We start from the raw sequence: 61,853 nt of genomic DNA on the forward strand, positions 1-61,853 counted from the left end.
ACGCACATCTTCCTTTGCAGGGGCCTGGTCCAGCTGCCCTGACGTGGTGGGCACGTGCCACCCAGCCTGCCACAGGGTAGGAAAAGACAGCCCCACGTTGCTCGGGGAGGAGGGGGCAGCTGGGGGATGGCATTCCAGGGCAGGAACTGCTGGGGGTTCAGATCACACCCCTTTGCAGCATGGGAGTTTATCTCATGCCTCCTGCGTGCCGTGTCTGAGCTAGGCCTTCTGGGGACACTGAGGCCACCAGGCTCTGTCCACAGAGAGCCCGCAGGGAAGGGTTCTAGACCTGTCCCCACCCCTCGCAGCCTCTACACGCTACCCTGTGGCCTGGCTCCTACCCCACGGGCAGGTCTCAGCCTCAGCTGCATGTCAGACTCAGTACCATCCAGGCCCTTCCTGATCCCTTTCAAGGCCCCACTAGGCTCCTAATGTGGGAGTGGACAGCTCCTGCCCCTGCAGGCAGCCCCTGAAGGTGGGGTCTGCGGCCATTGGCCCCACTTGGGACCCCAAATGCTTGTGGAAGAGAATGGCCCTAGGTTTGCACCTTGACCAAGACCCCAGGTCTCCGCTTCCCAAATCCTGATTTTAGGGTGTGCCAGGAAGCCCCCAGCCTTGGAGACCAGAGATGCCCCCAAAGTGTCCCTGCAGCCCCCATTCATCTGCACATGAGAATGCTTTTTGCATCGTTTCTTGGAGCAGTACTGAGAAAGTTACATTTTCAACCCCAAACTTAAGACCTGGATTGACACATCTTGTGTCAGAAGGGACCTGAGTGTCCTGCGTAATGCTCCCAGGAGTGCTGGACGCGGCTTCCAGGGACACAGAAGGAAGGGCAGGGGCAAAGGGCAGGCAGGGGGCACCATGTCCCCATGATGGGCTTGGGGGACACAGATGAGACCGGGGTCAGCAGTGTCCTGACCCCAGAGGCCTTGAGTGGCAGGGGTGGGGGCAGGGTTTTTCCGAGATAGCAGTGAGGGCATGGAGGAATCTGGTGAGGTGAGGCCACCAGCAGGCTGGGGGGTCAGGCTAGGAAGCCCCTGATTCCGGGGTCAGGAGAAGCAAGGCAATGGCAGTAGCCCCAGGGCAATGGGGTGGGGGACAGCCAGCAGGACAGTCCTGACTGCAGGGGCCAAGGCACATCCTTGAGAGAGAGGGAGTGGGAGCCGCAGGTCCTAGGCGACTTGAGGCTAGAGATTGACACACACGTAAACCCACACAGGCACCTGCGCACGCAAGCGCACACACACACAGGCACAGAGGCAGGGCAGAAGTTTCTAGGGGCGTCATCCGGGGAAGAGGGAGAAGAGCCCCAGGAAAAGTGAGTCCCCTGTCAGGGCCGAGTCGGTACAGGGCAGACCCGTGGGCCAGGTTCCTGCAGGCTGAGCTGAGGCCCAGGGGCCCTTTGGGAACACAAGGCAGAGGTCCCTGGTCCTGTGCACAAACTGGACTTGGGACTCCTGCCTGCGTGCTTGTCTCTCCTGGTCACTCAGGGCCAAGCCTGCCCTGCCAGCCTCGTGGTACAGACCCTGAGCACAGGCGGGCACGGGTCTGCTGCCCCGGGACAGTCCACTCCATCCAGGCCTCCAAACCCCACAATGCTGGGACCTCAGGTGGCCCCAGCCTCCACTGGGGCAAGACAGGCTCAGCAGGGCGGGCTCCCCTGAGGCAGTGGGATCCAGGAGGGAGGGACTGCCTGGCAAAGGGCTGAAGCTTCAGGCGCAGGACAGGACGGCCAGAGGCTGCTGGCTTCACAGGCCTCGCACCCACCGGCCTGGGTCCGATAAGAAATGAAATCAAACTCCTGCCTCCCAGCAGCCCCCTCACCGCCTCCCCGAGAGACCCCCCCACCCGTGGTGTCCATCGATTATCCTCTCTCCGCTACCGCACTCTTCCAGCCCCCAGCGCGGCCTCCCCTGGCCGACCCCCTCCCCTCTCCCCTGTCCCCCCCACTGCTGCCCCCACCTCCGGGCACACCACTGCCTGGCGCTCTGCTGGGGCTGGCGTCCCACCTCCTGCCCGGCAGGCGACCCATCCAGGGTGCTTCAGAGTTTAAAATATGAGGCAGGGGGGGCGCCTGGGTGGCTCGGTCGGTGAAGCGGCCGACTTCGGCTCGGGTCATCATCTCACGATCTGTGAGTTCGAGCCCCGCGTCGGGCTCTGTGCTGACCGCTCAGAGCCTGGAGCCTGTTTCAGATTCTGTGTCTCCCTCTCTCTCTGCCCCTCCCCTGTTCATGCTCTGTCTCTCTCTGTCTCAAAAATAAATAAACGTTAAAAAAAAATTTTTTTTTTTTTAAATAAATAAAATATGAGGCAGGGGCTCACCTGTGGACATGATCGACACACACGTGTGCACCCTCTCCTAACGTGTGCACTCGCCCCCACACTGCCACGTGGAGACCCAACAGGTTTGCTGTGGCCTCGCTGGCCTCTCTGGGCCCACTGACACTCCCCGTGCCGCACCCCTGGTACCCAGCACCCACTTAGCCGACGATTTATGGAGGCCTCGTCTGGCTCCAGACCCACGACCCGTCAGGCATGGTGCCCGGCTTTATGGCCTCACCAGGTTCCTCTGCCTGCTCAGAGGCCAGGCTGGATCCTGCAGGGGGGTCCCCTGCCTGTGCCCCCCACCCTCGCCAGGGCCTCAAATCCCAGTCTGGGCCCCCAGGGCTTTGAGGCTGCTGAGGGTCTAGGCCTTCTGAGCCGGGGCAGGAGCTGGAGCTCAGGAGGGCCTGGACCAGGGAGGGCTGCCCTGGGAAGGTGCCGGGGTGTGCGGTCGCCCGGGGCCAAGCACGTGGCAGCTAGCGCTGAGCTCTGACACGTCCGGGCTTCTGTTCAGTTACAGTTTTCTTGAGGCAAAACTACACACCGTGACATCCACCAATTAAAGTGCAACTAGAAATTCTGAGTCAATTTACAGAGCGGTGCAACCACTACCCAGTCCAATGTTAGGACGTCCGTCAGTCAGGGTGGCCCAGGAAACCGGTAGGACGTAAGGTATAACGGATTTCTTTCGGGGCACCGGGGTGGTTCAGTCAGTTTGCGTCCGACTCCGGCTCAGATCACGATCTCACAGTTCACGAGTTTAAGCCCCGTGTCGGGCTCTGTGCTGACAGCTCAGAGCCTGGCACCTGCTTCGGATTCTGTGTCTCCCTCTGCCTCTGCCCCTCCCCCACTTGCACTCGCTCTCTCTCTCTCTCTCTCTCCCTCTCTCAAAAAGAAAATAAACATTAAAAAAACAAAAAAGGATTTCTTTTAAGGAAATGACTCATGCAATGAGGAGGCTGGCAAGTCTGAAATGCGCGGTGTGGACCCAAGTTCAAGTTGCAGCTTCGGGTAGAATTCCTGCTTTTCTGGGCAGCCTCCTCCCTTTGCCCGGAAGGCTTTGAACTGAATGGCTGAGGCCCACCCGCCCACGTTAAGGAGAACAGTCTTCTTTGCTCAGAGTTAGCTGATTGCAGGTGTCCGTCCACGTCGCATCGGGGGTCAGCACCCCGTCCTGTCTTAGAGCTGAGTACTCACTGCGGGGTCACCTGAGGGACGTCCTGAGCACCCCACCCCCCCCCCCCCCCCAGCGGGGACAGCACTACTCTGAGCAGGCGTGTGCACGTCTGTGTGCAGAGATGTTCTCATCCCGTGGGGAGGCTCCTATGGCATTGCAGGAATTGCCGGACTGTTTTCCGGGCCGCACAGCTTCCGCGCCCGCAGGCCCCGGGGGCCCCCACCGCCGTCCTCCCTCCAGGTGCGCGCTGGTTTATAACAAAAGAGCAGCTGCTCCGGGTAGACCGGCTGAGGCCCGTGTCAGGACAGGGCTGCTCAGGGGCTCCGGGAGGGGTGGGTGGTGGAGGCTGGGCCACTGCCTTCCAACCAAAGGGAGCCCGGGCTTCATACTTGGAGTTCTGTCCCAGGAACCTGGACTTCCCCACCTGGTCACGTGTATGGGGGGAGACGCCACCGGCAGGCCCTTCGGGAGACAGGTGGTTTCATGGCCGTCGTCACTGTGGACCCTCCTGGTTCTGTAGCATCTTGGGTCTATGGATCGTCTGAGCCCCTTTTGGCCAGTTCCCTCTGTTTCTGAGAAGACATTGACCAGGTCCCTCCATGCCCCTGTCCCTGGGAAGACAATGACCAGGGCCTCCATCCCCTGACACAGGGAAGTCTCTGACCAGGCATGTCCCTGAGCCTGGCTGCCTTCAGATCAGGCTGGGCGGCTGTAGGGCAGTCCCACAGGCTGAGGTTTTCCAACAGCTCCCAGGAGGGAGGAAGCCCGGCAGCTGAGGGCCTTCTCCGTGAATCCACATCACCTGGGGCAGAAGGGCTTTGGACAGCCCCCTCGGCTCAGGCCAAGGGGGTTCGGTGACCCGGCCCAGGCTGCCTCCACAGGGTCTGGGGCCCATCTGCTTGTCTGGCCAGTTTCTGGGGACGCAGGGGACTGTGTCCTTTCGGGGGGATATTGGTGATTGTCAGTTGAAACATGACATTTTCCCCCTCTCCGGGGGAGTTTAATCTAGAGAGAAGGCTGCAGCCTTGGGAGCCTCCTGTGTGAGCCTCCTGCTTGAGCAGGCATTCTGGGTGAGGCCCCCAGGCTCCTGGCTGCTGCAGGCGAGGCAGAACCAGGGAGGGACACTGCGCATCAGGCCCCACCCCCACCCCGTGGGCCCTCAAGCAAAAGAGACAGAGGCACAGACACAGGGAGGGAGGGGCCCAGGCCATCTGCCAGAGGGAGCAGAATGCAGCCAGCAGGGTCTGGACCTGAAGACCTGAGCCTGGATGGGGGGGCTTGTGGTGCCCGCGGGTGTGGGGTTCTGCCCCAGAGGCCACGGGTGAATGAGCTGGGGTTGCAAACTTGGCCACAGTCAATGCAGCTTCTCTACTGATCCCTGGGTGTGCAGGAGCCTCTGGTCACACTTCAGGCTGCTTGTCTCAGGGTCACAAGTGCCCCCAGAAAGCTCCAGACCTATCCAGGGGCCAAAGCCCCCAGAGAAGGCGAGGCATGGACGTGGGGAGGCCTAAGCACCCAAATGCTGTGACAACCAGGCAGACGTTCCATGGGTGCCAGGCCCAGTGTCCTGTTCAGAGAGTGGGGTCTGGAGGGGCCCAGCGACCTCAGGGAATGGGACAAGAGGCCAACAGGGTCAGCCTGGGGTCAGGAGGCTCCTGGGAGCTGAGTAAAACCACAGGGAACAGCTCTGAAGGGGTCCCTGGGGACCAGGAGCCCAGGATGCTCCAGGTGCACCTGAGAAGGCATCTAGGAGCCACAGCATCCCTCCCCTGGGCAGCCCCAGGGCAGCGGAGTGTGCCGGTCCAGCCAGAAACCCCGGCCTGGGTGACCAGTTGTCCTGGTCTGCCCAGCACAGAGGAACGTCCCAGGAGTCGGGGGTCCTGGTGATGAGACCCAGCCCCCACACAGGACTGACCCCCACTTGGTGTCAGGGAAGTGGCGGAACGTGGTGGGTGGCAGCCGCCTCGTTGGGTGGCCCTGGAACCAGGGAATGACTCCCAGCTGCCCACAGAGAGCAGGGAGTCCGCAGAGAGAGCAGGGGGCCGGGAGAGAGACAGCAGGGGGGCCCGGAGAGAGCCTGAGCGGTTGCCCGGCTCCCTGGGCTGAGCAAGGGGAACTGCAAGGACAGAGGCCCTGGCCCTGGGGTCTCCGGGAGAAGCAGAACCCTGGGGGGCCAGATTTGTATCCTGATGCCTCCCGAGCCCCCCTGCCACCTGCAGTTCTGACCCCTGACCCTTGCCTGCTGTATGTCCCCGGAACCTCACAGACTTGGTCCTACCTCCGGCTGGGGCCCCCACACGTGCCCCCAGCACCTCACAGACAGCGGCCCGCTCACACCAGAGCCGGGGGGCAGTGTGGACGCCTCAGGAGCAGGCCTGGGGAAGAGAGCCAGGAAATCAGGGATGCTCAGCCCTGGGTGCCGGGGCCTTCTGAGCTTGGCCCCCACATGCCCCATAATGACCAGAGCCCGACCTGCTCTCAGGCCTGGGTGGCCAGACCCACCCGGCCTTCATCCTATCGCTTTCCCTCGATGGCTCGGAATCTGGGTGTCCTTCCCCTGCGGCCAGTGCCCCCAGGGCCCCGACAGCCTGCACTGGAGGCCCTGCCTCTGCTTGTCCTTGGGGACAGAGGAAGCTGGTTCCAGACACAGAGCAGGGGACCACCCAAGCTGTGCATGGAGCCGCTTCACACGAAACCAGGGGGAGGGAGGGGCACAGGCCATCCCTCTATGTCAGTGTCAAGGTCCACTCTGAACCCATCAGACCAAACCAAGATCCTGAAGCCTGGAGGCCTCACGGGGGGCAACCTCCTTCCTGGGCAGGGGGGCCCATGGGAGACGAGGAAGAGGAAGAGGAGGCAGGGAGGAGAAAGGGGATGGAGGGGGAGTGGCGGGTGCTCTGAGGCCACAGCACTGGCTTCCATGAGCCGGGAGGACCCCAGCCTGGGCCCAGCCTGACCTCCAGACCAGTGGGGTCGACAGTGGAGACAGGAGGAATGTTGAACTGTCTGGTGAGCACATGAAGACTGAGGGACACTCAGGGTGATGATGAGGTCCCTGGGCACTTAAATGCTATCCACTCAGCACCTTGACCTACAAATGAAGAAACAAACCACCAAGGTCAGCCTGGGCCTGTGGCAACATCGAGCATACTGTCGTGCCAGCTCGAAAAGCACTATCGCCCTGCCTCGGTCACCTCACCACTGCCCAGACCACTCCCACCCTGCTGTCCACCACAGGCTGCTTTGGGCTGCTCCTGGGCCTCTAGAAGCTTCCGGGACACTTTGCCGTGTTGGTTTTCCTTCTGGATGTGCTGACCCATCACCTGCCCTGATTGCCCGTCCTGGAGGCAGGGTCTCTGTTCATGCTGAGCTCAGGGTGTCTGTGCTCTGGGGCCACAGGGTTTGGGACAGAACTGGAAAAACATCCCTCTGCAGTTCACCTAGAAACATGGTGACAGCAGTCAGGAAGGTGGAGAACAAAGGTGTCAGTATGATTTTCTCCAAGGCATTAAAACGTCCTCTGAGGCTGTAACCAGTCTAACAGGGTGGCCTGGGCTCAGAAATGAAAGAGCCCCGAGCTCAGGGTCACCCAGGAAATGAGGCGTCCAACACAGGATGGAGGTAAGGTCCACCGGGACTGGGAGAACATGGGCTGGGGCCCCAAGGAAAGTAAATTCAGGTGGAATTTTACGTGCAAATGTGAATCATAAAAGCATCTAAAAATGAAGGGAAAAATCCTGTGAATATATTTCTAGAGACAGGAATGGCAAGGCTTTTGTAAGCATGACGTAGACCCAGAACCCAAGGAAAAGACAGATGGATTCAATCACATAGGTCATTTAAAATTCTGATGCAGAAAAATACATTTAAGGGTCAAGCAGAAATGATATCCTCAAGCACGAAGTGGCATGACTCATCAAGAGGCAGGTAAGCGTTTGTAACTCACGCTCTGATAACCCCACTTTCAGGATTTTATCCGAAATCCAAAAGCCAGATGTAGATAAAGATGCTCATTTCGGCGTTGCTGAAAGTCAAAGACCCCACGGAATGTACCACGGTTTTAAGTAATGATGACATGGCATTGAGGTGAGAAGGTTGTGGTCTCCGAGAATAGCAGTGACATCACTGAGTAGACCAAAGGCAGAATGGCGGGGAGAACAGAGGGTGAGACCGTCTAATGTAATCCCAGGTCTTCCTTCAAACAAACGGGAGCGTGCGTGTGGGTGTGTGAGCACACGTGCGCCCATTTTCGTAAAAGCTTGGCACAGATGCTTGAGAAAACCAACAGTGTTATCCCATGACCCAGGACAGGGACCCGGCGGCCGAGCCGCCCCACCCCTGTCCCGATGGGGCCCGGCCGCTCCAGATTGCGGACCCTCCTGCCGTGGGCCCCAGAAGCCATGTCCTCGCCCTCGTTTTCACAGGTTTCGCTGCTTCTCGGACTTCTCACAGAGGAGATCCGTCAGCTGGCCCGGGCCTCCATGACGCGGTCGTCGCTACTTTCTGCCGCTGAGAAGCACTGTGGTGGAGGGACGGCCACCTGTTACCTCGGGTGGGCTCGTGCATCCAGTCTCGGGCCACGACAGACCATGCTGCTTCCGTCTCCCTGAGAAACTCCCAGACACACGATTGCTGGGCGGTGCGTCACCAGCAGCTACCAGTGGTCCTGTGTCTGTGCCCCGCCGGGACTGACTGTTTTTTGGGTGCATGTGGGGAAGGTACTAGAATCTCTGTGAAGCACATCTGCCCGCGGATTGAATGTTTCATGAATTTGGACTTTGGTCTGCGGGGCTGGCTTGAACCTGGGTTAAGGGGGGGCCGGGGCGGGAGAGGACCTTGTAGGTGGGGGCTCACGCCCCCCCCGCCCAGAACAATGACTGGCTGGGATGGGGTGCTCATTAGGAGAGAGGTCGAATGCCAGGCCTCAGGGCTCTTCCCTGCCCTGTCTCATCCCCTGGCATCCCTCCCCAGGCCCCCCGCCCCAGGCCCCACTCAGCCCCTGAAGCAAATACGGGGAGGGGACAGTATCCCAGGCAGGCTGTGGGCCCCTGCGAACAGGACAGTGGAGGGTCCGGCACCCTCCAGTGAGGAATGAATAAATGAACGAACTATGTTCCTTGACTGGGGACCTGCTGCCCTTCCTTATTTCATTGTCTTCTGTCTTCCAGGAGGCGGTGGAGGGGGCTGGTGGGAGCTGGGGAAGAAACCAGAAGTTGGGAGATTTCACAGCCAAGCAGAGTTTTCGCTTCCCAGGAGGTGGCGGGCAGGCGTCCAGGCTCCGGAGCCCAGTGGGGATGATGGGCTTACCAGGCACAGGCGCATTCCTGCCCCTCAGTCTCCAGACGGCTCGGTTTGGCAGGGACTGGCTGCCGATCACCTCCGTGGCCGGGCCACAGGGCCTGGTGGGGCTTTTTCGGGCGCTCCCGGCCCCCGGAGGCCGGCCTGCGGGAGTCCCACCATGCCACCTCCCAAGGGTCCCAGTGGGAAGGGCAGGAAGAGCCAGCCTGGCCCAGGGAGCGTCGCCCACGGAGTCCGTGTCACCGGGAGGCACGCCCAGGGCTGCTGCACTTTGGAGGTTCTTCATCAGCAAGAAAGTCACACTTCAGAGTGCCTCCCTGTGTTCCTAATCCTTCCAGGAGCTCCTTCTTTGGGAAGCGAGCTGCACCTAAACCAGCAGGCACCGCTATTCACCTGCCCTGGCAGCTCTCTGCTGTCGGAGACCATGCTCAGCTAACGGACCCTCGCGGGAGTGGGGGAGGGGGAGTGACAGTGCTCGTGGGGTGCCGCGGGTGGCCCCGTCTGGGAGGGCATCTGAGCGGCTCTCAGAGGCCTGAACTCACGGGATTCAACACCTGCGCACACCCAGCTGACAGGTGTTCCTGATCTGCGTCAGGTAAAGAGCCGGCCTTGGGGGACAGGACGCGGGGGCTCCTTTGTCCCCTGGAGAGAGCACCCAAAGAGCACCCCCAGCTGTGGGGCCACCGTCCCCCAACCCCCACCAGGCATGAGAAGGGAGGGGAGCGCAGCTAGCAGAAGCTGGGAGCCCTCATCCCCGTGTAGGGGGGGGCAGGGGTGGCCAGAGTCCAGCCTGGGCCTCCGACACCCACAAACCACCAAACCAGGAATCCAAGAGCCCCAGTGCCAGGGCACATTTTTCCACCGGAATTCCAGACAGATGACGCGCAAGCAGGAAGCGATGCTGCCAGCGGCCCACAGCCAGGAGCCCAGACTTGCTTCTTCCAGACCGGCCGGTGCCCGGCCCCACGTGGGGGGCCAGGGGCCAGTCCTCCCGGAGCCGGCCCAGGCCCCAGAGGGGAGCCCCATGCCCTGAGCTGCCCAGGGCATGCCCCCAGGCTGGACAGCTCTGACCTGCCCCCTTCTCCCCACCCCCGGCCGGATGCTGACTGGGGTCAGAGCAGGTGGGTGGCTTCAGGCAGTCCGTGGCCTGGGGAACTCTTGTCTAGCGGGTCCGGCCCACCCTGCCCTCCCTCCATGTGTGTACTTCCTGGTCCCCAGGGCCGCCCCCTCAGCGAGCACACCACTGCTCCCCCTTTTCATCAAGTTTTTATCCCTCTTTCACACCTGAGAAACGCGGACGTGGGGGTTGCCAGGCCACGTGGGGCCCAGGTGGGGGTTGAGCCAGGAACACCTGCCCCTCAGCCCCTCTTTGCCCTCTGTGGGCCTCAGGCCCCCTGCAGCAGGACTGAAAGCCCAGAGCCTGCGTCTCATCCCACAGCTATGTGTCAGCCTAAAATCCCGAGGCTGCCTTGAGCCAAGGGGCTTGGGGCCAAGTGAGGGCTGGGCCTGGGGCCTGACCAGGGAGGGCGCCTCCATTTCTGCCCTCTCCCTACCAACGCACCCCCCCTTCCTGTTCTGCGCCCTCCCTCCCCCAGCCCGTGGCCTTTGGGCAGAATGGAGGTGGACAGATTGTGCCCACTGCATGCCAGTTTGGGCAGCATGCAGCTGGTAGCCAGGAGCCTTCTGGACGGTCAGGAGGGGGCCTTGGGGTGGGTGACTTTAGGGGTGAGGGAGGCGCTGACCAACGGCACGGGCAGGTGTGCCCAACTGTGTTGGGCAGGAGACGGAGGGGTGGCTGAGGTTGGGGTACCAGCTGGGGTCTCACAGCTGGGTCCTGACCCATCTGAGGGGTCTGGACTTCCTTCTGAGGGGTATGTTTACCAAGGCCCCCGAACACAGTGTGTCTGAGCCAAGACCCGCACGAGGCCTCGCCAATGGCTTGCGGACAGCCAAACCCACCCGCCCCCCTGCACTGGCCCACAGAGACAGGCACAGAGAGGCCCGCCATATGGCCAGTACCTCACCACCATGCTCCCTTGTCCCACAAAACCTGCCAGCCCCCGGCAGCCCCACAGGTAAGGAGGGTCTCGGCTGTGTGGCTGGGGTCTGTTCTGGGGACTGGGGACCCAGGAGGGGGGGGCAGGTATAAACATATGGCCCACTTTTTCCTGGGGACAAAGCCTTGGTCCAGTAACCCACCCTGGGCACGTGGAGACCCTGGATGGCGCCCATCCCCTCCTCACCCTCATGGGCATTTTCCAGGAATAGGCCCCCCTCACATCTGTCTTCTCTAGCAAGGGGCACAAGAGGACAGGGAATGCTCCTGGGCCCGGGAATCCCAGAGAGCTCAAGCTGGCACCGGCCAGCTGTGTGACTGGGGCAAGATCACGAACCCCCGCCTCTTGTGTCCACAGGGATTGGGACGTCACCCATGATGCCCACCATGAGGCCTTCTCAGGATGAGGGACTGCCTGTACCCCCAGCTCTGTTGGGTCTGCTTGGCCTCCAAGGTGTGGACCCAGAAGAAAGCTCAGGGCAGGGCTGCAGGGGGAACAGGGCTCGGGCACCCGCTCTGGTCACCGGCTGCGGACCTTCCCCTGCCACTCTGTGGGGCACAGCACACAGCTGGTGGGGGTGAAGTGGGGAACGGAGGGCAGGTGGGAGGCTGGGACGGTGAACAGGAACCTGCAGAGCCCCTGCCCAGGGAGGGGCTACCTGGATTCAGGGAGGGCAGTGGGCCAGCCCTACACTCACTTCTTCTGAAATTCAAGATCAAGTTGAACACCGGTATTTACGTCAGTCAGTCCAAAAGGGTCTGGACGAGCAATCAATGACGCTCCTTCCTTCCCCGCGGCCCCCTGGAGCCTAGGGGCCTGAGGTTCAGCTGACGGTTAGTTTATTGGTGTCCTGTCCTCTGCTTGGCCTCAATCCACCATCACGATGTCTGATCTGCTGCTTTGTACTTTGCCGGCGCTCCCCCAGATTATACGTGCCGTCTGGGGAATCGATTCCCGCTGCCCCACCTGGCCTACCCCGGACCCTGCCTTCCTATGCAGAGCATCACCGGGGCTCCTACAGGGTGTGACCAGCTTGGTTTCTGGAAGATGCCGCGTCAGGAGGGACTCACATCACTGATGTCTCAGGTCCTCGGCCCCCAACGTGTCTCCCAGAGCCGTGCACTCACTGGACCTTCTCTACAGGCCATGGCATCATCCACATTCAAAAGTCAGTCTTCGGCGGATGAATCTGGATGAGGCCCAGGCAAGTGATTATCTGTTCACAAATGGGAATTTCCACCCAGGGCCCCGGGATCCCCTCTTGGGGAAGGGTCGCTGCTAGCTTCTGGGCCTGATGTCAACAGCACGCCGAAGCAAACACACAGTGCTTGGTGGTGAAAAGCTGCTTCCCCCTAATTTACTTACGGACGACAAATGATTGAAACATCAGGAAATCAAAATCCAGGGTGATTCATAAGGCACCTTGTTCAAAGGAAATGGGCTGAAATGGGGAGAGGAGGACGTTCTGTTCAGTGTGGCTGCTTCCCAGCGGGAGGGCACCGTGAACAGGAGGGCTACGTGAACTCAGGGTCTGCGATCCCGTGGTCGGGGTTGCAGGTGAAGGCGATGGTGACGGCGTAGCGGGTGCCCCAGTGGACCTTCTCCACACGGTGCAGGTTCTCGGACCCTGAGGTAAAGAAGGACACCCGGCCTAGGACAGAAGAGAGAAGAGGGAAGTGACCCGGAGGCCACACACATGGCCGGCCCTGACACAGCAAACCAGGAAATAGGACAGGTGTACCCACCATGGGAACGGCTGCAGCAGGACACCTCCATGCGTGAGGGGCACCCCAGCCCCCGCCCTGGCCCTCTTTGTGGTGGGTGGGCCCAGATGTGGGGGCCAGGTCCTGCCAGCACCGTCCAGGGTGCCCCGACAGGCCACGTGACCTCCCCAGGCCCACCCCTCACAGGCTTTCAGGTTCTACTCCCATGTCAGACAAAACCAAACCCTGGAGAGTGATGGCAATGTCTTACCAAAGAATCAAGAAAGATATGTCAAGACAAAACACCCAATGCCTCGTCAGCTCCCTTCAAGTTGAGATAAATGGTCTTCACCTTTCTGCCTAGGGAAAGGCAGCTTCTGGGAGTCCAGAGTAGGGGCCCTTCCAACCTGTCCATTTTCAGACAATTCCATGTTCAACTGCTTCTGTCTTTAACTGGCCTTGCACACAGCACTATAGAATTTTCTACAAGCGAGCTGACCATTACCAAGCCATGACGGAGGAACCTGAGATTCAGCAGGTACTATGCTCTGGCCGCGTGGCAAGGCCCCATGACAACCACATTTCCCTTCACAGTTACAGCTCAGCCGGTTGAGTGTCCGACTCTTGATTTCAGCTCATGTCATGAGCCCAGGGTTGTGGCATTGATTGAGCCCTGTGTCAGGCTCTGCACTAAGCATGGAGCCTGCTTGGGATTCTCTCCCTTTCCCTCTGCCCCTCCCCTGCTTATGCTCTCTCTCTCTAAGATAAAAAGAATTAAAACAAAACAAAACAAAAACCCACAACACAAAAAACAATAAAAAAAACCCACAAAGCCACTGCTGGACAGTTGACTGCTTCCATCAATACTTGCAAATTGACCGCAATCTTTGCAAAGGAGAGAAGAAGCCACCTCAGACACGCCCGGCTTTCTAGCTGTAAACAGAGAACTGGGCTCTGTTTGGAAACAACAGAGCAAAAGAAATGGTGAACACACAGGAAACCTATGAGTGTGAGCCTGGGGGCTCCTGGAACTCACACACAGTGCAGTCCCCTCCTCTGGACCAGCCCAGCCACCCCCATGGGAAGGAAACGCTTTCCCAGAGCAATCCGGACCCACCACACTTTCTGAGAGTTACATTTATTTATTTATTTTTTAATGTTTATTTGAAAGAGACAGAGTGGAAGTCGGGGAGGGGCAGAGAGAGAGGGAGACACAGAATCCGAAGTGGGCTCCAGGCCCTGAGCTGTCAGCACAGAGCCTGACACGGGGCTCAAACCCACCAACCGTGAGACCATGACCTGAGCCGAAGTTGGATGCTCAACCAACTGACCACCCAGGCACCCCAAGACTTACATTTTTAAAACACATCTTGTCCTTGGTCTCTTGATTCAAACTTGAGACATGGGACAGCAGCCAGGCCTGTCTGCACAGCGGCCGCCGGCCTCCCGTGCCCTTCCACCCCCTCTGCCCATGTAGACAGACGCAGTTCTCAAGTGTCTGTGGACGCACAGTAACAGTAGGGGTCTCCATGTCCCTTCCAGCATTTCCGCACAGTTTGTAGACAGAGGTGCTGAAGAGCAGAGAAAAGGACCTTGGGACAATACAGAGCCTTCCACCATTCATGCTGTTGGAGCCTCAGAAGAAGTTAACATTGGGACAGAAAAAGAGAACTTGAGGAAACAATGACCCAAACTTTCCCCAAAGTCGTGAAAACCTGGCTTTTAATCCAATCCAATCCAATCGGTGTAGCCAACCCCGAGTGGGACGCGGAGGCCCATCACAGTCAAACAGATGAAATGAGTCATTTGGGAAAATCTTGGAAGCATCAGAGAAAAAAGGCAGTGACCATGGGGACAGTGACCCTGACAACGACTCTCCCTCAGCAAGAATGGAACCTGAAAATAAAATGATGTTTCTACAGAGAAAGGAAAATTCTATCACTCCAGAATTTCACAGCCAGTGGAAATATGCTAGAAAAGGTGAAATGAGGGCATTTACAGAAGAGCCACAGCCGGCAGACCCATGGGGCTAGGAGTGTTAAGGCCAAAGAAAAATGGTCCCCATCGGAAACCCAGGTCTATGGAAAAGAGTGAGGGTTCTGGAAAGATCAAATGAGTGGGAAAATGTAAGTGTGTATTTTATTGTGTGTATTTTCCTGTGAATTTCCACAAGAGAGGAGAGACTGTCCAAAGCAAGAACCATAACATTTAAATTGGTCTCATTGGTGGGTGAGCTGCTGTGCGTCTCTCCAGAGTCAAACGACAGCTCCCACGATGTCTGTGGGGACGAATGTACCTCGCTGAGCCCCAGGCAGGGACAGCACACAGTCAATCGTATAAAATAGTGTGGCTGCCTCTCATCTTGTCCACCTGGAAAGAGGCCCTCAGACCCCATCAAGTGCCGGTGTGGTAACTAGAGAAAAGTACGGCACCAGCTGCACAATCCTGAGCCCCTCTGTCCTGTCCAACCAGCAGGTAAGCCCTACACTTGATTCTGACGGGTGAAAAGTCCATAGTAATTAAGTAAGAGTAGGTACCACAGAAATGCTCTGAAGAACCCAGTGGCAGGCCGCTCGTATCAGAACCACAAGCAAATTATTAGCAGAGGATGAAATCACCATCTGTCCAGGGACCAGTGCTGCTAACTCACCACACGAGGCAAAGAGCAAGACAGACCTGTAACATTTACACTGGTGGGTGGGGCTCCCAGGGCCACATCCCCCAGAATCTTGTCTCCCAGGGCCACATCTTCTAGAACCATGCTCCCAGAACCATGTCCCCCAGGGCCACATCCCCTAGAACCTTGTCCCCCAGGGCCATGTCCCCCAGGACCATGTCTCCCAGAACCACGTCCCCTAGAACCTATCCCCCAGGGCCACGTCCCCCAGACCTGCGTCCCCCAGCAGTGGGTCTCCCAGGGGAGAGTCTCCCAGGGCCACGACCCCCAGAACCATGTCCCTCAGGGCCGTGTGCCCCAAGGCCACATCCTCCAGGACTATGTCCTCCAGGGGTGCATCGAGTTGTACTGCCCACCCAATTCTATAAACACAAAACATTTCAGTATTCACAAAAAGGTACTTTCTGGCTTTTTACACTCTTCAGTAAACAACTTAGAGATTGGGCTCAGCAACTGAGTAACCAAGCGTGTGAGAGAAACTCAGTGTCTGTAATCCTGCGTGTTCTTTTTCTCTGGGACAACAAGGGCACTTCTCAAAAGCATGTGCATGTAACACCCAGTCTCAGTGACAGAAGCTTCTCTGGTTCTTTATCCATTAAAGCCTTGGAACTGCAGGGTGTCCAGGGCCCCTCCTGCCCACTGACTGAGCCCAGGTCTACACCTCTTCCTGTGCTCACCCCATGGAGGGAGGAGAGCAAACCCCGAGCGGTTTAATTTCTTTTTTATGCCTTTTGATTTCCAAGCCATTTGGTGTCCAATTCAGAGCTACTACAAGGAGCAGTTTGGACCCACCGGCTTGGGGGACTCCCCCATGGCTGACAGGAACATTCTGGCCAAGCCAGGTGGGCACCCTCACTGGCCTGACCGAGCTCCCAGCCGGCAGGAGCCCAGTGAGCAGGTGAGGACAATGCCACAGGCACAGGTGAGACGCGGCAGCAGGTGGACGGCACTGGCACTGTCCGAGGTACCTGGGCTGGAGCCAAGTGGCCGGGTCTGTCTGTGAGTGCCCTCTCTTCCCCACAAGTGCCAGAGGGAGGGACACGTCATCTGCCCAGCACCTGCTCACTGGGCAGCTGAGTGTCCGCACTGTGTCCGGGGAGGCAAGCCCCAGTGCTCAGCGCTGTTATCAACATCGTCAGGTTGGGAGTATCACCTCACGTGAGCTGCTGAGTCCCTCTGGGGAGTGCACTACAGGGCAGGGAGGGGCGGGCTCTGGGAACCGCTGTGCCATGGCGGCAGCGACCGTGGGCGATGGGGCCCCTGGGTGTCCAGGACCAGCAGACGCATCCAGGCAAGCGCAGCATCGCTGGGCATCTGCCCATGCCTGGGGCTGCCGCGTGAGGGCCCTACCTGCTCTTGGCTCCACTGTCTTGTTGGCCCCCTCCTCCACGAACACAAATCTCCCTCCGCCGAAGTCGTCCAGGTAGTCAGAGAGGTAGAGCAGCGAGGTGTAGTCAAAGGAGCCATAGGTCACCTGTGGGCAGAGGGGAGGGAGCGCGTCACCATCGAGGTGCTCGTGGGGCACACAAGCCCAGGACACCGCTCTCAGCCTTCAGAGGTCAGCATACAACACGTGCACCTAACAGAGGCCGCTCACTGCCTTCTTGACTTCAGAAACACCTTGGTTGAGCCCACGGTCGTGTGTTTTTGCTGGGACTCTGGCACAGCTCAAACGCCCGGACAGCTGTCTTCTGGAAAGGCAGCGTGTGCAGGACGCAGGGCAGACAAGCCGGCACCATAGCGATTCCTGGGACGGTGGCAGCGTCATCGCTGACCTGCAGGGCCAGTCTCCTGCACCAGCAGCAACGGCAAGTGCTGTCACTCTTTCAGATGCTGGGCGACTCCAACCTTTGTTCTTAACTCTAGTAAAAACACGTGCCATAAATTTACCATTTAACCACCTCAGTGCGCAGCCCGGGGGGCAGCAGGCATGTTCTCACTGTTGTGCCACCATCCCCTGTCTGTCTCCAGAACTCCAACCTCCCACATGGAAACTGTCCCATTACACGCTCACCCCTGCCCCCCGCCCCCTGGTGCCGACCCTTCTGACAACTCTAGAGACCTCATAGCCATGGGATCCCACGGGATCTGTCCTTTTGTGTCTGACCCTCTTTGTGTAGATGCTCGTTTGCAGAGGAGGGGTGCGTCTGAGCACGGACCCTCTGAGAATCGACCCCCACTCCTGCCTGGACGAAGGAATGGAAACAGGGGGCGGCTATCGTTTGTTTCCTCAGATGCCCCGAAGTCGGGGACGGAAGGGACCCCTGGAAGCCACTGCAGGCCAGGGCTGCCGCACAGACACGTTGTTTTCAATGTGACACCTTCAGGGTTTGGTTTAAAACCTCGGGCTGCCGAGGAGAAGCTAACTGTAATATGAAAGGAAGATGTAATTTCCAAGGGCTTCAGTGACACAGATCAGAACAAAGAGCTTTAATAATTAATAAACGGAATTGGTGAGAGATGCACTTTTCTCGTGCAAAGAATTTTAATCACATAACAATGTATTCCAGGCTGATGAACCATTCAATTAGCAAGTCTGGGGTAGGAGAGGAACAGTAACGGAAGAGTCTAAGAATTAGTCTGAAACGTCACCCCGCCAGCCCTGACGCACAGCCCAACCCCTGCCTCTAAGCTGCTGGGTTGACAGCCAGTCTTACAAGATTTTACTGACACCTGTAGGCATCATGGGAACGGGACGCAGAAGCCCCGGGCCAACCCCCTGCGACATGTCTGACCACAGCTTGAAGAGCCTTCTCCCCTGCCACCATCTTTACCCCCATCACCATGACAACAGTCATCCCCTGACATGAGGTGGCCAACCAGCAAGGCTGCTGTGGTGACGGAGACCCCACATCACCTTGTGCCCTCTGCACCAGGCCACATGAAGCTGGATTCTACACACCTGGGCTTGGCTCCACAACCCCACCAAGAGCCCATCTTGGCTTCGCCTTAACTGATATTCGTTCACCAAACACCAGGGTGATGGGAGACCACGATCTCCCAGGGCCTGCTTCTAGAACACCTTCAGCAGTGAACCTCACATGAGTTGAAAGCATACATGAGCCACATAAGCTTAAAAGAGACCCAGGTACAGCAGGAGGGTCCAGGAGCCTGACCCTCTCATACCCACCCATCCCCAGATGCTGCACAGGAATCCCCCCAAAGCTCACGTGAAAACCGGGGACCTGGGTAAGGAGGAAACTGGAAGCAGTGGGCTCTGGTGGGGAGTCTGTCCTGAGCTAGAGACAGGAGCCCCACGGATCACGAGCAGGTGCCACGGTCCAGTTCTCTTGTGTCTGAGGACGTCTTCTCGCCATGCCCACGTGTGAGCGGTCCTTGGCTGCTCGCACTGCCCTGGCTCCTGCAGACCCTTCTGTGGCCTCCTGGCTCTAAGCACCCCTCTGGAGAGCCTGCAGCTTCCGACTTGTCACCGGGGCCTGTCTCTTCCCGCCTGAAGAGTATGATCTTCGAGAACGCGGCCAGGGCGTGTTTCTCTTGAACCGACTCTTCCTGGTGTGTGGACGGCTGTCCTTCCTTTGTGCAGAAAATCCTCCTGGACTCCAGCCCACGCGTGGGGCCCCCTTCTCTGTGTGCTGGAAGTACCTGTCTGTCCTCCGCATACATCGTCTTTTCCCTCAGCACCAGAACACCCTCTTCTGCCTCTGTAGTGTCTGTGATCACCTGACACCAAAGGTCTCACCCTGTCCCCGAATGATGATCTGACCGTGGTTACCAATGGGTCAAAAGCTGCCAATGCCACGAGGTGCAGGGGGATGGGGCTCCATCACAGCCGGATCTGAGCACATGGTGCCTGCCACCTGGAGGCCAGAAACCCCACACTCCCAGCCTGAATCTGGTGGAGCCCCAGAGCGGCGTGGGCCCACACGGGAGCCACTGGCCACAGATGCCACTTCTGTTTACACTGGCTTGAGCCGATTACACGTCGGGGTCCTCAGTTTCACTAACCACACGCAAGTGCTCGCAGCCATGCATGGTGCCTCCTCCATCAGCTCAGTCGAGATGAAACAGACTCTAGGCATCTGGCTGGTCTTGAAGCCAAAGCCACATCTGCAAGCGTGCATCCCAACCTGCCTCATCACTCACCCCGGTTCTGGGTATTTTCCACTTGCTTCTTTTGTTCTAGCATCTAGGGACACGAGGGGTGTCCTGGGTCACCTGAGCACATGGCAGCCCTCGGGTGTCTCCCGAGGCAGGTCTCCCCTGGCAGCATGCCGAGACTGTGGGTGTGCAGGGGGGTGGGGGGTGGGGTGGCTGCAGGACAGGCAGGGACGGGCTCCTCCTGCAGCTGGTCAACATCACGGATCGAGAGCAGAGCAAGGACGGGAAATCCAGAGGGTCCAGAGTGGTCAAGAGATCTTCCCATGAAGAGGAAGAACATGGGGGCGGGGCAGGCAGGCCCGAGGAGAGGCCACCTGCAGCTGCAGGGGCAACAGAAGGCTGCCCGGGGGACACGTGGTGAAGCTTATGGCGCCAGTGGAGACGGCCACAGAGGACAGAGTGCCCACCACTTCTTAAAGCACTTTTCACCATCACTTGGGGACAGGTTCCCGCCCCCCCCCCCGACTACATCCTCGGGGTTCGGGACACACCTGAGCATCAGAGACCAAGATGTGTAAAACCCCAACCACAGAAAGGCCGCAGTGGACACTCAGAAACCCGGGCGGGCAGCTCGGGCAGCCACGAACAAGCCCCGGGGCCCATGCTGGAGAGCGGGTGCCCACCTTGTCCACGTGCGCGTGCCAATACTCGTCGTGTGCCGTCCGGGCTTGGGTGCTGTTGATGCGGGAGAAGAACGTGGGCTTGGTCAGGTGCAGCGAAGATGCGCTGATGCCAAAAGCCTGGGCGATCGTGAGCTGGACCTTCTGCCGCACGTCCCTGTAGAGAGGACACAGGCGTCACCCAGGAGCAGCGCAGCCTCAGAGGAGAGGATTCTCCACGGGCCCCACGGAGCCCACGCAGCGCCACGCTACAGAGTGACAGGGCTGTGGGAAAGCAGCAAGATGGACAGACGTACGTGCGGCCCACGCACGTGTGAAGGCGCATCGTGTGCAGAGCCAGGAACCCTGAGGACCGGCTCCTTGGGGCATGGCCAAGGGCAGGGGCCCCGTCTGCGGGGACAGACAGGCGGCTGCGGGGCGAGCGGCCCTCTGCACAGGGTGCACGTGCTCCCAACAGAGGTCCGGAGGACGACCTCGGCCCTGAGAGCTGCACCGTACGTGGTCAGGGGCTCGGGCCATTCCTGCCGCGGCAGAGGGGTGCTGCCCCCGGAGACACCAGCCCCTCCCTGGCACGTCCAGGGGTCTGGGCTCCCAGCCCTACACACGCGGCTGTGTGGCGAGGTGCCACGGGGCACAATTCACCACACGGGCATTCGTGGTGGGGGCACCACCCTCCCTGGACCACTGCTGACCTGCACGGCCCATTCCACAGAGCCCCAGGGAGCCGACTCCTGGGAGGCCAGGAGGCAGGGGAGCAGCGCTACACAGGCTGAGCCACACCTGTGAGGCGGACACATGCACTTGCTGTCCATCTACCTACACACGTCTACACACGTGCACACACGTACCTACCTACATACATGCCCACACACATGCGCACACACGTACACACACCAAACACACTAACTCCCACACACATCTACGCATGCACATACCTGCTCCCATATACACGTACGTACGTGTACACACCCATACGCGCCTACATGTACAGGTGTGCACACACACATACATGTGCACACACAGGTACCTACCTGTGTGCACGCTTACAGAATATATGGTAAACTAGGTCTAGGACCACAAATGATGGAGCTCCAGCCCAACAGGACATAAATCATTCCAACATTTCCAAACCACTGATGATGATGCTTCGACATGCACACCACGTGCTCAAGGGCACTCCCACAAGGCAGGGCACTAACTGGGGGTGCGCTAGACCCTTCCTGGGGTGGGGCTCCCCCAAACTCATCTCAGTAAGTAGTTATTCTAACATTGCTGATGCCCATGGAACTTCTGCTGGACCAACAATTATGTTCAGAATTCTTCGGACTCCTCCATGGGGTAGGAGGGACATATGCATTCAGCAGCTCTTATCACCCAAGTCATAAAAAGTACTTATGAGCACATCACTTATCCAGCGGGCTCCGTTTCTTCATCTTTGTTCACCTTCAAGGCCCAAAGCATTTCAGAGTTTAGCCAAATGTCAGAGTCCGACAAACTGAAAGAACTTAGAGACTCATGATATTCTTCCACCTGTCACCAAACAGCACACGGTGTGGATGACGCATTGACAAAGCGATGGTGCTCCTCCGGGAATCAATCCCAGCTTCACTCCACGCACAAGCTTCCTCTCTCAGCTTCTGCAGTACTTTCTGCTTCTCTCTCCTGGTTTTCCTCACTTTTATGTTCACCAACTCAACATTTCCACCTCGGAGCCAGAAAGAGCCCCGCCCACTTGGGGCACACTGGCCTTCCACTTCTTGGTTCCCGCTGTGGTGACGCTCTCACTGTGGCGACGGTTCCCGCTGTGGCGACGGCTCCCACGGGGCCACCAGGACAGTCCTCAGCTTTCATGGTTCTGGCTTCTGTGCATATCATGCTGCGTATTCTCCCTGATGTCAGCGCACAGATGGCGGCTGAGAAAAGTCTGGAAGCGATTTGGTGGTTTTTATCTTCGGCACATCCAGAAAAGGCGGTTTGGTGACTCAGAGTCCAGGACACGACGTGGACGTGGTCCTGAGTGTAACAGCCCGAGGTGTGGTGCGGGGAACGGTTCAGACCAAATGTTTGCCTTGAACATTGGCCAGATAGCCCATCTCAGCCACCATTCTCCTTCCAGGTTTGTGAGACCCACAGACGGAGCGTTGCATTTTCTGTGAATTATCGGAATCCTTGTGTGGGAGACAGCAGTGGAGAGGTCCCCCAAACCCTGCTCTGTCACCCTGCAGATGTGCTCTGTGATGATCTAGACCATAAATTAGATCACACTGGTATCTCGTGCTGGTAATATTCTGGTCATGTCTCCAAATGCTCGGTTATTTTTAACCATAGAATAGACAAGATGAGAAAAAAGATTTCCCTAAACACTGCCATCTACTTGGCAACACTCTTCAACAACATATTTTGAAAAGTTTTCATTATTTTTTTAGTTATTATTATTTAACAATTGGTTTATTGTGTGAAACTGATTGGTTCCTTCCCTCTTTCTTCATTGATAATTACCAATCTCATTTACTAAACCTTAAGCTGCACTAGAACACAGGGGGCATCGCCTGCCTCTTGGGAGCCGTCATATCCAGTGCCCACGTGCCCAGCGACAGCACGCATGCTTCTGGGTGCAACCACCGACTGGGTTTTCTCTCCAGAAATACAAACTCTTTTTCATTTGTGCAACCCTTCCTGGGTTCTGTGTGCGACCGCAAGCCCTTCCAGACTACAGAGGTGACCGACACCCTTCCTCTCTGCATGTTCACACTCAAATGAGACAGAAATCTGCTGTTCTCCCTTCATTCACGGTGTTCATTCATATGTTTCATCGACCTTGTGAACGTGAAAATACCGACCCACACTTTTTACTAAACGGTAACATGGTGAACGACGTTAACTGGTCACTGGGTAATCACAGACTGAGGCTCCTGCACCACCAGTGCCCGGCTGGTTGCACCAGGAGACCCTGTCGTGCTCCAGGCCCAGACTTCACAGCCACCAAGTGAGGTCACTAGTGCATGGCAGGGATCAAGTGCACCACTCACTGCCGTTACTATTCATGTGTAGAGTTCATCCGACCCCTCACTTCTCTCTGGACCAGTAGCCCAGCTTTGTTTTCCAGCTGTCTCCCTGGAGACGTGACCAAGGGGAAGCGGCAGCTGTGTTTCCAGCCCAGGAGGCCTGCTGGCTGCTGGCTGGGGATGGGTGCTGGAGCTGAGGGCGCACAAGGGCAAAGTGGGGGCCGCGTGGGGACGGGATGCCCGGTGGCGTGACTGGCGGCCCTTACATGACCCACACGGGGACAGAACTGCACACACTCACACAAATAAGGTGAAAGCAGGGAATCTGAACAAAAAGGTGGCATGGTGCCACATCCTGGGGGCGACACCCTACTCTCACACGAAGCAGTTGCAGTCAGGGATCCTGGGTGGAGGGTACAACAGGGTCTCCCTGTGCTAGTTCTCAAAACAGTATGGAAGTCTTGATTATCTAAAAGTTAAAAGTTTTAAGTAAAAAACAAAAACACTCCTGGGGCACCTGGGCGGCTCAGTCGGTTGAGAGCCAGACTCTGGATTTCGGATTCAGGTCATGATCTCACGGTTCATGGGAAGGAGCCCAGAGTCAGGCTCTGTGCTGGCAGCGGAGAGCCTGCTTGGGATTCTCTGTCTCTCTGCCCTTCTCCTCTCCCCAAGATAAAAAACAAAACAAAACAAAACAAAAACAAACGAACACCTTGCCCCAGTGGGGGAGCTGCCAGGACAGGAGGGCTGTGTCTGACAGGGCACCGAGTGGGGGTGGCACTGGCATGTGTGGTGTGACTGGGGAGTGGGCACAGCCCTGCACGGCGGTTACAAGAGCTGCTGGACCCCCCTGAGGCTGGATGTGCCTCCGTATCCGTGAGCTGTCATGAAGGCCAGAGAACAGCCCTGGGCCGAGGGGCACACGCAGCCTCCACTGGGTGGCGTGAGGGCCATGGCCTGGCTAGACCCACAGCTGCGGAGGCGGCTGCCCTGTGTACTACCCACCAGCACAAAGCGTGCTCGGGTGAATTCCGCACGTCTGCCCTGACTGCGCAGAGGGCCGGAGAGGAGCCAGGGGAAGAAGGAAACCTCGGAGCCGGGAGAGTAGACCAGTCCGCACAACCCCGCCTCCCCTCAGTATTTCTGCGGCCACTCGCTGGGGTTTGGGATCCCTGGCCTCCTGGGGGCAGAGAGGTACCACCCCTTCATCCACCTGCCTGGATTCCAACAAAGTGAACGGTGCATTTCACCTCTCGTGAGACCCTCTGTTCCCAACATGCCCACGACAAGCCAGGGGCTGGGGGGCTGGGGGGGGCGGGGTTGAAAGGGGACGCTGCTGGGGCGTGGCCGGCGGGCGTGGATGGGTGGTGGTCTTTGAGGGCGTGGTCGAAGCGTGGATTGGATGGGTGTGACCAGTGGGCCACGGACTGGGAGGTGTGGTCAGGGGCAGGCTTGGACTAGGCCGGTGTAAGTGGATAGGCACACCACAGGGGGAAGGGGACAGGGTGATGATGGGGTGAGTGTGACCGGGACCAAGGGGGTAGGCGTGGCCTGGCCAGGCCAGGGGAATGGTGGGGAGGGCTTGGCGTAGGCCCGGGGTGGGTCAGGCCAGGGGTGGGCGTGGCCTGGATTGAGTTGAGTGGGCGGTGCTGGCGGGGTGGGTGTGGTCTAGGGTGCGTGGTGGGCGGGGGCAGTGGGTGGGCGTGGACTGGATGGAGTGGAGTGGAGCCGGGGCTAGTGGGCGGGACGAGGATGGGGTGGGGTTGCCTGGTGGGCGGGGTGGGTGTGGTCTAGGTGGTGGGTGGGCGGTGCCGGTGGGCGGGGCACACTTGGGTTCCGCCCCCGGTTGGGCTGGGCTCCTGGGCACACCAACCCTCAGCCCTCCCCACTCCGCCCGCTGCACTTGCCTCCACATCTGACCTCCTCACCCCTTTCCTCCTCACCGGTACAACTGGAAGTCCTCTTCTGAGAAGACGGTTTGTATTTTATCTCCAAAGTATCTGCGAAAAAACAGAGTATTAACAAATGCAACATTTCATTAAACGTTTATTGTTAACGTTTTATTATATAACATTTAAATCTTTTCCTTATTTCCTTTAAACTCAGTGTTTCCTCCAACTAACCAGTAGGTCCCTGAAAACTAGCTTGTCCTAACTGCTCCCTCTACAATGACAACTATGTGATTAAAAGGCAGGGAAGTCAATACCAGCAGAGTGAGGGTGACATTCAGCAAGGCTGGGAGAATCCCTTTCCTTTCCTGGCCTCAGGGAGGATCAGAGTACCCCTGACTCTTTCCAGCTCCCCTTGGCCCCAGAGCCCGGCGGGTACCACTGCCCCCCCACTTCCTTTAGCTGTCCCTAGGCCTCAAGTAGGTCCTGCTTTCCCAAGAAGCGCTCCCTGGGTGTAGCACTAGACTATTCCCTGCAGCTGGTGAACAGGGACCCTGCACATGAGAAGGGCCACACCTCCCACTTCCCAGATAAGAACTGCACAAGGGTGCAAGGTCATACCACACAGAGAGGGTCGCAGCCCCTCTTGGGCTCTCACCTGTACAGGTTCACAAAGTGCTTCCCAACAGACAGGGCTCCTGAGTGCAAGTCCAGGATGGACGCCTGGAAAAGACGTGCACAGAGCACAGGGTGACGGGGTTTGAAAGTCGCCAAAGGTAAACGCAGACCACTGAGATCCAGCCTATGCTTGCCCTGGGCCAGGGAGCAGTGCTGGGTTTCAAAAAAGTTGGGCCCAGGGTACGTATAGGACATCTCGTTCTCTCCTGCCTAGTCCGATTTTCTGAAAACAGTCCACAGTCTGTGAACTCCTGCAGCTGAATCACACCCCACCCACCCTCCCTCCTTCAGCCCTGTTGAGGTGTAAGGGGACCACACATCACACGCCCATGAACCACCATCAATCACCAAGATAACAACCACATCCCAAAATGTCCTTGCACCCCTTTACCATCCTGCTCCTGCCTCTCTCCACCCACCCCTCCCCACCCAGGCAACCACTGATATGCTTCCTGCCATGACAGATTCACGCTTTCTAGAATTATCTGTGAATGTAATCATGTGGGATACGCTCTTTTTGGGTCTGGCTCCTTCCACTCAGCATCACCTCTCTGTGGTTTGCTCATGCCTTCGTGTCTACAGACGTCCACCGTCCTTGTTGCTAAGGAGTACTCCGTGGTCCGGGATGCCACAGCCACGTGGCCTGTTTCCAGTTTGGGGCTATTACAAATCTGCTCTGAGCACTGGCGGACAAGATGCTTTCATCCTCTTGGGAAATCCCTAGGAGTGGAATTAGTGAGTCATACCTCTCTACAGGATGGCCAAAGTGTTGTGCACTCCCTTCTGTGGGCCCTTCCCCATATCTAGGAGAAGTGGTCACCAGGACAAATCATCTTTATGCTGTCTGGGAAGCTACTATATCTTTCCTCATTGATACCGCAACCAGCCCGGAGGTTTGAACATAATTTGAGCTTAATAAATGTTAACTGAGGGGTGCCTGGGTGGCCCAGTCGGTTAAGCATCTGACTTCAGCCCAGGTCATGATCTCACGGTTTGTGAGTTTGAGCCCCGTGTTGGGCTCTGTGCTGACAGCTCAGAGCCTGGAGCCTGCTTTGGATTCTGTGTCTCCCTCTCTCTCTGACCCTCCCCTGATTGTGCTCTGTCTCTCTATGTCTCTCAAAAAATAAATAAATGTAAAAACAAAAAATTTTAAAAAAATAAATGTTAACGAGCTTAAAGACATCAAATCTGATAATTTGCCACAAGACAATTTCCTGGGGGAATGCCCAACAATGAATAAGAAATGAGTCCATGCACAAATGGGTTTTTAATAAATGCTCCCTCTGAATCAAATCAAACAGAAATAAAAGGAGCTTAATTTCCAGGTAAAAGTTTGCAGAATAAAATAACGCCATGCAGATCATCAGAGAAATACTTAGAAATTCTACCAAAGTCTGTAAACTAATCTTCCCAGGACTTTCAAACATGTAGACTGATTCAGGTCCGTGTAATGGCGATAATCCAGGGATCACCAAACAATGCAGAGGGGACTGATCTTCCACAGCTCCACTCACTGGGTGAGGAGACCCACGTTCAGGACGCCACACAGGAAGGCAAGCTGACGTGCAGGGTTCGCAGGGACAGAGGCTGCCCAGGAGGCAGATGAGACACAGTGCTGGCCGCCTGTTCCCGGCAGCTGTTGTAACTAATCACCACCAACTGGGGGCTTGAACCAGCAGAACTTTATCCTGTCACAGCTATTGAAGCCAGAGGTCCTAAATCCAGGTGTGGGCAAGGCCACGCTCCCTCCAGAGGCCCTAGGAGAGAGTGCCTCCTGCGTCTTCCAGCTTCTGGTGGCTCCAGGCGTCCCCTGGCTTGTGGTGGCATCCTTCCACCTCTGCCTCTATCTTCCTGTGGCTTCTCCTCTTCTTCCTCAGATCTCCCTCTGCCTCTCTCGCCATTGGACTTAGGGCCCACCCCAGTCCAGAACCACCTCCTCTTGAGTCCCTTAACTTAGTGGCATCTGCAAAGACCCTTTTCCAAATAAGGTCCTATCCCCAGGTTCCGGGGGGGTGAGTCGTTCATGTGAGCCCTGAGCCCCCTGCACCTCACAGATGACGGTGCCCACACCATGTCTGTGGGCACCTCCTGCCTGGGGCCTGGGGAGTGTGTCTGCCACCATTTCCCAGCAGCCCTCCCACTTCAGCCTCTCCTGTTTCCAGGGCTTGTCACCCTCCTCACTGGGCTCCTAACTCACTCCCCCTAAGCTCACTGCCTGCGACCAGGTCCATCTGCCCCCAGCTGGGTGTCTGAAATACGAATGAGATCTGGAGCAGGTTGCTGTGACTCACCCTGAAGAGAGGGGACACTCCCATGTCCACCAAATGTGGCGTGGGGGGAGGGGGTACCCAAGAGCCCTGCAAATCCAGTGCTGCTGTCCCTCGGATGGTGAGCAAGTTAAAGGGGTAGAAAGAAAACTAAAGCAGGAACTCACCCCTCCATCAGATCCTCCCAGGGACAGCCCCTTCTCGGCTATGCTGTGGGGAAAGGTCATTGTAAGTCAGGATTTAGTCGGTAGAATAGTCTATGATATAGCTGGGCAAGTAACAACCAGCACGATTAATGCAATGTTAACAGATCATTTACTGTTTATGATATAAACACACATTCAGACCAAAGGACTCAATTTGCAAAGCCAAATGAGAAAATGGCAATATTTCATCATGGTCTTGTTAATTATATATGACACAGTTTAGAAACTACTGAGCTTAAATTTAATTTCCACCTTTGGCACTGAGAGCTGGTGCCCACTAAAATAGGCTGAACTACCCCCACTGGGTCCCTCTGGGCTGACACGTCCCCCCCTGGTCATCAAAGGCTGGGGGACACCTTTGCAATCCCCAGCTCAGGAGGTAGAGGCCCCATGGTGGCCTGTGCTGCATCTGACAGGACCATCCACATCACTGGAGACGCAAGAGCATTTTACAGACCAATCACAGCCTACCAGGAAGCTGTACTGGGGACAGATCGGCCCCTGAAATATCGCTGACTCCTGCCCAACAAGTCCCTACACTGTTATGTAGAAGCATGGGGACCGTCTCCCTGCTGGGACCCTCAGCTGGGCACACCACCGGCAGAAGGCAGCCGGGACCCTCGGCTGGGCACATGGGCAAAAGGCAGCTCGAGGGTCAGACTCTGCTCCACTGGGCACTTGGCATGTGTGTCTAAACAGCTTTTGTGTCTGAACAAGTTGTTGGAAAATCAAAGCCTTAAGATCTTGTTGTTAGGGGGGCGCCTGGGTGGCGCAGTCGGTTAAGCGTCCGACTTCAGCCAGGTCACGATCTCGCGGTCTGTGAGTTCGAGCCCCGAGTCAGGCTCTGGGCTGATGGCTCGGAGCCTGGAGCCTGTTTCAGATTCTGTGTCTCCCTCTCTCTCTGCCCGTCCCCCGTTCATGCTCTGTCTGTCTCTCTCTGTCCCAAAAATAAATAAAAAAAAAAAACGTTGAAAAAAAAGAAAAAAAAAATTTAAAAAAAGATCTTGTTGTTAGGAGCACCTGGGTGGCCCAGTCGGTTGAGCGTCCAACTTCAGCTCATGTCGTGATCTCACAGACACTGTGAGTTCAAGCCCCGTGTCGGGCTCTGTGCTGACAGCTTGGAGCCTGGAGCCTGCTTCGGATTCTGTGTCTCGATCTCTCTCTCTGCCCCTCCCCCACACACGTGCGCTCTCTCTCTCTCTCTCTCTCTTCCTCTCAAAAATGAATAAACAATCAAAAATTTTTTTTAATCCCAACAAAGGAAAAGCCAGTGTCAATTGTACCTGAGTAAGACTTCCTGCCCCATCCTGAGTCACAGCTAGTTGGCCAAAGGGCTAATTCCTAGCCAGTCTCAGCACAGAGACTGAACTGCTCTCTAGTGACCACCTGCTCTCCACAGGTGTCCCAGGGCTCCGCCAGCAGCTCATGGAAGCAGCACTGCCCCGACCTCCTCTACAGGTCAGAACCACTTCCCGTGAAGAGTGGTTAGGCTTCTGGCAGGTTCCATCAGCAGCCACGTGACTGAGGGCAAAAGCCTTCGCTCCTGGAAATTGGAAAAGCCTACCTTTGCCCTTGGAAGCATACAAGAAAATTCTTAGGGAGTTCTAAATGAATTTCTTTAAATCATCTTTTTCGTAGTAATTGTCTGCTTCCTGTCCCCCAGCCCCACTTTCACACTTGTTCAGGACAGAAAAGGCTTGGGTACCTGCGAATCCTCCGGGCTTCATCCCTGGTGATGACGGTGTCGGTGATGCCCCGCCCACACTTCCTAGGGGAGCAGCCTGGAGAGAGATAGCCAGAATGAGATGCTGACCCCATGCTGAATCCCAACAGAGCCATTTGCATTTGTTGAGGATTTACCTGTAGCTGGCCTTCCCCAGGGACAGTTTTGTGGGGTGGGCTGTTCCTTCCACAGGATTGGGGAGACACATTTGGCAAATAAAATGCAAGACACCTAGGGGTGCCTGGGTGACTCAGTTGGTTAAGCGTCCAACTCTTGATTTCGACTCAGGTCATGATCTCACAGTTCATGAGTTCAAGCCCCGCATTAGGCTCTGTGATGACAGTGCAGCCCACCCCCCACCTCAATAAATAAGTAAACATTAAAAAATAAAATAAAATAAAATAAAATAAAATAAAATAAAATAAAATAAAATAAAATAAAATAAAGGACACCTAAACAGGTATGAATTTCAGAGAAGCGACAATGATTCCTCAGCGTAAGTGCATCCTGTGTAGGACACGCTGACATCCCACTGGGCACAGCACACTCCTGGTGGTCCCACACCAGGCAGGACGCTGGGAAGCATCTGGCTCATTGCTTACCCTTGGGAAGAGAGCCCTGAGCCACCCCAGAGGCGGCATCCATGACAATCCATGACCACAGACCCAGCCTTGCTAAGCGCCTGTGAGAAAGTCTTTCCAGGACAACTGAAGTTGTGCTTGTAATTCTAGTCACTGTCCTATCCCAGGGACCCAGCAAAAGCTGCCACCAAATGTGCTTACCACATGTCCCACCCTGAGCTCCCTCTGCCTCTCTGCAACCAGGAGGTGCAGCTGCTTAGGGGCATGAGGATAAAGAAGTCCAGTTGGGGATGGAGCCAGGGTCAGGTGGATGAGGCCAGGAAGAGGCAGAGCATCAGAGGCAGACAGGCTCTGCAAACTCCTTGTGTTTCAGCACTTAAGGTGGGCCCAGCTCCCTTGTACTAGGTGGGCCATCAACAGGTCCTGGCCAATGAGATGGAGACTTGGGACACTCAGGACCTGTTGGGCTGACCTTTAACTTTTCATCTTTTCTCCCCCCCCTTCCTGCCTGGAACATGAGCCTGGTGCCTGGAGGTCAGAGAATGTCCTGAGACCATGTGAGCCACACACTGAGTACAAGTGGTGAGGGGCTCACAGAGCACCAGGCCAACCTAGGGGCGGGGGGGGGGGGCTCTCTCTGGGCCTTGTTGTGTGGGGAAAATAAACTTCTACTTGGAGGACCATCGGGGGAGGGGTGCTTCAATTCCAGAAGGCTAAATACAATCCTACTGACACAGGTGTTTTCATTATAAACAAAAGCCAGATGTATGCTTTTCATAAAAAATGTAAATATGAGACACAGAAGGGTTAATAATAAAAGAAAATACAATAATCACCAAAAGAAAAGTTGGAGAGTGATATCTGTATAACTAATGCACTTTAAGGCAAAAGAATCATTACAGTGCAAAAGAGGGTCATATTTAGAGGTGATAGAACAGTTTACCACGAAGATGAAGGTGTGACAAACAGCATTAGATAGTACCATCTCAAACGCGAAACAGTCAACATGACAGAAGCTACCAGACCCACAGTCGAAGTGGAGATTCCTGCACACCTCTCTCAGTACTCGATGGACAAAGGAGGCAGAAATCCATGAGGATATAGATGGTTTGTATACATGGTAGGAGACTAGGAGAATTACATAGAACTTTGCACGCAACCACTAGCAAACATTTTTCCAGGTGTATATGGAACATTTACAAAAACACAAAATGAAAGTCTGAGCCAAAATCAGAGGATCGATATCATACACATTATTTTATCTGCCTACAATGCAATTAGGTTAGAAATCAATTTTTTAAAAAAATCTAACCATTTTTTAAGTTCATTTATTTTGAGAGAGAGAGAGAGCACACACGTGTGAGGGGGAGGGGCAGAGAGACAGGGGGACAGAGGATCAGAAGCGGGCTTCATGCTGTCAGCACAGAGCCTGACACAGGGCTCAAACTCACGAGCCCTGAGATCATGACCTGAGCTGAAGTGGGCTTCGTGCTGTTAGCAGAGAGCCCAATGCGGGGCTCAAATTCACGAACCGTGAGATCATGACCCGAGCCAAAGTTGGACACTTAACCAGCTGAGTAACCCAGGTGCCCCCAAAATCAATTAAAAAAATTTTTTTAATGTTTATTTTTGAGAGAGAGAAACAGAGTGCAAGCTGGGGAGGGGCAGAGAGAGAGGGAGACACAGAATCTGAAGCAGGACCCAGGCTCCCAGCTGTCAGCACAGAGCCCCACATGGGGCTTGAACTGACAAACCTCGAGACCATGACCCGAGCTGGATGCTCAACCGACTGAGCCATCTAAGCGCCCCAGAAATCAATTTTTAAACAGAACCAAAACCCCATAAATTTTGAAATGCTAAAGTCCATCAGCGACACGTGTTCAATGTGAGTGTGAAGAGCATCATTTGGGTGAAAAAGTGAATTTTGAATGGCTGACTCATCTGTGCACGTGCATGAGCACACACTCCACATACACACAGTGCAGCAGCCTGTCCAGACACCCCCCAGGGGGCAGATCCTCCCACATCAGGAGCCCCCTGCCCCAACGAGAAGCTTTATTTTATTTTTTTTTTAATTTTTTTAACGTTTATTTATTTTTGAGACAGAGAGAGACAGAGGATGAACGGGGCAGGGGCAGAGAGAGAGGGAGACACAGAATCGGAAGCAGGCTCCAGGCTCTGAGCCATCAGCCCAGAGCCCGACCCGGGGCTCGAACTCACGGACCACGAGATAGTGACCTGAGCTGAAGTCGGACGCTTAACCGACTGCACCACCCAGGTGCCCCAAGAAGCTTTAAATACACCTTAACTATTCTTTGTATTGTGGTAAATATACATAACACAAAATTTACCATTTTAACCATTTAAAAAAATTTTTTTGAGAGAGAGAGAGTGGGGGAGGGGAGGGGCAGAGAGAGAGAGAGAGAGAGAGAGAGAGAGAGAGAGGGAGGCAGAGGATCGGAAGCAGGCTCTGTGCTGAGTGCAAGACAGACCACTGCTGGGCTCGAAATCACGAACTGAGGGTTCATGACCTGAGCCAAAGTCGGACCCTTAACCGACTGAGCACCCAGGCGCCCCCCACTGTAACCATTTTTAAGTGTACAAGTTCAGGGATATGAGGCAAATTCATACTGTTGTGCCAACATCACCATTCATCTCCCGAATGCCTTCATCATCCCAAACTGGAACCCCGTGCCCCCCCCCCGGAAACTGTTTTAATGTGGCTAAATTATTAAATGGGCAAGAAGAAACTTCACTTCTAACTACTTGAAAAATACTTTCTCAAAAGCTGGGACACAGGTTAAGAGGGAAAGGCTGAGGGAGTCAGGGGGAGGTAATCCCCTCTGGTGTGCGTCACCACAGCGCCCCTCAGTGGAAAGACTCGGCAATCTTCTTCCAGTTCAGGTCCAAAGCATTGCTCCGAATTAAAAAATTAACTGAATTTTGTCCTTAAAACCCAGTGGCGCAGGCTAGGTTTTTAAAACTGAGAAAGCGTCCAGGCAGCAACGAACGTGCAGGAAATAAAGCCGACAGTGCCCAGTGCCGGGGCAGGCGCGGGGCGGGGCGGGGGGGGGGGGGCGGGGAGGAGGGGCGGGGGGGGGGGGGGGGCTCTCCAGGGTGCTGAACTCCAGGGCGGCCGCTGCCTCTGGGCAGCACTCCCCTCCTCCCCCCAGAAGGGGACACACAGGGACACACTACTCGTCACCAGGAAGGGCTTCTGGTAGGGACATTTTTCGTTGCAACATTTTCTGCAGGAAATACACCTAATGACACTCTACAGCTAATGCCTTTTCTGGCTTCAACTTTCTCATCCCTGCCTTTCCAATTCTGTTATGTCCCTTCAGGCAGTCTCCTCCAACAGATAGTACCCACAGTGTGGGGCACCTCGGTGATCAGCAGGCCTGCCCTTGCACTTCCCAGCCCACGTGTGGGTTAACCGACCTGAAGGAGGGAAAGTTTCACTGTACCCCCCTGACCCCCACACCACGTCGCTGCAGCGAAAGACCCACGCATCTCAAACGCATCACGTTCGGTGTTCACGTAAGGCTCTTTCCCAGACCAAGGCTGCATCGCCTACCTTCAAACCTTCGGTGACTGTCATAGTCCTCCGAGCAGGGCACCTCAATGAACCTGCCAGGCAGGATCTCCCCACGGTGAGCCAGGACCTCAGTGACGCCATCATCACCCCCCAGGCTGCTCCAGAGCAGGAGCCCAGTAAGCACAGCACAGGCCCCCAGGACGGTAGTTCTCAGCCACTTCCTCTGCACCTCCCAAGGTGCCCGGACATTCTTTGTGCTGAGGACAAAACACAACTGCACTCACATGTGCTGAAAAGTGGGCCACGATGACCAGGGAGCATGTTCACACTTAATCACAGGGAGCCCTAAACTGTTCCTGCCCTAACAGAGGTCAGAGCTACTCCCAACCAATCCAGAAGCACTCGCCAGCCTGGAAGGATATGGTGGGGAGTGTGGCCCCCAGCCCCATCTGACCAGGCAGGGCTCACTGTGCCCTGTGCTGGCAACCAGATGAGCTGCCGGCCAGTGTCCCTCCCAGCCCAGCCAGGCTCATGGAGAACCTGAATCTATGTTGCCAATGCCAATCACGTTCCCTGAAACCGAAAGTGACCCTCCAGAACCACACATGTGCTCCTGGTGGACGTAACTAAGGTGTGAGTCCACCCACAAGCCAGCCAAGAGGACAGTACAAGCAACAATGAAAATCATTCATAATTAAGACACTTCTTGCACAACCTGGGTTAACTGTACGTCTAACTAACGTAATTACTGATGTTGCATGCATGTGTGTGTGCACGTGTGTAACTGAGAAACTGTGTGCTCTGCTGTCTAGGAAAAACTTGGTGACTGTAGGGCTTAAAGAACTTGCAAAAAATAAGAAAAAAGATCAAGGCACCCTTGCTTTAAATATGTAATTAATTCTTGAAAAGGAGGGAATCTGACTTATTTTTATATGTGCCTCCCCCCTTTGCAGTGCTATATGAAGAAAACGAATTCCAGTTAAATAAATCCCAAGGTGGGCACAGCATGGTCAGACCATGTTGAGTGGACACCTGATTACTTTAAACAGGGATCATTGATATCCCCGAGGCGGGGAGGAGGAGTCGACCCAGCTGCGCAGCACGCGCCCCCGAGGCCCCGCCCCAAGAAGACCACGCCCATCACACGGCCCCGCCCCGCCCGCCGCAACTCGCCCCTCCCGACGCTGCCCTGTACCTGCACGGGCGCCGGCGCTCTGACGCCCCGCTGCCCTCGGGCGCCCTGAGCGCGCCCCTCCGCTGAGGCGCCATCGGGCCAGGCCGCTGCGGAACCGGGTCGAAGGCGGGAGCCGCCCCGAGCCCGGGCGAGCGCCGCGAGGGGAAGCGCGAGGCCGTCGCGGCCTGGGACGCAGAGCGAAGCGCTCGGCCGTCGACCCCGAGCCTGGCGGCCAGGCCCGAGCAATCGGAGGCCGAACGCCGAGCAGGGCGGGGCGCCGCGGACCTGGGCGCGCACCTCGCCGGACACCCCGCCCACCCGCGCGCCCCCAGCCCGCCTCTCCGTCCTCGGAACGCGCTGAGCCTCAGAGCCTGCAGTCAGAAGTGCGTTCTCGTCCGCGTGCGCGCCCTCCTGCCGGGGTCTCCGGGCCCCTTCTCAGAGGTCTCCAAGCCCTTCTCCCGGGGTCTCCGTTTCCTTCCTTGGGGTCCGCGCCACGCCTGGGGTGCTGGGCCCGGCTGGTGCTCCGCGCACGCGTACCTCGCGAGGGCCCAGCTGGTGTGCAGCTTTCTGTTTCCGCACAGGACCTCGTCCAGTGGGTGAGAAGGCACCGCTCACCCAGCCCCGCCAGCAGCCTGGTCCCGAAGGAGCGCAGCTACCAGAGAGGTTCATGCGCGAGGACGGAGTCAGGAGAAGGCGAGCACCCGGAGGGAAAATGTTCACACACTTGCTGGTCTGAAAGGCCTGCCCACACTCCCGAAACTGGGCAGCGGAGTGCAGCTCGGGTGCCATTCGGGGTGCCATCAGCGTCGGGTGCACACCCAGCGGAGAGGCTGATCAGTGACCTCCTGCCCCGGTGTTCGGGATAGTCTCATTTCTGCAGACTTCGTGCAGGAGGGAGCCGGAGCAAAGAGAGTCGCACACTCTTCAGAGATGAAACACTGACTTCTGTTTCTTTTCCTTCAGATTTTGCGGAGATTTCGCGTTGTTAAGCCACCGTGTGTGTTTCAGGTGAGACGTCGGTGCTCGCTTACCTCGGCTTGCAGGGGCGGGAGCAGGGCTTGTCTCTGAACCGGAGGGGATGTGCACACGACCAGTGCACACCCCTCAGCCTGGAAGTGTTTCTTTTAAGTCTGTTCCCTGGAGAATGGAATTGGTCTGTACGATTTTAAATAATTCAACTTTAAAAGCGGATTTCAGAATGCTTGTTCACAAAACTCATCTACCCGGCAGCTGGTAACTTAGGTAATTGCTTCGAAGATTTTGTCATTGCGATTGTTTTGAATATAATTTCTTAAAAAAAAAAAAAAAACAAAACCAAACCGGTTTCTGTTGCATCTATTTTATCCTGCCTGCTTTATAATAGATTTCTTGAGGTTAGGGGTTTGTGAATCCTTTCACAGAATGGGTAGTTTGAATTAGTGGACTGTAAAAATGACCACCATGTAAAGGTTTTCTTTCACTTTTTGCATTTCATCCTTTGTGCTTTTATATTCAGTGGGGGGAAGATTTCAGTCTTTCCCAACTACTTCATTACCCTCTAGATCTTTCCTGTACTTTAATGTAAACTAGTCAGCTCTAATATACTTGTGGCTCACTTATTTTTCAAATTATCCATGGCCTATTTTAAATCCTAGACGGTTTTCTCTGACCTAGACTTAATTTTTACAGTTTCTTCCTCCGTAACCAAGTTCACTTGGGCTCTAGAATGTAAATGATTTTTAATGCTCTTCAAAGTAAAATAAAATTGAAGATAAATTTTCCACAGAAACATTATACTGTAGGGCCTGAAAAATGTTTACGCCTACCTGCCTGTTTTCCCCGCATGGTACATACAGCTCAAGACAGTCTTTCAAACAAAATTATTTTGCGGCCACTTGTGTTATTACAGTCATCTTGTAAGGAAACGAGTGCTGTTCTGTGTTAGGGGCAAATCACGATTAAGTGGCAGAGGTCCCTTTATCTGAACATGAGGTAGATTTCTTGATTCGTTTTCACGTTGGTAAAATGAGTTTCCTCCTAGTGGATAAAGCACACCTGGGCGTGTCAGGACAGAAACACAAAGTGTGAGGCCAAGGGGCAAAAAGGAGCCTCCGCCGCTTCTAACTTTGAATTTCTCCACTAGGAAGAAGTGCCCAGACCAGAGATTTTGTCCTATGACTTCATGACAAATAGTGAAATGTCAGGTTCTTCACCATTTAAGATGCGATTAGTTCATCTGGACCTTAAAGGAGCTCCACCAAAGGTCTCCTACCTCTCTGAGGTAAGAGCCCCTTTCCCTCTAGTCAGTCTCCCTTGCTTTGGCTTTGGTCTCCAAAGTGGTAAACAGTATTCTGTAGAAATGTGTATTTAGAGCACAACCACGGGCTTCCAGGCTGGGGCATGATGCTGGAAGCAGCACAGGTTTTGAGTTTCCCCCAAATCCCTTTGTGAAACTGAGCAACTAGGATAGCAAAAGGGGGCAGGGGGAACAACAAAAGAAACCCACAGCTTCTTTGCTGTGGGCTGAATTGTGTCCCCAGAAAAGATATGTTCAAATCCTCACCACTTGTACCTGTGAGTGTGACCTCATTTGAAAATAGGGTCTTTGCAGTTATAAGCGACATAAGATGAGGCCTTGCAGGAGTAGAGTAGTACTAATCCCATGAGTGATGTGCTTACAAGAAGAGGGAAACGTAGACGTGGGGCACCCTGTGAAGACAGAAGCAGAGATTGGAGGGATGCATCTATAAGCCAGGGAACACCAGGACTGCCAGGGACACTGGGAGCTGGAAGAGGCAAGGAAGGGTTCCTCCCTGGAGCACCACCCTGCCCACACTTTGATTTTTGATTTCTGGCTCGTAGAACTCAGAGAGATTAAATCCTCATTGCATTAAGCCACCTAGTTTGTGGTGATTTGATAACAGCAGCCCTAGAAAACTAATACCCTCTTCAACAAAAGTAGGTGGGAGGGTGTCCCCATGAGCCCCAAGCGGTATAGCCAGACCTCAAAACAGTGTAACACCCATGTGAGATTAGTAACCAGGCAGGCAGTGGTGGAGGACCGAGGAAGGAATTCTGACAGGGCCAAGACCAGAGAAGCCAGAAAATTGCCCTGCAAGTACAGGTCCTCCGTGAGAGAAGAACTGAGGAGAGGTTTCACTGGCTGCAATTTGAGAGTGAGTGCAGAAAGACTCAGAAGAAGATGTTGCAGAGGCCCAAGGCTCTCAGAAATACCTTCCAGAAACTTCTAGAAAGACAGCCCCGCATTAAAGACAGCAGCGTTGGGAAGAGAATCCACAGTGAGCTGGGCGAGAACATTGAAAGTGGAGCAGAGGAAAGGTTCCAGTGCCAAGAGAAGGGATGCAGAGGCCAAGTGCTGTGGAAGTGGCTGCATGGTGTCTGCAACTCCTGATTCTTCTTGTAACCACAGAGAGGGAGCCCTGGACCGGCCCATCTCCATTCCAAACACAAGAACCTGTTCTTAGGGGCACCTGGAGGGCTCAGGTGGTTAAGCATCTTGGTTTTGGCTCAGGTTGTGATCTCGCAGTTTGTGAGTCCAAGCCCTGCATCAGGCTCTGTGCTGGTGGCATGGAGCCTGCTTGGGATTCTCTCTCTCCCTCTCTCTGCCCCTTCCCTGCTCACGTTCTCTCTCAAAATAAACTTAAAAAAAAAAAAAAACCCTTAAAAAAAGAAAAAAAAGAACCTATTCTTAAAAATACAAGAAAACACATCTCATTTAAACCTGAGCAGTAGTGGAAAAAACTTTTTTTTTTTAAAAAAAGGGGGGGGCGCCTGGGTGGCTCAGTCGGTTGAATGTCCGACTTTGGCTCAGGTTATGATCTCGCAGTTCGTGAATTCGAGCCCCGTGTCAGGCTCTGTGCTGATAGCTAAGAGCCTGGAGCCTGCTTTGGATTCGGTGTCCCCCTTTCTCTGCCCCTTCCCCGCTCGTGCTCTGTCTCTCTGTCTCTCAAAGATGAATAAATGTTAAAAAAATAAAATTAAAAAAAAAAAAAACCTGAGCAGTAGTGGGGCGTCTGAGCGGCTCAGTCAGCTCAGCATCCAACTATTGATTTCACCTCAGGTCATGATCCCAAGGTTGTGGGATCGAGCCCTGCGTCAGGCTCTGCACTGAATGTGTAGCCTGCTTCAGGTTCTCTCTCTCTCTCTCTCTCTCTCTCCCTCTGCCCCTATCCCTTGCTTGTGCTCTCTCTCTAAAGTTTAAAAAAAAAAAAAGGGAAACAAAAATAATATAAAAACAGAGGGGGGAACAAAACACGAGAGACTCATAAATATGGAGAACAAACTGAGGGTTACTGGAGGGGTTGTGGGAGGGGGGGTGGGCTAAATGGGTAAGAGGCATTAAAGAATCTACTCCTGAAATCATTGTTGCACTATGTGCTAACTAATTTGGATGTAAATTTTAAAAAATAAAGAAAATTTTAAAAAAAATACATAGTATAAATGTAAAAAAAATTTTTTTTAACTTTTTAAATAAAAAACATGAGTAGCAGAAAAGGATTGTGGTTAAATATCATACACAGGCATTGTAAGAAAAAAGAGAATCATGATCTCAGGAACACCATAATGACAAAGGTGCACCAGGAAGATATGACCGCAAAGCAGATGAAGCCGTATGTAATATTTCAAAATAAGATAAAAGACATTAAGAAAATGATAGGAGCTATGAGCAAACAGTGTAAATCAGAAGGAGAGAAGCCCAGCAAGTAATAGCCAGACAGAAGGGTACAGAGCAACTGCTTACCAGGCTCAGGAATGAGTTATGACAAAAAAGGAAACAAAGTCAGAGACTAAACTAGAAGGACAGAAGTGAGCACACACCGTGGAAAGCATACTCGGGAAGTAAATAACGAAGAAGAAAATGTCACACATGAAGAGATAAAAAGCGTTGTAACAAATTGATAAATACAGAAGATAAGCAAAGAAGGTCCAGCTCCCCTGCTGCTGGAGCCACTGCCTCAGTGACCTGCTGCTGGGGGGTCGACCACCCCAAAATCAGAGGCTTCAGACAGCAATTCCTTCCGTCTGTTTCTTTGGTCTGGTGGGTGGCTCTGCCGGTCTGCCCCGGTTCCCTCCTGTGTTTGCAGTCCCCTGACAACTAGGAATGCCAGACGGTCCCAGATGGCCTTACATGTCCAGCAGTTGGTGCTGGCTGTCCGCTGGGCCCCTCAGTTCTGCTCCACGTGGGTGCCTGGCCTCACGGAGGGTAGGCCAGCCTCCGGTCTGCACGGCAGTCACAGGGCAGCATTTAGGCTCCAGAGTCGCAAGCCGTCCTGGGCCTTGCGTGATTCTTGGTAAAGCAAGTCCATGTCAGCCCAGATTCCAGGCTGGGGGTAGACCCCACCTCTTGATGAGGAAGACGCTGTATCTCAGCCATGCTCAACAGTCCTCAGAGCAGGGAACCAAAGCAGTGCTCTAGGACAAATGCTCAGAAACTACAATTCAAAAACGCTTTTGTGAAATTAAAGAATACTTGGGTCTGCATGTGGAAAGGGCATACTGTGTACCTAGGATGACGGGCACTAAGGCATCCTTTGGTAAAGGTATCGGATTAAAGAAAATGAAAATGAACAACTCCTTTGGGCACACAGGAAGAAGGCCCAAGTTCTGTATGAGGGAAGGAAAATTAGGCTGGCACCAGATATTTGACAGCAACATTTTATGACAGAAGACAAGGAAGAACATATTTAAGGTACTCAAGAAAATGAAACATGAATCAAGGATTTTGTATCCAACCAAAATGGTCTTCATGGTACAAAAGCTACAGACCAGCTATTGTAAACATCCAAGAGAATTTACTGAAGAACCACCAGCGGCAGCAGTGGCAGGGCTGGAGTAACCAAATAATTGCTGAGAGAAAATTCTGCCCTAAGGAAGCATTCCAGCCAACAGACATGAGGAATGACGTCATTGGAAAGTCACCACCTCACAGTTCCTGTTCAGGGTGCCCTAGGTAATGTCAGCGGTAGTTGAAACCATTGGGCAGAAGTTCAAGGCATGGGTCTGGCTGATGCCCCTGAACCCACTAATCAGCCTGACATCACTCCAGTGGAGCAGCCAGACTTGTGATTTCTAGAAGCATCTATGAAGTACTCTTGCGAAAAGAATGAAACCTGGATCTAATCTCACCTTCATGTCTAACCGCCAGCACACACGAGAACAGGAAACACACGAAAGGACATCTTAAGAATACCATCCATCAAATCCAAAATTTGGGAAACCATGCGAAACAAGGGACTCGATTTCCTCAACAAATAAATTTCAAATTAAAATTTCAAATTCAAATTAAAAAAAGGGTACCGTTAAAAATCAGAGAACCTTAAAAAATCTGTTAAAACAGTGCAGTGTGTGGGTGTCGTCTGGACTGGGCTTAAGGTGCACGTGAAAAGATTCTAGACGTGGGAAAATTTGAACGTGGATGATATTAAAGAGTGGTTTGATTAGGTGGGATAGTTGCTATAGTTGTGCTTTTGTGAAAAGTCTTTGTCAGCGATATGTGTTGAATTACTTATAGGTGAACAATTGTGTTGTCCGGGATTTGCTTAGAAATATTCTAGTCAGAAAAGTGGAAATTAGGTAAAACGATTTTGAGTCTTGACAGCAGGACACAGGGGCCTAGTCTGTCACGTGTGTGCATGCTTGTGCGGTTTCACAGTGAAGACCTTCTCCCCAGCTGGGTCCAGTGCCGGACGGAGTGTGTGCTGGGGACAGCCAGGCCGCCCGGCCCCACAGCCTCCCCACCACCCACAACACAGAGGATCACCACCAACCCCAACGGTCGAAGTGCCAAACGGCTGTGGTGGTCAGATGGCCACGACAGGCTAAGAAGGAGACCGGAGGGAAAAATGCCGAGGAAAATGGAAGATACCGAGACCATTATGTTGCGTTATCCACACGCCTGACCTGCATGAGCTCTTTCCTTTCCACAATCTGTCTACCTCTCTTTGTAATTTGCAGTCTACTACTGATTATGAACTTTCTACAGCTAAGTTTTAGCCCCAGGCTCCTTTGCTCCTTCCATCCAGCTTGCGTCAGAATGTCCCCACACTTGTGGAGAGAGAAAGCTTGACAGATACATCAACAGGAGTGTTAAAATCTTGTGGAACCCGCAACGACCATCATCCAGGGAGGGGCTGCTATTTCAGATACCTGCAGGAGGCCCCTCCAGCAGCGCCCAAGGTGTGTTCTTTTCCACCCTGGCCTTGACATCAGACCAGAAAGAAATCTCAGTTCTGTGTATGGTAGACATGAACTAGTCCTGAAAATCCTTGAGAATAGGAAGTCATACCCTTTGAAATAAAGGTAGAGGAGGAGGTGGGAACATTTCCTGCCACGCCCTCAGCCCCTCGCTGTCCGCAGGCTGAGCTGCGCCTCTGCTCCACAGGTGCAGACCCACCCTGTGTCAAGTGAAGACTTGATGTGGTAGAGAGTTCGATTCGGTGTAACACAAAGTATGCGTTCTGGTTACACGTTTCCAGGAAAAATGTGAATCTCAACTACAACCATGCCCTCGAGCAAGAAGGCAGACCGCATGGGGTACAGCTGTCACCTTCCTTCAGATAGTCGCATCCTCACAGCATCCCTGTTCCCCCAGGTCTTTCCTCTGTTCCATGCCCTGGGCGCCAATGGGCTGCTCCTTGAGTATGAAGACATGTTTCCCTACGAGGGCCACCTGAGGCTGCTGAGGGCCAAGCACGCGTACAGGTACCCCAGCCACGGAGAAAGCGGCTGCTTGGGGCCGCCCAGAGGTGTGGGCAGGGCAGGCGAGGGTTTGGCAGTGGTGGGGCAGCCCACATCTGGCTTTGAAACGCCTGTCTTAGTTACGAAAGTAAAACACACTCACTGAAGAGAATTTGGAAACATTTAGGGGGAGGGTGGAGGATTGGGGGAGGTGGGGGGGTGGGGAAGGGGACGCTGCTCTTTAAGGCCATGGTTGGGACCCTCATCAGGAAAACAAAGATCAAAGGAAAGGGGGTCAGAATCCGTAAAAGTAGATACAGTGGTTGTGGGTGTACCTTGCCGGGCTTTAGAGTTATGGTGTCCATTTTATGATTTTTTTAATGTTTATTTTTGAGAGGGAGGGAGACAGAGGATCTGAAAGCAGGCTCTGTGCTGCCAGAAGACAGCCCAATGTGGAGCTCGAACTCACAAACCGTGAGATTATGACCTGAGCTAAAGTTGGATGTTCAACCGACTGAGCCACCCAGGCGCCCCTAGAGTTACGGTGTCCATGTAAATCAATAACAAATAACCCAAAAGGAAAATGAGCAAAGGATATTAATGGGCAGATCCCCCAAAAGAAATTAAAATATCCGATAAGCATACAATAGTAATAAAGTAAATTAAAACAAGTCAAACACCATTTTGGCTATCCAATTGGTGAAACTTTTTAAAAAGTTCTAATGCTCTGTGTTCACAAGGTCAGAAAAAGCAAACCTCCCACTGGTAGGCTCTGAAGCACCCCACCGTTCTGGAGGGAGGTTTGGCTCTATGCCAGAACTCCCCAAAATGTCCATGCCCCATGCGCATGCTCAGAGTGTTAACATTGCAGTGAGGTGTCTTTTCACACTAGTCTGTTTTTCTTCATACAGTGAACACCTTTTGTTTATTTAGTGTGTTTTTTCAAGTGGAAAAAGTGCTGGGGTACCTGTGAAGCTTGAAAAAGGTCTATTTAAAATCAATACATTCAGAGAACTGATTAACTTAAGAAATGGTTCAAACACATACAGAAACTGGAAATCATTTTGTTTTTGAGATAAATTCATGAACGACAGCTGGTAACGCAGTGGGCAACTAGCCCTCCTGCGTGCTGTCCTCACCACCTGGAGCATTCCTGCCCTCAGGCGTGCTTAGACGAAAGCTAACCCCCACGGGGCTGAGTCCCGCCACCGCAACCTTGAAGCTCTTTTCTCTTTCCTCTATTAAAGGGGTCACCAGCTTTTCTGTAAAGGGCCAGACAGTCAGGACTTTAGGCTGTGCAGCCCACCTGGCCTCTGTTACAACCATTTGTGGAGCACAGGCAGTCATGGGTGATAATGTAAATGAGTGAGCACGGCTGTGTTCCAATAAAGCTGTTTGTGGGTACTGAAATTCGAGTTTCATATAATTTTTACATGTCATAAGATATTATTCCGCTTTTGATTTTTCGCAACCATTTTAAACTACAGAAACCATTTTTAGGTCATGGGGCGTGTGAAAACAGGCAGGCAGATTTGTCCTTCAGCCCATCTACCATTCCTGCTCTAGGATATGATTTCTAATTTCTTGTAAAATGACTTGCTTCTTATAGTTTGGGTAAGAATAGCAAGTAAAAAGCAAACTGTTACTTGAGAACATAACAGCATCATTTTCCAAAATCCTAGAGAGCCCTCTCTGAAACCTTAGGCATATCTTTTGTACTTTTTGGAATAGTGACCAATGGTGACCATACTAGTTTCCCAAGGAGAGTCCCCCTGGAGCCTGACAAGGGAGAGGGAACGTGAACGGGAGCATGAGTGTGTGTGTGTGAACGTGGGCTGGGGTGTGAACAGGAGGTGGTGCGAACCGGAGCTCTGGTGTGAATGGAGGTGGTGTGAACCTCTCTGGGTGATCGATGTTTGTCTCTCTAGCCCCCCTGAAATCAAAGAGATCCTGCATCTGGCTGCACTGAATGAGCTAGAGGTCATCCCATTGGTACAGACATTCGGACACATGGAGGTAAGTGGGAGGAACAAAGGTTCCTGATACCCAGGTGTGGGGCTCAGGGGTACACAGGCAGGGAGCAGCTCTTTCTTGCAAGCCCCTGCCCTGCAAACGACCGGAGAGCACAGGACTCTAGATCAGAGCGACTTTGTCCCAGGAATGGTGGGAAAGAGCCAGTGGGGGATGCATGATTCCCATGGAGCCCTGAGGGCCGAGTTGTTTTACTTTTTAACTTGTATTCATCATTCAATACTGAAAATATTTCCCCAAGCTCTTGTGTGATCTTCGGAAACATTTTTCACGTCTGCATCAAAAATGAAGAGCAAATTAAACACTTAGTGGCTGCAGGTTCCGTTTTTCCCTCTAACAGATACACCTGCTAGACCCACGGGCAGCCCTTCCCTTCTCGAGCTGAGCACCCGGGACCGCCCCTGCGCCCCCCCTGCCCCCCCCACCGCCCAGGCCTCTGGCCTCTAACCTTCCTGTCGCAGCTCCATGATGCGCTCTCTGTGCTCCTCACTTCCCACCACCAGGGGCCACAGAGCATCTCCACAGCCCCCCCCGCCCCCATCCTCCGAGTCACTAAATGCAGCCACGGGTTCTCATCCTTTTAACTTGAGTCTCGGGCTTTGCGTGGCCCCAGCTGCTCCCTTCCAAACCCCACGCTGTTCCGGCCCCCCACTTCTGGCTGTGACGCCACTTCTGCCGGCAGCGTGCTCTCCTGTAGCTGCCGCTGGATGTGGCGGTCCCCACGGCTTCTCTCGAAACCCTCCCTCCTCACCTCACGCTCTCCCTAGACAATGCGGTGCCCACTCCTGCCTCCCCTCCCCGTGCTCCGTGACCCCCAGACCCAGTCTCCGCTGCCCTGTTCGGCACCCCTCCCACCCCTGCAGTTCGGGCCATCGTGTGCTTTTGCTCCTCAGGCTCTTGAGTTGGCACCTGCCATCCCCGTCTCCACCCTTGTGTGAACTACCGCCTGACCTGCTGGAAGGCCCCCCTAGCGGTGCCCTCTGCCCCTTTCTCCGTCGTTCCAGAGCACAGCCTGGCCTCCCAATCCTGCTCCTTGAGGGGGCCCTTACGGGGCTCTCAGGGTGCATTTGTTTCCGGGGGCCACTGCAGTAAAGTGTTTCAACCAGGCGACTTGAGACTACGGAAGCGTGCTCTCTCTGTGCTGGAGGCCGCAAATCCAAAGTTAAGGTGTCCTCAGGTTGGTCCTTTCTGGAGGAGGTCCTTTACCTGTGTTTACGTACCATCAGGACACCCCCTTTGTTTTTTGGGTTTAAAAAAATTTTTTTTAATGTTTATTTATTTTTGAGACGGAGAGACAGAGTGCAAGCAGGGCAGGGGAAGAGAGAGAGGGAGAACAGAATCCGAAGTAGGCTCCAGGCTCTGAGCTGTCAGCACAGAGCTCGATGAGGGGCTCGAACTCACAGACCGCGAGATCATGACCTGAGCCGTAGTTGGCCGCCCAACTGAATGAGCCACCCAGGCGCCCCAGGATACCCACTTTGTGACATAGCCGTATGAGTATTTGCACATTTTGTCTTCTGAACTGTTCAGTTTTTAACGTTCTCTGGACATTCTGGATACAAGTCTGTTAGATGTGTGATTTGCAAGTATTTGCCCCCGATCTGTACTTTGTCATCATCGTCTTAGTGTATCTCAAAGAACAAAAGTCTCTAATTTTGATGAGTCCAGTTTCTCAGCTTTGCTCTGATGGGTCGTACTTTTGGTGTCATTTCTCTGCCAGTCACCAGATCATGAAGATTTTTCCTGTTTCCTTCTAAAGTTCTACATTTGCACACTTCCCACTTGCTGTTATGGTCCATGTTGACTTAATTCTTGTCAACTCTTGCCTTGTAAGGCCTGAGGTGTAGGGTGAGGTTTATTGTGTTTTGCATATAGCCTATGACCCCTCGAGATGGCTGGTCATGCCAGCACCACTGATTGGAAGATTATCCTTTCTTTGGAATTTGAAATTTGGAATTGCCTTTGTATCTTTGTCAAAAATCAGTTGACATTATTTGTGGCCCATTTCTGAACCATATATATATTTTTAATGTACATTGATTTATTTTGAGAGAGAAAGAGCATGGGGAGGGGGGCAGAGAGAGAATCCCAAGCAGGCTCCACATGGCTGTCCTCAGAGCCCAGCGCGGGGCTTGATCCCACCAACCGTGAGATCGCGACCTGAGCCGAAACCAAGAGTCGGACGCTCAACTAACTGAGCCACCTAGGCGCCTCATGCTTCTCCATATATATTTTAGACTAAGTTTATCTGTATGTCTTTAAGAAACCTTGCTGGGATTTTGATTGAAATTGTATTAAATCTGTAAGTCAACTTGGGGAGAAATTACCTCTACTCTGCTGACTTCTCCGATCCGTGAACAGGCTCTGTCAGCCTTTCCTTATGTTATTATTTCCCAAAGTTTTTTCTTTTCCTGATGCTTTCAGGACTCCCTGTGTACGTTTGCCTTGCTGTAGTGGTTTGGTTAGTAGGACTTCTAGGTCTGGGTTTCTGTGCATTTATCCTGCTTGGGGCTCGTCGAGCTTCTTGGAACTGTAGATTATTTTCATCACTTTTGTGAAGTTTTGGGCCACGTCCTCAAGTGTTTCTGCGTCCATTCTCTCCTCTTGGCCAGGGCTCCCTTCGCATGTGCGTTAGGGCACCTAATGTCACCGCACGGGTCTCTGAGTCTCTTTGTTCTCCCCACCTTTTCTCTGTGTTGTTGAGCCTGAGGAGACCCTATTGGTCTGTCATCCCAATCACCGTTTCTTCTGATGTTTCAAATCTTCTGTGGAGCCCATGAAATGGATTTTCATTTTTCATTATTATAGTTTAATTCTGGGAACATTTTCATAATGGTTTCTTTGAAGTAATCGATAAATCTGACATTTGGGCCCACATCAGTGTTAGTTTCTATCCATTGGCTTTTTTCCTGAGTCTGGGTTCCACTTTCCTGTTTATTTGCACATCTCATGATTTTTTGGTTGAAAATTGGACATTTCAGATAATATGTTATAGGGAATCTGACTTTTTCCCCTGCAAGTGGTTGGACTTGCCTGGATTTAATCTGCAGGCCTGTCTCCCCAGCTGTGTGTGGCTACTGATGCCTCTGTGTGTGTGTGTGTGTGTGTGTGTGTGTGCGTGCGCACGCGCGTTAACGCTTATTTATTTTTGAGAGACAGAGACAGAACATGAACGGGGGAGGAGCAGAGAGAGGGAGACACAAAATTTGAAGTACGCTCCAGGCTCTGAGCTGTCAGCACAGAGCTCAACATGGGGCTTGAACTCACAAACCATGAGATAATGACTTGAGCTGAAGCTGGACGCTTAACCGACTAAGCCACCCAGGTGCCCCTATACATTATTTAAAATTCTTTTTTTAACAGTTTATTTATTTTTGAGAGACTGAGAGACAGAGTACAAGTGGGGGAGGGGCAGAGAGAGAGGGAGACACAGAATCTGAAGCAGGTTCCAGGCTGAGCTGTCAGCACAGAGCCTGACACAGGGCTAGAACCCATGAACTGTGAGATCATGACCTGAGCTGAAGTCAGATACTTAATCAGCTGAGCCACCCAGGCACCCCATAGTGTTTTATTCTAATTTATATTTTTGGCCTGGCTTCCTAGGGGCCACCCCTCTGTCTTTATGGCTGGTGGTCAGCCAGGGCCCAGGAAGCCGTGTGCTTGAGCCGTCAGGACCCACCCTGTGCTGCAGGCACTGGGGGCTCTGGGAGTTCACCCAGTCCCCTGCCTCAGCCGTGTGTGCACGGCTCTCCTTTCCACGGTCACCCATCACATTTCTGGCTGGTGGTAGCCGCCACCCCCCACACACACACACACCATGAGGACCGCAGAGTTCGGGGACTTTGCCGCTTTCACAGACGGTGGCCCCAGGGGGTCTGCGCTCAGCCAGCACCGGGTGGTGGGGGGGGGGGGGCCGCAGACTCTCTGTTCTTACCACAGTGCTAGCGGGCTTCAGGTGTGGTGTTCACCTTTGGTTCACGTCCAGAGCCCTGAAATGGCTGTTTTGACCAGTGTTCCGTTCTGCACGTGTTCAGGGGAGGACGTGCTGACGTCTGTACCGTACTGAGCAGCCCGTGCAGCCTGGTTCTCGTGTTCTTCTCCCAGCCCGGGCAGACTGGGAGGAAACAGGGGCTCAGCCCGGCCCGCCAGCGCCCTCTTGGGGACCTGGAGCCGGCCCTGCCTGTGACTCCGCAGGGTGGCTGCAGCGTCTGTCACCTCCTGTCACCTCCTGTCATCTCTCCGCAGTTTGTGCTGAAGCACGAGGCTCTCGCTCACCTCCGAGAAGTGGCGCTCTTCCCTAACACCCTGAACCCCCATGAGGCGGAGTCCCTGGCTCTGGTGGGAGCCATGATCAGCCAGGTCATGGAGCTGCACCCGGGCGCCCGGTGGCTCCACGTCGGCTGCGACGAGGTGGGTCCTTCGACGGTTCTTCTGCCTGAGCCTCACCCACCGGGCGTCCCTCCTGCCGCAGCCCCTGCTCCTGGTCCCACTTTGTGGGGTATTCTCTTACGTACAAAAGTAGTCAACGTACCAAAGGACGAAGGATAAAGCCAGGTCATCCCTCCCAGCTGACCCGTGACCTCATGCGGGCAGAGCCACGGAGCTGGACGAGGGATGCCCTGTGGCCTGAGACAGCCGTGCTGTCCTCGCCCCCGGCAGGGGCAGAGCCAGCCCCCATGTGCTTTATGTACCCGTTGGCTGGCAGACACTCAGGTTAGCTCTGCCTTCGGGCTGCTGTGAATGTTCAGAGGAAATCTTGAGTGGAAGTTAGGTCTCGGTGTTGAAGGAGGGCCCCCCCTCACCAGCTCCTCCCCACAGGCAGCTGCCACTGAGATCCGTCAGACATGGCATGAGCGCGCGCGCTCCCAAGTGTGTCTGCAGTGAGGCCGGGCGATCCGGAGGCGGGCCTGTGTTTCCCTCCAGGTCTATTATCTTGGAGAGGGTGAGGCCTCGAGACGGTGGCTGCGACAGGAGCATAACACCAAAGCAAGACTGTGTCTGTCCCACGTGAAGGCGGTGGCCTGCCACGTGCTGGCTCGGCACCCCGCCACGACGCCACTGGTGTGGGACGACATGCTGCGGGCCATCCCCGAGGACCAGCTCTCAGGTTGGCAGGCCCACCCCCCAGGCTTCTGGTGCCAGGAGTAGGGAGTAAGGAGGCCAGCGGCTCCCAGGACCCTGGTCTGGGGAGGGGGGAGCACTCTAGGACCCCTGCCCCGAAGTGCTCTCTCCAGGCAACCCCCTTAGAGCCACTTTCTAGATTTTTTCACACAAAAGGGCCATTCCTCCAGAAGGCATTTTAGAGTCTTGTAGGCTTACAAAGTGATGAGTCTGAATGGAGAGTAGCCGTGGGGCCCTAATGGGCGATGGGGGCGAAAGGGTCCCACTGGGCCTTGAGTGTCTGGTGCCTCTAACCGCCTCAGCCTCACACAACCCTGTGGCCAGCCCTGCAGGGGTCGTGGCTGAGGCTCTGGGATGAGACAGAGACATACCCCATGGTCCAGTCACAGCCTCGGCCTGGAGCCTAGCCACTGCCCCCACTTCTGCAGGACTGGGGTGTGTCCGTGGCAGCAGCCCTCCCCAGGTGTGGCCACTTGGGTTCTCACTAGGACTAAGTAGAATTAAATCCAAGGAGTAATGTGTTCCTACTGCACTAGTCCTAGCGCCCCCACCGTCACACACAGACAGAGCCTTTCCCCCTCGTAGGAAGCTCTGGGACCCGAGACTGGGGGTTCGCTTTTTACAGAACTCCCAGAGTCTGGTCATTTCCAAAGTTGGCTGGCTTCATGGTTGCGACATTTACTGTCAAGAACTCAACTGTTTCGAGTCTGTTCTCAAAATCCACACCCGGCTGGGGCGCCTGGGTGGCTCAGTCAGTTAAGCTTCTGACTTCGGCTCAGGTCATGATCTCACAGTTCGTGAGCTCGAGCCCCGCGTCGGGCTCTGTGCTGGCAGCTCAGAGCCCGGAGCCTGCTTCGGATTCTGTGTCTCCCTCTCTCTCAGCCCCTCCCATGCTCGTGCTCTGTCTCTCTCTGTTTCTCAATAATAAATGTTAAAAAAAAAAACAACTCATGCCCCCTAAACAAGACAGCCTGTGCTCCGTTGTAATGCAAGGCCTGTGGGCTGCCAGGATGTGTCCAGACGGGCCTCAGCTCACAGCCTCTCTCTGCCCCCAGCATCAGGGGTGCCACAGCTGGTGGAGCCCGTGCTCTGGGACTACGGGGCCGACCTGGACATCCACAGCAAAGGTCAGTGACCTGGCCACGGCCTCTGAGACCCTGGAGCCCTGGCGGCCCAGGGGCTTGAGGTTCATCAGAATCCTGCTAACCGCCTCAGCTTCCACTCAGGCCCCTCCCACGTGAGCCCCGGGAGCCCCCTGGCACACGTCCCGTCGCGGGTCACACCGGGATAGCCTGTCCTCTGTGGTATTTTCCACGAGTCTCTTCTCTCTCTGAGATTTAAGCCTGCCCGGTTGTGGGCTCCTCCTGGCTTCTCAGTGTCTGGGCTCTGCGGCCACGGCCCCTCGGGCCCCGGGCCGGTCACACCGTACACTCTCTCACTCAGCTCTCCTCATGGAAAAGTACCGCAGGTGTGGTTTTCTCCGGCTGTGGGCCGCCAGTGCCTTCAAGGGGGCCACAGGGGCGAGCCAGGCCCTGACCCCTATCGAGCACCACCTCAGAAACAATGTGCAGTGGCTGCAGGTGGCGGCCAGCGGGCCCGCAGACATGCTGCAGGGCATCATCCTGACCGGCTGGCAGAGGTAAGGCCACCCAGGCCCCGGGGAAGCTCCCGGGCCGACCTGCTCGGAGGGTCGAAGCAGCGCTGCTGCCCGGGACGACCACCCCTCCGTGGCCCATCCATTCTGGGCCTCAGTCAGAGGGGAGGCGCCTGGGCGCCTCACACCCCACGGCCAGCCAGCCCCCAGACTCTGCAGAGGGCCGCTTCGGCAGCCCTGCCTCCAGGGGGCCACATGTGACTTGTCTCATATATGGCGGGCATGGGGACAGATTTTGGCTCCTTGGGGATTTCACACCATTTGAAAAGCGGAGCGGCACGTGAACCCCTCCTCCGGACCAAGGCCTGGTCCATTGCTGCGCCCGGGAGGGCAGAGGCGGAGGCAGCTGCGGGCCCCCAGGCAGGGCCTTCTGGGTGGGATGTTTCCAGAGGCAGCAGCCAGCTCTGTCTCGTGTGCAAGCGGGAGCTGAGCGCCCCTCTCCCCTGCACTTAGGTACGATCACTTCTCCGTGCTGTGCGAGTTGCTGCCCGTGGGAATCCCGTCCCTGGCCGTCTGTCTGCAGTCGCTCCTACACGGTACGGTCTCCTGCTCCTCCCGGGTGGCGGGAGTGCCTGATGCCGCCGACTGTGTCTCCTTGGGGCTGGACTCTGGTCTTTCACACCAGCAGAGGGGGGCTCAGCCACCACCCCCCCTGCTGCCCCCAGAGAGCCCGTGAAGGAAATTCACCATGGGCGAGGTGCAGAAAAGGGCCCTTGCTATGTAAATCCACTGAATGCCCGGGCTGGCCCCAGCACTTGCCACTTTGGCAGAGACGGGGACTCGCAGATGGCACAGAACCATGTGCACCTGAACCACAGGACTGCTTGGCGCACGTGGTGCTGGTGCAGAAAGGTGTGGGAGGCCCTGGGGGGAGCAGGCCCGGCTCCCAGACTGCGTGCAGGCTGCATGCAGCAGGAAAAGCACAGACACCCGCCCTCCGCTCTCTTCGATGGCTTCTGAAGCGGTGGTTGTGAACCGCTAGGAGGAAGGCACAGGGACACCCCAGCGGACACCCCGTTCGTGCTGGGCGCTGGCTTCAGCTTCCCTGCTCCGTGGAGGGCACTGCTGCTGTGGAGCCCTCCACCCTCCGCGGACACAGGCCTCCTGCCCTCCCAGCTGGCGCCCTCCTGCACCAGTGGCATGTGTCCACCCACACTGACGTGGAGCCCGGCCCACAGTGGTGCTTGCTGGCCTCTCTGGTTCTTTCCAGTTGCTCGGGACGGCTCCACGTGTGAGAAACCACACTTGCCAGGTGCTGCGTGCACCCGGGAGACCGTGGGGGCGCCGGAGGCACAGCCGGCGGTCTCCCGAGGGGTGTCGCTGCTCCTGATTCTCTGTTTTCTTGTTCTTAGCATAATGAGCCCGTTTTCGTGTGTTTAATAAGAAGCCACGGGCCCATCTTTCCCCGAGGTCTCCTTGGGGCTGGCACCTGCATGCTGGCCTCCTTGGCCACTTTGCCCACCACCAGGCCAGCACCGTGGCACAGGGCCCCTGCCTCGCTCCCCTCCAGAGGCCCCTCCAACCACCTCCATCTGTGGTTGGTTGCAGGAGGCTTTACCGAAGACGTTAAAGCAAGAGTGGAGAACTTTCTTGGGATCTCAAGCCTAGAAATAACTGATCTTATGAGGTAACCTGCCCACCCCCAGCCCTGCCTCTGCCCTCACACTCTGTGGACCCGTCTCAGCACGGTGGCTCTCCGTGCAGCGAGGGGGCCGGCTCCTTCCCTGGCAGCGACATCCTGGCCCTCATCACGCACGTCGGCCTCCACCTGCGCAGCTCTGTGGACACGCTCCTGGAGAGGGACAGGTGAGCAGGCAGAGGCTGAGCCCCACCCCGCACTCCCCCCGGGACAGGGTGAGGGTGGCCACAGACAGACTTCCGGGGGCAAGCGACTGTTTAAAATGCCTCCCAGACTCCTAAGTTTCTTAGAAGTAGGATCTTAAAACCACCGTGAGGCAGACACGTCAGCTGCAGCGGGTCTGCCTGTGCGGACTGCCTGCAGGTACGTGACCGGCTGGTTCAGCCCCTATCACCGCGGGCGGAAGCTCATCCACCCGGTCATGGTCCAGCACATCCAGCCCCAGGCGCTCAGGTAGCCGCCCCCTCCCCGCGGTGCCCACCCCCAGGGCTGCGCGTCCTCTGCCGCCCGATGACAGCTTTCTGTGGCTACTGGCTTTGAACTAAGACAAGCTCTGTAGGTATTGCGGCCACGAATTCCTAGGGGAGTCAGCTTTGCTGACTGCTGTGCCTTCAGTGTTATTCCCATTCCCACCTGAGAAGGTGAGGGCCCAGGGCTCATCATGGAGCCAGACCTGCTGGAGACCTGTCCTGGCCTTGCTGCTGGCGCATGCCCCACATCTCCTCCCCCCCCCCCCCAGCACCGTGGGGACAGAGTCCCAGCCAGCCAGCCAGCCCCCCTGCCCCCGGGCTCTCCTGGCTCACAGCTCTGAGCCAAGGCCAACTCAGTGTCCACGGAGGGTTAGATGCCATCAGATGCTGTCAGGTTCACACATAAAGAAAAACCCTGCCAGCTAGATGTAAAGAGCATTCCAGTTTTAGATGTGAAAACACAATAGTCACTCATTTATCCCCAACAACACTGTGAGGTGGGCACTAATAGCCATGTTTCATGGATGGGCAAACTGAGGCCCAGAACCATACCGACCTGTAGGGTTGTTCGGAATGTGAGCGTGGCGCACAGGCTGTGAGCTGTCACCCAGGGGTGCCCGGCAGGCGGGCTCACCACGGGCTCTGGTCCTCAGCCTCCTGGCCAGGTGGAGCACCTTGGTGCAGGAGCTGGAGGCCGCCCTGCATCGTGTCTTCTACCCGGACGCCGTGGAGGAGTGGCTGGAGGAGAACGCGCGGCCCAGCTTGCAGCGGCTGCAGGCTTTGGTGCAGGACCTCAGGGAGGCGGCCGGCGCCGGCGCCGGCCCCGGCCCCGGCCCCAGCCCACACTCGGGTCAGGACCCCTGAGGGGAGGGGCCGAGCCTGAGCCATCCCCTGGGGCCCCCCTAGGTCTGCCAGGCGCCTGGGACTGCCGGCCACGGGCAGCACCCACGGCGCGGACCGCCGTCGTTGGAAAGGCCAATGGAAGGCATGATGTGCCGGGCCTACTTGCTAGTCTGTGTGGGAGCTTCGGCTCTTTTGAAATAAAGGGAGTGGAAGCTAGAACTGCCATGGGTCTGGCTGGCTGCAGTCAGGCCTGCTCAGGGGTCCCAGACCCTCCTCACCCTGGGGGCCCAGCAAAGGCGGAGGGGGGGGGGGGGCGGGGAGCCGCCTCCAGAGTACAGAGCATCTATCGTCTGGGATGAACACACCACAAACCCGTTACGACGTTTCATACTTTATTTTAGAAAAAGGCTTTCAGACTTAACGACTTAAAAACCTAACTTTGGCTTGTATAAATGACTATGTCCTCAAATCAGGGCTAGTTGGCGGCCACCATGGAGAAGGGGGAGTGTCTCGTTTCTCTCGCTTCCTAGAAACTACTGTCCTCACTCACCCAGGGCCTGGGGACACTGCAGTGCTCTGTGTCCTGACCATTCCTAGACACAGCCTCCTGAGGGCCTGCTCAGAGGTGCCCTTGCCGCCCTGCGGCCCTGGGCCCCACTGAGGGGCAGCTGTGGGCCCAGCCCACCTCTTGCCTGGGTTCAAGAAGCCAGGACCTGATTCTTAAGGGAGATGCCCTGGCTTAGGCCCACCGTGAAGCCGAGCGAGCCTCCTCGTGACCAGCAGGCTTCGCCTAGGCTGAGGCCTTCTCTGCCCTGTGACAGCCCAGCCGTGATCCTGGGTGGAGACTGCTGTCTGTGGGCTGGGGAGGTCTCAGGCATGGCCACAGTGCACACAGCCAGACAGGACCCTCGCCATCTGCCCTGGGCCCTGCAGACCCTGGGCAAGGAAGGACCTCTCTAACCAATGAGAGGACATCCAGCCGGGGAAGGGAGGTTGTGTGTAGGGAGCACTGAGATTCCTGGGGACAACACGCCAGCATGGGCATCCTCAGAGCCTGATCCAGCTGCTGGCCCTGTGCTCACCTGCTGCACCAGGGGGTTGAACAGCTCGGGGGGAGCCAGTGCTGGCAAACCTTCCTCCCCACCCTGGGGAGCCTGGGCATCCTTCCCATTCCAGAGACCCAGTCTCCACGCTGCCCAGGCTGGAGCCGTCCGATGCCAGGAAGAGGCAGATCTGAGGCTCATGCCCTCCCCGGACACCTCAAAGCCTGCAGAGAAAGTCCAGCCTGTGGCGTCCTCAGAGGACAGAAGCAAGCAGCAGGAATGGCTGAGGGTCCCACCCCGGGGCTGCCAGGGACACAGCCAGGCGCTGGAGGAAGACTTGCTGGTGGCCCAGGAGGCCCACGAGGGTGCCACCAGAACCAAGGCCAGGGGCTCTGCGGGCGTCAGCTCTGGCTCCCTGGACCATCAGCCTCACTGTCACTGCTCTGAGACAGCTCCACGGGGCTCTCAAGGCGGTGCAGTTCCAGGAAGGTTGCAATAAGCTTGGCAATGGCTTCCACGTCACTGGGCCGGGCAACAACAGGAGGGGCAAGTTACCCCCGCGGAGGTGCTGGCCAGGAAGACCACACCTACCTCCTGCCGGACCGCCCACTTCTAGGACCTGGTGCCTTCTGGCCCCGACCCTCACTTGACCCCAGACCTCTGTCCTCAAGGAGACCTTTCTGTCCCTGTGGGGACTTCCAACATTCCCCTAGTGGCAGGGACAGTCCATGTTTCCCCAAGTCCCCTCCCTGTGCCCTGCCATGCTGGGCAGTCCACTGTGAGGGCCACCTGATGGGGGTAAGGGGCACAGGCAGCCAGCCCTGGCCAAACGAGTCCCCTGCCCACAGCTTACCTGCGGTGACCCATGATGGCACTCTGGGTGAGAGGGTGGGAAAAGCCCGTCACAAGCCGCAGCACCACCACGTAGCCCTTCCCGAAATAGCGGACCTTCTCCTCCTCCACGTTCACGTCCCGGATGTCATTCAGTAGGACCACCACTGCGGGGGAGCTGGTCAGTGTCTGCATTCTGCCCACCTCCCGCCTGCCCCTCCTGCCTGTGTGCTGGGCACCGCCACTTCGAGGCTACCGTACAGAGACCCTCATCACTGGTCAGTGACCACAGCGCAAGGTTGGGCCACTAGCATTGTCTGGGCATCTAGCACTCCTGCCGGCCCCTTGAAAACTCTACCCGTGCCCTCAAGCGCATCAGGGAGGAGCTGAGCTCTATTTTGCCCATCTTTCTGCTTCATCTCCCCCCAACTGCTGAAAAATGCCTTCCTGGTCCCTGATGGCTGGCCACTGAGCTAGGGGTTACCCGGCAATGTCTGGGCGCACCCTGTGTCCACCAGGCAGGGCAAAACCCCAAGTCACTGAATGGCCAGCCTGGACCCACCCCACTTCCAGCCTTAGGCCTGGTCTCTGTTTTCCACTCACCACCCTCCATCCAGCCTGGGGCAGCCGGCCTCCCGCCACACCCTGGGTCCTGTGCACTCTCTGCGCCTCACCTTGGTCGTGACCAGCTCGGAAAAGAGTCAGCAGCTTCTTATACAAGCTGAACGTCTTCAGCACAACCTTCCCGGTGCCCTTGTTGAAGACAGCTTCCTGGAAAACCGGCCAGAAGGTGATCACCTGGCTGCTGGCCTCTCTGCAAGCCAGCCACACACAAAATTTCCAGAGAGGAGGCCCGGACTCGCCAGAGCAGACGCTCAGGAAGACACCCAGCTGAAACCCAACCCTGATGGCCAAGTGCTCTGCCAGAGCCAAACACCTGCAGCCAGATGCTCTCGTGCTCCTGTCTGTTGGGAGCACGGGACCAGGGTGTGTAGAGAGAAAGAGGGGCATCAAAGCAGGTGCTCTCTGCAAGCAAAAGAGAAGCAAGCACAGCAGCTGAGGTTGTCAAACAAAAGCATGGAGGTCAAAGCTCGGAGGTCAGAGAGCAACGCTGGGTCATGTGGTTCCTCATGAAGGGGACAAAGGCACAGGGGAGGTTGTTGGCCACCAAGGGAGACAGACATTAGCCACCGAGGGAGCCCATCATTCTATTCCGTGCTATGGCAACACTCAAGAGTAAAGAATTTCAGTGCAAACAGTCACGAAGAGCTTCTAGGAGAAAAACAGCTTCAGGAGATCTCCCTGCCCAGGAGCCGAATGCCACTAACCAGAAACCACTAAGCTAAAAGTTCAGGCCTCAGAGCCTCTCCATCTGCTGTGATGCCCACGTGGGGAAGCCTGGAGCAGAAACACCTGAGCGGCCTTGCCTGTGCTGACCTTACCTCCCAGTCCTCCAGGTTCTGCACGGCCACGAACAGGCAGCCCGTAACGTAGAAGAGTTTCCAGCCCAGACTATCTGAGGAGCAAACACAGGACGCAGCCAGGTGAAGGGCAAAGGCCATGAGGGGCCCCGCCCCAGTGGACACTGGGCAGGAGTGGTGTCTGGGGCTGGCTGGGGCTGGCTGGCTGGCTGCCCGTGCCTGCAAGGAACCCTGGCCCAGGACGGCCAGCCAGCTCTGGGTGCCCTCAGCATCCCCTCCAGTGTCTACTGGAGACAGAGGAGTTGGGCTGGCATAGCCTGTGACAATGGAAGGGCAGGAACTTACAGGGGGGCTGCAAGTATGGCTCAGCCTGCACTGGAACATCAGGCTGGCACAAGAGAGCACCTTTTTGCAGAATATTTCATGATACAGGAAAATGCTCCAGATATAAAGGGAAGGCACAGGCTTCATGGCACAGGCATACTAGGAAAACCACACCAGTGCACAGAGCTGGGGCTGCAGAGGCAGGGGCGCCAATTCCTAAGGCTATGCCTCAGTGGGTCACGAATGAAGGGTTTTGTTTCTTTGCTCTGTTTCCCAAACGGCAGAGGAAGTTACTTTGCGGGGCAGGGGGTGAGCAGATGAAGCACCTCACCTCCACTGTAGTAGGCGGCAGCCAGGCCAATAGACAAGATTCCTGCAAAGAGAAAAGAAAGCAGGTGCCTCAGTATTGGGCCACCACCAGCCCAGAGCCCCCTCCTCCCAGGAGCCCCAGGCCCAGACAAGCAGGCCTTTCGGGGGTCAGGGATGGCTGCAGGTGGGGAGCAGGGGGACAGAAGACCACAGGCTCACAAGTGGGGGAAACACACTGTATGTTAAGTAACTAGAATTTAAATTAAAAAAAAAAATTGTTTTTAAGTGGGGGAAACATCCAGGAAGTACACTCGGAAACATGGCAAATGCCATTCACAGTGTTCCCTGGACACGCTTCTCTACTCAAGTTTCCAGGGCTGAGTGGGAACCAGACAGAGGAACCTGCCAACAGCATGTGGTATGGAACGAACACAAGACGTATATAAAGTTCACCACATGGCACGTGAGGCAGAACAGGCAAGAGGCCACATGCAGGGTGACGGGAAAGATGAACCAGAGACCACTGCTGATGGCACAGCCATCGCACCCCTCACTCCTCGGATCCCACCAACGCAGCACAGTCGGGTGCAGGACCCTCGGAAAGATGGCGCCAGGGACAGAGAGAAAACAGGAATTAACTGTGGCCCATCACGTGAGCCTGCAACATACACCTGCAAGCAGGTGTATGAAAGCAAGTAAAAGGGGAACGGCAAGACCTCAAAAGAACACACACAGTAGGAGAAGCTGAGTGGTGAAAAAAGGGCTGTGGGAATTCTCTGCAAAGGCATGCACAGAGCGTAAAGGCTGGGAAGATACAAAGCAACAAAATAGTTGCTATACTTGGGGGTAACGGAACAAAGGAAGAACAAGTTAGTTTCATTTTCATCTTTTTTTAAAGTTAGATTTTTAACTTGAGGGAAAACATGGAAATTCTTACCAACAAGCAGAGACCAGGACCTGATGCCTGGAGCCCTCTTCAGATGGAGGCAGGAGCTGGTGCGTGACTCCACCTGCATGTACATCCCTGGACCGCGAGGGCACCACTCTCAACAGGAGACGGGCTGCGGACGGGCAGACAGAGACAACTGGAGTCCTCCCGCCACTGTCTGCACACAAGCGCCCAGCTCCTCCCCAGGAAGGAAGCCTGGGCACCGGTGGAACCAGTCAGCTTGTGCCCACGGCCATCTCTGCAGCCCCCAGAGATCCTTTCTTTTTCAAGGCCCTTCTCTGCCCAGTTACACCGACTGGACTGGGGCTACCTGCTCTGCTCAGCCTCGCAAAGCGTCAACAGGCACCTGACCGCCACCTGCCCCCGTCCAACTTGGAAACCGTTAGCCCTCTGCAGCGTGCATTCAAGCTTCTGACACCGCAGCAGAACCCACCAGCTCGCCCTCATTTCCCTGTGCCGGCCTCCACCAAGAAAGGGAACTGAAAGGCTCGCGGTAGCTTGAGTACGCCCTGGCGTTGGCCGAGAAAGCCACTCTACGATCCCCTCCGGCCGCTGGGACAACAGGCTATGCAACAGAGGGTCAGGACGAGCACAAGCATCTGCTGAGTAAATGCTGCGCCGAGCGGCCTAACTGCCCCGAAGACCGCAGCGCCCGCAAAGCACTGCTCGAGGGACCCAGCTAGGGAGTGGCTTTGCAGAAACTCCAGGAAAGTCAAATCAAGTATCTGACAGTAAAGGGTGCATTCACTCGACACACCCAGGTCCTAGATCTTGGCCCACTACTGGGCTGCTCCCGACCCCCACAGCCAGGCCCTGCGCGCTCGGCCCGCTTCCCGCAGCTCCAGGACGCCCTGGAACCCAGGCGTGGCCAGCCCGCGCCACCTGCAGCCCGCCCGCAGCCCTCGATGGTGGCCCGACCCCCGACCCTACCGAGCGCACGACCCGGCGGGCGCGAGCGCAGGGCCGGGACCTCGCGGCGGACAACCAGCCGCCGACTTCCGGGGTCGGGGGTGGGGCGACTGACTTCCGGACTGCCAGGGGCGGGGCGGCACCGACTTCCGGACTGCCGGGAGCTGGAGTACCCACTTCCGGGCTTGGGGGCGGGCTGTGGGTGGTTTCCGGGGCGGAGGGCGGAGCGGCTGACTTCTGAACTGCCGGAGGCGGGGCGGCTGACTTCCGGACTCTAGTGAGCGGGCGTCGCTGACTTCCGACATTTGGGGGTCGGATTGGGGGTAATTTCTGGACTGCCGGGGGCCGGGCGGGGTGGCTGACTTCCGGACTTAGGGAGCGAGAGTTGCCGACTTCCGGGGTTGGGGACGATCAGGGAGCGGCTTCCGGACTTCCGGGGACGGGGCGACTGACTTCCGGCATTTGGGCGCGAACTGTGGGAGGTTTCCACCCTGCGAGGTGCGGAGCGACGGACTTCCCTGACTGCCGGGGGCGGAGTAGGGCTGCTGACTTCCCGAGCTGGGGTGGGGCTGGGGTAGGCCTTCAGGCCCTCTGGTTCTTCCACCGCTTGGAGGGAGAGTGAAAGGGGTGCCATTAGGGCACCTTGGTGTTGTGCCAGAGCAAAGCTAGCAAATGCAGTCAGGAAGCAGGTCGCCTATGCTGTTGACAGCCACGTGCTAAGGACGCCACTCTAACTGGGGGTAACTGACCCCTAGCAAGTCTGTAAATTATGCCTCAAAAAAGCCTCGCTTACAATGTGAATAAAAAGCAGTCTCTGAAGTTAATGTAACAACAGACGTATACAAACTATGGCCAAAAAAAATGTAAACACTTTAATATCGAAGTACAGCTAAAATTGTTCATGGTGTGAAAAGTTATTGTAAAAAACAAGTCCTGCTACTTTGATCTATAGATTCAATGTATCCTACTAAGATGTTAACCTTAAAAATAACACTGCCAGCTATTTTATCAGTAAAGATGGGGTTATTTGAGAATAGCAGAGAACCCCAACCCAGAACAACAAGCAAGTCTGGAGACCAGGACGTGGAGGCCATTTTATACAGTTGGTGGGTGGGCGGGGCTGTTGTAAACAGAATGTCCATTGGACTAAACTGGGAGCTGGTAGTATAGTGGCCTCGCATTGGCTGGGCTGTTGCCGGAGCAGCAGGAAACCTTCCTGTTGCTGGGTAAGTAGCATCCACCTGCAAGGTGCCTCTGTTGAGTCTGAAAGAGCAGACCTACACCGGCCGACTCCATCTTGTTCTGTGTCCTCCACCTTGAGTGACTATGCCCCCGACATGCCCCCTTTCCGGGAAAATCGCAGAAACCTCAGACCACGCCTCCTCCCCTTGAGTAACCTCCTGCTCACCTGTTCAAACTTCCCAATCAAAACACACCTGGCAACCTGCGTAACAGGACTCCGACCCTTCCCCAGCCAATCGGCTGAGGCCACAGCCATTACCTCACCAACTGCCCCTAGACCCCTATAAAACCTTTGTGCTTTTGAAACTCGCTCGCTCTCTCCGGTATCTTGCCGCTGTGTCGGTGCAGGTAGG

General features: G+C 55.5%; 3 protein-coding genes across 6 annotated transcripts; 1 reads left to right on the forward strand and 2 right to left on the reverse strand.

Annotated features, from left to right (window-relative positions):
- Positions 1-12,185: 12,185 nt before the first annotated feature.
- Positions 12,186-35,254, reverse strand: OGFOD3 (2-oxoglutarate and iron dependent oxygenase domain containing 3). Its single transcript, XM_042966447.1, has 9 exons — positions 35,059-35,254; positions 33,903-34,120; positions 29,727-29,802; positions 27,983-28,025; positions 25,529-25,593; positions 24,925-24,981; positions 19,980-20,133; positions 16,588-16,711; positions 12,186-12,508 (listed from the first exon to the last, which is right to left on the reverse strand). Exons 1-9 carry the CDS (start codon positions 35,130-35,132, stop codon positions 12,372-12,374), a joined length of 948 nt encoding a protein of 315 aa, XP_042822381.1. The 5' UTR covers positions 35,133-35,254; the 3' UTR covers positions 12,186-12,371.
- Positions 35,255-35,333: 79 nt separating this feature from the next.
- Positions 35,334-54,735, forward strand: HEXD (hexosaminidase D). Of its 3 annotated transcripts, XM_042966444.1 has the most exons (14): positions 35,334-35,420; positions 35,619-36,045; positions 37,160-37,297; positions 42,629-42,738; positions 44,643-44,730; positions 48,991-49,155; positions 49,669-49,852; positions 50,922-50,993; positions 51,310-51,505; positions 51,974-52,056; positions 53,069-53,147; positions 53,225-53,326; positions 53,523-53,612; positions 54,283-54,735. In XM_042966444.1, exons 3-14 carry the CDS (start codon positions 37,199-37,201, stop codon positions 54,491-54,493), a joined length of 1,479 nt encoding a protein of 492 aa, XP_042822378.1. In that variant the 5' UTR covers positions 35,334-35,420; positions 35,619-36,045; positions 37,160-37,198; the 3' UTR covers positions 54,494-54,735. The 3 variants fall into 3 exon arrangements, with proteins under 3 accessions (XP_042822378.1, XP_042822379.1, XP_042822380.1); XM_042966445.1 differs by lacking the exon at positions 53,523-53,612; XM_042966446.1 differs by lacking the exons at positions 35,334-35,420; positions 35,619-36,045; positions 42,629-42,738 and having other exon boundaries at positions 37,214-37,297.
- Positions 54,736-54,851: 116 nt separating this feature from the next.
- On the reverse strand, positions 54,852-60,374 carry LOC102949449 (cytochrome b-245 chaperone 1). Of its 2 annotated transcripts, XM_007093601.3 has the most exons (7): positions 60,280-60,374; positions 59,338-59,461; positions 58,423-58,464; positions 57,789-57,862; positions 57,021-57,117; positions 56,369-56,513; positions 54,852-56,037 (listed from the first exon to the last, which is right to left on the reverse strand). In XM_007093601.3, the coding sequence occupies exons 2-7, from the start codon at positions 59,420-59,422 to the stop codon at positions 55,917-55,919; spliced, it is 564 nt and encodes a 187-aa protein (XP_007093663.1). In that variant the 5' UTR covers positions 59,423-59,461; positions 60,280-60,374; the 3' UTR covers positions 54,852-55,916. The 2 variants fall into 2 exon arrangements, with proteins under 2 accessions (XP_007093663.1, XP_042821755.1); XM_042965821.1 differs by lacking the exon at positions 60,280-60,374 and having other exon boundaries at positions 59,338-60,255.
- Positions 60,375-61,853: the final 1,479 nt, after the last annotated feature.

Source organism: Panthera tigris, chromosome E1, assembly GCF_018350195.1.
Source record: "Panthera tigris isolate Pti1 chromosome E1, P.tigris_Pti1_mat1.1, whole genome shotgun sequence".
In the NCBI taxonomy this organism is placed as follows: Eukaryota; Metazoa; Chordata; class Mammalia; order Carnivora; family Felidae; genus Panthera; species Panthera tigris.

Excerpts from the sequence above, each read along its gene's own strand:
- HEXD (XM_042966444.1), top strand. The coding sequence starts at position 37,199 with ATGACAAATAGTGAAATGTCAGGTTCTTCACCATTTAAGATGCGATTA. Across the intron at positions 42,739-44,642 it reads AGGGCCAAGCACGCGTACAG|CCCCCCTGAAATCAAAGAGA; the intron begins GTACCCCAGCCA and ends TTGTCTCTCTAG. Across the intron at positions 49,853-50,921 it reads CCCCGAGGACCAGCTCTCAG|CATCAGGGGTGCCACAGCTG; the intron begins GTTGGCAGGCCC and ends CTCTGCCCCCAG.
- LOC102949449 (XM_007093601.3), bottom strand. The coding sequence starts at position 59,422 with ATGTACATGCAGGTGGAGTCACGCACCAGCTCCTGCCTCCATCTGAAG. Across the intron at positions 58,465-59,337 it reads GTCCTGGTCTCTGCTTGTTG|GAATCTTGTCTATTGGCCTG; the intron begins GTAAGAATTTCC and ends TTCTCTTTGCAG. Across the intron at positions 57,118-57,788 it reads AGAACCTGGAGGACTGGGAG|GAAGCTGTCTTCAACAAGGG; the intron begins GTAAGGTCAGCA and ends CCGGTTTTCCAG.
- OGFOD3 (XM_042966447.1), bottom strand. The coding sequence starts at position 35,132 with ATGGCGCCTCAGCGGAGGGGCGCGCTCAGGGCGCCCGAGGGCAGCGGG. Across the intron at positions 34,121-35,058 it reads GAGCGCCGGCGCCCGTGCAG|CACAAAGAATGTCCGGGCAC; the intron begins GTACAGGGCAGC and ends TTTTGTCCTCAG. Across the intron at positions 16,712-19,979 it reads GGCACGCGCACGTGGACAAG|GTGACCTATGGCTCCTTTGA; the intron begins GTGGGCACCCGC and ends CTCTGCCCACAG.